This window comes from Pseudophryne corroboree, chromosome 2 (assembly GCF_028390025.1).
Source record: "Pseudophryne corroboree isolate aPseCor3 chromosome 2, aPseCor3.hap2, whole genome shotgun sequence".
In the NCBI taxonomy this organism is placed as follows: Eukaryota; Metazoa; Chordata; class Amphibia; order Anura; family Myobatrachidae; genus Pseudophryne; species Pseudophryne corroboree.
Window position 1 is genome coordinate 14,555,918 of NC_086445.1, and position 72,089 is coordinate 14,628,006.

Here is a 72,089-nt window from a genome sequence, read left to right on the forward strand (position 1 = left end):
CAGTGTGTGGGGGGTAATACAAGTGGTGTGCTGTACATAGAGGCACACAGTATGTAGGGGGTAATACAGGTGGTGTGTTGTACAGAGAGGTACACAGTGTGTGGGGGGTAATACAGGTGGTGTGCTGTACAGAGAGACACACAGTGTGTGGGGGGTAATACAGGTGGTGCGCTGTACAGAGAGGTACACAGTGTGTGGGGGGTAATACAGGTGGTGTGCTGTACAGAGAGGTACACAGTGTGTGGGGGGTAATACAGGTGGTGTGCAGTACAGAGAGGTACACAGTGTGTGGGGGGTAATACAGGTGGTGTGCTGTACAGAGAGGTACACAGTGTGTGGGGGGTAATACAGGTGGTGTGTTGTACAGAGAGGTACACAGTGTATGGGGGGTTATACAGGTGGTGTGCTGTACAGAGAGGCACACCGTGTGTAGGGGGTAATTCAGGTGGTGTGTTGTACATAGAGGTACACAGTGTGTGGGGGGTAATACAGGTGGTGCGCTGTACAGAGATACACACAGTGTGTGGGGGGTAATACAGGTGGTGTGCTGTACAGAGAGACACACAGTGTGTGGGGGGTAATACAGGTGGTGTGCTGTACAGAGAGGTACACAGTGTGTGGGGGGTAATACAGGTGGTGTGTTGTACAGAGAGGTACACAGTGTGTGGGGGGTAATACAGGTGGTGTGCTGTACAGAGAGGCACACAGTGTGTGGGGGGTAATACAGGTGGTGTGCTGTACAGAGAGGTACACAGTGTGTGGGGGGTAATACAGGTCGTGTGCTGTACAGAGAGGTACACAGTGTGTGGGGGGTAATACAGGTGGTGTGCTGTACAGAGGCACACAGTGTGTGGGGGGTAATACAGGTGGTGTGCTGTACAGAGAGGTACACAGTGTGTGGGGGGTAATACAGGTGGTGTGCTGTACAGAGGCACACAGTGTGTGGGGGGTAATACAGGTGGTGTGCTGTACAGAGAGGTAAACAGTGTGTGGCGGGTAATACAGGTGGTGTGCTGTACAGAGGCACACAGTGTGTGGGGGGTAATACAGGTGGTGCGCTGTACAGAGAGGTACATAGTGTGTGGGGGGTAATACAGGTGGTGTGCTGTACAGAGAGGTACACAGCATGTGAGGGGGTAATACAGGTGGTGTGTTGTACAGAGAGGTACACAGTGTGTGGGGGGTAATACAGATGGTGTGTTGTACATAGAGGTACACAATGTGTGGGGTAATACAGGTGGTGCGCTGTACAGAGATACACACAGTGTGTGGGGGGTAATACAGGTGGTGTGCTGTACAGAGAGACACACAGTGTGTGGGGGGTAATACAGGTGGTGTGCTGTACAGAGAGGTACACAGTGTGTGGGGGGTAATACAGGTGGTGTGCTGTACAGAGAGGTACACAGTGTGTGGGGGGTAATACAGGTGGTGTGCTGTACAGAGAGGTAAACAGTGTGTGGGGGGTAATACAGGTGTTGTGCTGTACAGAGAGGTACACAGTGTGTGGAAGGTAATACAGGTGGTGTGCTGTACAGAGAGGTCAACAGTGTGTGGGGGGTAATACAGGTGGTGTGCTGTACAGAGAGGTACACAGTGTGTGGGGGGTAATACAGGTGGTGTGCTGTACAGAGAGGTAAACAGTGTGTGTGGGGTAATACAGGTGGTGTGCTGTACAGAGAGGTACACAGTGTGTGGGGGGTAATACAGGTGGTGTGTTGTACATAGAGGTACACAGTGTGTGGGGGGTAATACAGGTGGTGTGCTGTACAGAGAGGTACACAGTGTGTGGGGGGTAATACAGGTGGTGTGTTGTACATAGAGGTACACAGTGTGTGGGGGGTAATACAGGTGGTGTGCTGTACAGAGAGGTACACAGTGTGTGGGGGGTAATACAGGTGGTGTGCTGTACAGAGAGGTAAACAGTAGAGATGAGCGGGTTCGGTTTCTCTGAATCCGAACCCGCCCGAACTTCATGTTTTTTTACACGGGTCCGAGCGACTCGGATCTTCCCGCCTTGCTCGGTTAACCCGAGCGCGCCCGAACGTCATCATCACGCTGTCGGATTCTCGCGAGGCTCGGATTCTATCGCGAGACTCGGATTCTATATAAGGAGCCGCGCGTCGCGGCCATTTTCACACGTGCATTGAGATTGATAGGGAGAGGACGTGGCTGGCGTCCTCTCCGTTTAGAAATTAAAATAGATAGGAGAGTGAGAGTGAGACACTTCATTTACTTACTGGAGCTTAGGAGGAGTTATACTAGTGACTGATGACCAGTGACCTGACCACCAGTGCAGTTTTATAATTTATTATTATTTAATAATCCGTTCTGTTCTTGTTCTCTGCCTGAAAAAAACGATACACAGTGACTCAGTCACACTCACATACCATATCTGTGCTCAGCCCAGTGTGCTGCATCATCTATGTATAATATCTGACTGTGCTCACACAGCTTAATTGTGGGGGAGACTGGGGAGCAGTTATAGGTTATAGCAGGAGCCAGGAGTACATATTAAACAGTGCACACTTTTGCTGCCAGAGTGCCACTGCCAGTGTGACTGACCACTGACCACTGTGACCAGTGACCTGACCACACTGACCACCAGTATAGTATATTGTGATTGAATGTCTGCCTGAAAAAGTACACTCGTCGTGTGACTTGTGTGGTGTTTTTTTATTCTATAAAAATTAAAAAACTCATTCTGCTGACAGACAGTGTCCACTCCAGCAGGTCCGTCATTATATAATATATACCTGTCCGGCTGCAGTAGTGATATATATATATTTTTTATATCATTATTTATCATCCAGTCTACTAGCAGCAGACACAGTACGGTAGTTCACGGCTGTAGCTACCTCTGTGTCGGCACTCGGCAGTCCATCCATAATTGTATACCACCTACCCGTGGTTTTTTTTTTCTTTCTTCTTTATACATACTACATCTCATTATCATCCAGTCTATATTAGCAGCAGACACAGTACAGTACGGTAGTCCACGGCTGTAGCTACCTCTGTGTCGGCACTCGGCAGTCCATCCATAATTGTATACCACCTACCCGTGGTTTTTTTTTTCTTTCTTCTTTATACATACTACATCTCATTATCAACCAGTCTATATTAGCAGCAGACACAGTACAGTACGGTAGTCCACGGCTGTAGCTACCTCTGTGTCGGCACTCGGCAGTCCATCCATAATTGTATACCACCTACCCGTGGTTTTTTTTTCTTTCTTCTTTATACATACTACAACTCATTATCATCCAGTCTATATTAGCAGCAGACACAGTACAGTACGGTAGTCCACGGCTGTAGCTACCTCTGTGTCGGCACTCGGCAGTCCATCCATAATTGTATACCACCTACCCGTGGTTTTTTTTTTCTTTCTTCTTTATACATACTACATCTCATTATCAACCAGTCTATATTAGCAGCAGACACAGTACAGTACGGTAGTCCACGGCTGTAGCTACCTCTGTGTCGGCACTCGGCAGTCCATCCATAATTGTATACCACCTACCCGTGGTTTTTTTTTTCTTTCTTCTTTATACATACTACATCTCATTATCAACCAGTCTATATTAGCAGCAGACACAGTACGGTAGTCCACGGCTGTATCTACCTCTGTGTCGGCACTCGGCACTCGGCAGTCCATCCATAATTGTATACCACCTACCCGTGGTTTTTTTTTCTTTCTTCTTTATACATACTACATCTCATTATCAACCAGTCTATATTAGCAGCAGACACAGTACAGTACGGTAGTCCACGGCTGTAGCTACCTCTGTGTCGGCACTCGGCAGTCCATCCATAATTGTATACCACCTACCCGTGGTTTTTTTTTTCTTTCTTCTTTATACATACTACATCTCATTATCAACCAGTCTATATTAGCAGCAGACACAGTACAGTACGGTAGTCCACGGCTGTAGCTACCTCTGTGTCGGCACTCGGCAGTCCATCCATAATTGTATACCACCTACCCGTGGTTTTTTTTTTCTTTCTTCTTTATACATACTACATCTCATTATCATCCAGTCTATATTAGCAGCAGACACAGTACAGTACGGTAGTCCACGGCTGTAGCTACCTCTGTGTCGGCACTCGGCAGTCCATCCATAATTGTATACCACCTACCCGTGGTTTTTTTTTTCTTTCTTCTTTATACATACTACATCTCATTATCAACCAGTCTATATTAGCAGCAGACACAGTACAGTACGGTAGTCCACGGCTGTAGCTACCTCTGTGTCGGCACTCGGCAGTCCATCCATAATTGTATACCACCTACCCGTGGTTTTTTTTTCTTTCTTCTTTATACATACTACATCTCATTATCATCCAGTCTATATTAGCAGCAGACACAATACAGTACGGTAGTCCACGGCTGTAGCTACCTCTGTGTCGGCACTCGGCAGTCCATCCATAATTGTATACCACCTACCCGTGGTTTTTTTTTTTCTTTCTTCTTTATACATACTACATCTCATTATCAACCAGTCTATATTAGCAGCAGACACAGTACAGTACGGTAGTCCACGGCTGTAGCTACCTCTGTGTCGGCACTCGGCAGTCCATCCATAATTGTATACCACCTACCCGTGTTTTTTTTTTCTTTCTTCTTTATACATACTACATCTCATTATCAACCAGTCTATATTAGCAGCAGACACAGTACAGTACGGTAGTCCACGGCTGTAGCTACCTCTGTGTCGGCACTCGGCAGTCCATCCATAATTGTATACCACCTACCCGTGGTTTTTTTTTCTTTCTTCTTTATACATACTACATCTCATTATCAACCAGTCTATATTAGCAGCAGACACAGTACAGTACGGTAGTCCACGGCTGTAGCTACCTCTGTGTCGGCACTCGGCAGTCCATCCATAAGTATACTAGTATCCATCCATCTCCATTGTTTACCTGAGGTGCCTTTTAGTTGTGCCTATTAAAATATGGAGAACAAAAATGTTGAGGTTCCAAAATTAGGGAAAGATCAAGATCCACTTCCACCTCGTGCTGAAGCTGCTGCCACTAGTCATGGCCGAGACGATGAAATGCCAGCAACGTCGTCTGCCAAGGCCGATGCCCAATGTCATAGTACAGAGCATGTCAAATCCAAAACACCAAATATCAGTAAAAAAAGGACTCCAAAACCTAAAATAAAATTGTCGGAGGAGAAGCGTAAACTTGCCAATATGCCATTTACCACACGGAGTGGCAAGGAACGGCTGAGGCCCTGGCCTATGTTCATGGCTAGTGGTTCAGCTTCACATGAGGATGGAAGCACTCAGCCTCTCGCTAGAAAACTGAAAAGACTCAAGCTGGCAAAAGCACCGCAAAGAACTGTGCGTTCTTCGAAATCCCAAATCCACAAGGAGAGTCCAATTGTGTCGGTTGCGATGCCTGACCTTCCCAACACTGGACGTGAAGAGCATGCGCCTTCCACCATTTGCACGCCCCCTGCAAGTGCTGGAAGGAGCACCCGCAGTCCAGTTCCTGATAGTCAGATTGAAGATGTCAGTGTTGAAGTACACCAGGATGAGGAGGATATGGGTGTTGCTGGCGCTGGGGAGGAAATTGACCAGGAGGATTCTGATGGTGAGGTGGTTTGTTTAAGTCAGGCACCCGGGGAGACACCTGTTGTCCGTGGGAGGAATATGGCCGTTGACATGCCTGGTGAAAATACCAAAAAAATCAGCTCTTCAGTGTGGAGGTATTTCAACAGAAAAGCGGACAACAGGTGTCAAGCCGTGTGTTGCCTTTGTCAAGCTGTAATAAGTAGGGGTAAGGACGTTAACCACCTCGGAACATCCTCCCTTATACGTCACCTGCAGCGCATTCATAATAAGTCAGTGACAAGTTCAAAAACTTTGGGCGACAGCGGAAGCAGTCCACTGACCAGTAAATCCCTTCCTCTTGTAACCAAGCTCACGCAAACCACCCCACCAACTCCCTCAGTGTCAATTTCCTCCTTCCCCAGGAATGCCAATAGTCCTGCAGGCCATGTCACTGGCAATTCTGACGAGTCCTCTCCTGCCTGGGATTCCTCCGATGCATCCTTGCGTGTAACGCCTACTGCTGCTGGCGCTGCTGCTGTTGTTGCTGCTGGGAGTCGATGGTCATCCCAGAGGGGAAGTCGTAAGCCCACTTGTACTACTTCCAGTAAGCAATTGACTGTCCAACAGTCCTTTGCGAGGAAGATGAAATATCACAGCAGTCATCCTGCTGCAAAGCGGATAACTGAGACCTTGACAACTATGTTGGTGTTAGACGTGCGTCCGGTATCCGCCGTTAGTTCACAGGGAACTAGACAATTTATTGAGGCAGTGTGCCCCCGTTACCAAATACCATCTAGGTTCCACTTCTCTAGGCAGGCGATACCGAGAATGTACACGGACGTCAGAAAAAGACTCACCAGTGTCCTAAAAAATGCAGTTGTACCCAATGTCCACTTAACCACGGACATGTGGACAAGTGGAGCAGGGCAGGGTCAGGACTATATGACTGTGACAGCCCACTGGGTAGATGTATGGACTCCCGCCGCAAGAACAGCAGCGGCGGCACCAGTAGCAGCATCTCGCAAACGCCAACTCTTTCCTAGGCAGGCTACGCTTTGTATCACCGCTTTCCAGAATACGCACACAGCTGAAAACCTCTTACGGCAACTGAGGAAGATCATCGCGGAATGGCTTACCCCAATTGGACTCTCCTGTGGATTTGTGGCATCGGACAACTCCAGCAATATTGTGTGTGCATTAAATATGGGCAAATTCCAGCACGTCCCATGTTTTGCACATACCTTGAATTTGGTGGTGCAGAATTTTTTAAAAAAACGACAGGGGCGTGCAAGAGATGCTGTCGCTGGCCAGAAGAATTGCGGGACACTTTCGGCGTACAGGCACCACGTACAGAAGACTGGAGCACCACCAAAAACGCCTGAACCTGCCCTGCCATCATCTGAAGCAAGAAGTGGTAACGAGGTGGAATTCAACCCTCTATATGCTTCAGAGGTTGGAGGAGCAGCAAAAGGCCATTCAAGCCTATACAATTGAGCACGATATAGGAGGTGGAATGCACCTGTCTCAAGTGCAGTGGAGAATGATTTCAACGTTGTGCAAGGTTCTGATGCCCTTTGAACTTGCCACACGTGAAGTCAGTTCAGACACTGCCAGCCTGAGTCAGGTCATTCCCCTCATCAGGCTTTTGCAGAAAAAGCTGGAGACATTGAAGGAGGAGCTAACACGGAGCGATTCCGCTAGGCATGTGGGACTTGTGGATGGAGCCCTTAATTCGCTTAACAAGGATTCACGGGTGGTCAATCTGTTGAAATCAGAGCACTACATTTTGGCCACCGTGCTCGATCCTAGATTTAAAGCCTACCTTGGATCTCTCTTTCCGGCAGACACAAGTCTGCTGGGGTTGAAAGACCTGCTGGTGAGAAAATTGTCAAGTCAAGCGGAACGCGACCTGTCAACATCTCCTCCTTCACATTCTCCCGCAACTGGGGGTGCGAGGAAAAGGCTCAGAATTCCGAGCCCACCCGCTGGCGGTGATGCAGGGCAGTCTGGAGCGACTGCTGATGCTGACATCTGGTCCGGACTGAAGGACCTGACAACGATTACGGACATGTCGTCTACTGTCACTGCATATGATTCTCTCACCATTGAAAGAATGGTGGAGGATTATATGAGTGACCGCATCCAAGTAGGCACGTCACACAGTCCGTACTTATACTTATAGGAAAAAGAGGCAATTTGGAGGCCCTTGCACAAACTGGCTTTATTCTACCTAAGTTGCCCTCCCACAAGTGTGTACTCCGAAAGAGTGTTTAGTGCCGCCGCTCACCTTGTCAGCAATCGGCGTACGAGGTTACATCCAGAAAATGTGGAGAAGATGATGTTCATTAAAATGAATTATAATCAATTCCTCCGTGGAGACATTGACCAGCAGCAATTGCCTCCACAAAGTACACAGGGAGCTGAGATGGTGGATTCCAGTGGGGACGAATTGATAATCTGTGAGGAGGGGGATGTACACGGTGATATATCGGAGGATGATGATGAGGTGGACATCTTGCCTCTGTAGAGCCAGTTTGTGCAAGGAGAGATTAATTGCTTCTTTTTTGGTGGGGGTCCAAACCAACCCGTCATTTCAGTCACAGTCGTGTGGCAGACCCTGTCACTGAAATGATGGGTTGGTTAAAGTGTGCATGTCCTGTTTATACAACATAAGGGTGGGTGGGAGGGCCCAAGGACAATTCCATCTTGCACCTCTTTTTTCTTTAATTTTTCTTTGCGTCATGTGCTGTTTGGGGAGGGTTTTTTGGAAGGGACATCCTGCGTGACACTGCAGTGCCACTCCTAGATGGGCCCGGTGTTTGTGTCGGCCACTAGGGTCGCTTATCTTACTCACACAGCTACCTCATTGCGCCTCTTTTTTTCTTTGCGTCATGTGCTGTTTGGGGAGGGTTTTTTGGAAGGGACATCCTGCGTGACACTGCAGTGACACTCCTAGATGGGCCCGGTGTTTGTGTCGGCCACTAGGGTCGCTTATCTTACTCACACAGCTACCTCATTGCGCCTCTTTTTTTCTTTGCGTCATGTGCTGTTTGGGGAGGGTTTTTTGGAAGGGACATCCTGCGTGACACTGCAGTGACACTCCTAGATGGGCCCGGTGTTTGTGTCGGCCACTAGGGTCGCTTATCTTACTCACACAGCTACCTCATTGCGCCTCTTTTTTTCTTTGCGTCATGTGCTGTTTGGGGAGGGTTTTTTGGAAGGGACATCCTGCGTGACACTGCAGTGACACTCCTAGATGGGCCCGGTGTTTGTGTCGGCCACTAGGGTCGCTTATCTTACTCACACAGCTACCTCATTGCGCCTCTTTTTTTCTTTGCGTCATGTGCTGTTTGGGGAGGGTTTTTTGGAAGGGACATCCTGCGTGACACTGCAGTGACACTCCTAGATGGGCCCGGTGTTTGTGTCGGCCACTAGGGTCGCTTATCTTACTCACACAGCTACCTCATTGCGCCTCTTTTTTTCTTTGCGTCATGTGCTGTTTGGGGAGGGTTTTTTGGAAGGGACATCCTGCGTGACACTGCAGTGACACTCCTAGATGGGCCCGGTGTTTGTGTCGGCCACTAGGGTCGCTTATCTTACTCACACAGCTACCTCATTGCGCCTCTTTTTTTCTTTGCGTCATGTGCTGTTTGGGGAGGGTTTTTTGGAAGGGACATCCTGCGTGACACTGCAGTGACACTCCTAGATGGGCCCGGTGTTTGTGTCGGCCACTAGGGTCGCTTAGCTTAGTCATCCAGCGACCTAGGTGCAAATTTTAGGACTAAAAATAATATTGTGAGGTGTGAGGTATTCAGAATAGACTGAAAATGAGTGGAAATTATGGTTTTTGAGGTTAATAATACTTTGGGATCAAAATGACCCCCAAATTCTATGATTTAAGCTGTTTTTTAGTGTTTTTTGAAAAAAACACCCGAATCCAAAACACACCCGAATCCGACAAAAAAAAATTCGGTGAGGTTTTGCCAAAACGCGGTCGAAACCCAAAACACGGCCGCGGAACCGAACCCAAAACCAAAACACAAAACACGAAAAATTTCCGGCGCTCATCTCTAGTAAACAGTGTGTGGGGGGTAATACAGGTGGTGTGCTGTACAGAGAGGTACACAGTGTGTGGGGGGTAATACAGGTGGTGTGCTGTACGGAGAGGTACACAGTGTGTGGGGGGTAATACAGGTGGTGTGTTGTACAGAGAGGTACACAGTGTGTGGGGGGTAATACAGGTGGTGTGCTGTACAGAGAGGCACACAGTGTGTGGGGGGTAATACAGGTGGTGTGCTGTACAGAGAGGTACACAGTGTGTGGGGGGTAATACAGGTGGTGTGTTGTACAGAGAGTTACACAGAGTGTGGGGGGTAATGCAGGTGGTGTGCTGTACAGAGAGGTACACAGTGTGTGGGGGGTAATACAGGTGGTGTGCTGAACAGAGAGGTACACAGTGTGTGGGGGGTAATACAGGTGGTGTGCTGTACAGAGGCACACAGTGTGTGGGGGGTAATACAGGTGGTGTGCTGTACAGAGAGGTACACAGTGTGTGGGGGGTAATACAGGTGATGTGCTGTACAGAGGCACACAGTGTGTGGGGGGTAATACAGGTGGTGTGCTGTACAGAGAGGTAAACAGTGTGTGGCGGGTAATACAGGTGGTGTGCTGTACAGAGGCACACAGTGTGTGGGGGGTAATACAGGTGGTGCGCTGTACAGAGAGGTACATAGTGTGTGGGGGGTAATACAGGTGGTGTGCTGTACAGAGAGGTACACAGCATGTGAGGGGGTAATACAGGTGGTGTGTTGTACAGAGAGGTACACAGTGTGTGGGGGGTAATACAGATGGTGTGTTGTACATAGAGGTATACAGATGGTGTGTTGTACATAGAGGTACACAGTGTGTGTGGGGTAATACAGGTGGTGTGCTGTACAGAGAGGCACACAGTGTGTAGGGGGTAATACAGGTGGTGTGTTGTACATAGAGGTACACAGTGTGTGGGGGGTAATACAGGTGGTGCGCTGTACAGAGAAACACACAGTGTGTGTGGGGTAATACAGGTGGTGTGCTGTACAGAGAGACACACAGTGTGTGGGGGGTAATACAGGTGGTGCGCTGTACAGAGAGGTACACAGTGTGTGGGGGTAATACAGGTGGTGCGCTGTACAGAGAGGTACACAGTGTGTGGGGGGTAATACAGGTGGTGTGCTGTACAGAGGCACACAGTGTGTGGGGGGTAATACAGGTGGTGTGTTGTACAGAGAGTGTGTGGGGGGTAATACAGGTGGTGTGCTGTACAGAGAGTGTGTGGGGGGTAATACAGGTGGTGTGCTGTACAGAGAGGTACACAGTGTGTGGGGGGTAATACAGGTGGTGTGCTGTACAGAGAGGTACACAGTGTGTGGAGGGTAATACAGGTGGTGCGCTGTACAGAGAGGTACATAGTGTGTGGGGGGTAATACAGGTGGTGTGCTGTACAGAAAGGTACACAGCATGTGAGGGGGTAATACAGGTGGTGTGTTGTACAGAGAGGTACACAGTGTCTGGGGGGGAATACAGGTGGTGTGCTGTACAGAGAGGTACACAGTGTGTGGGGGGTAATACAGGTGGTGTGCTGTACAGAGAGGTACACAGTGTGTGGGGGGTAATACAGGTGGTGTGCTGTACAGAGAGGTACACAATGTGTGGGGGGTAATACAGGTGGTGTGCTGTACAGAGAGGTACACAGTGTGTGGGGGTAATACAGGTGGTGCGCTGTACAGAAAGGTACACAGTGTCTGGGGGGTAATACAGGTGGTGTGTTGTACAGAGAGGTACACAGTGTGTGGGGGGTAATACAGGTGGTGCGCTGTACAGAGAGGTACACAGCATGTGAGGGGGTAATACAGGTGGTGTGCTGTACAGAGAGGTACACAGTGTGTGGGGGGTAATACAGGTGGTGTGCTACACAGAGAGGTACACAGTGTGTGGGGGTGTAATACAGGTGGTGTGTTGTACATAGAGGTAGGCAGTGTGTGGGGGGTAATACAAGTGGTGTGCTGTACAGAGAGGCACACAGTGTGTAGGGGGTAATACAGGTGGTGTGTTGTACAGAGAGGTACACAGTGTGTGGGGGGTAATACAGGTGGTGTGCTGTACAGAGAGACACACAGTGTGTGGGGGGTAATACAGGTGGTGCGCTGTACAGAGAGGTACACAGTGTGTGGGGGGTAATACAGGTTGTGTGTTGTACAGAGAGGTACACAGTGTGTGGGGGGTAATACAGGTGGTGCGCTGTACAGAGAGGTACACAGTGTGTGGGGTAATACAGGTGGTGTGCTGTACAGAGAGGTACACAGTGTGTGGGGGGTAATACAGGTGGTGTGCTGTACAGAGAGGCACACAGCATGTGAGGGGGTAATACAGGTGGTGTGCTGTACAGAGAGGTACACAGTGTGTGGGGGGTAATACAGGTGGTGTGCTGTACAGAGAGGTACACAGTGTGTGGGGGGTAATACAGGTGGTGTGCTGTACAGAGAGGTACACAGTGTGTGGGGGGTAATACAGGTGGTGTGCTGTACAGAGAGGCACACAGTGTGTGGGGGGTAATACAGGTGGTGTGCTGTACAGAGAGGCACACAGTGTGTGGGGGGTAATACAGGTGGTGTGCTGTACAGAGAGGTACACAGTGTGTGGAGGGTAATACAGGTGGTGTGCTGTACAGAGAGGTACACAGTGTGTGTGGGGTAATACAGGTGGTGTGCTGTACAGAGAGGTACACAGTTTGTGGGGAAATACAGGTGGTGTGCTGTACAGAGAGGTACACAGTGTGTGGGGGGTAATACAGGTGGTGTGCTGTACAGAGAGGTACACAGTGTGTGGGGGGTAATACAGGTGGTGTGCTGTACAGAGAGGTACACAGTGTGTGGGGGGTAATACAGGTGGTGTGCTGTACAGAGAGGTACACAGTGTGTGGGGGGTAATACAGGTGGTGCGCTGTACAGAGAGGTACATAGTGTGTGGGGGGTAATACAGGTGGTGTGCTGTACAGAGAGGCACACAGCATGTGAGGGGGTAATACAGGTTGTGTGTTGCACAGAGAGGTACACAGTGTGTGGGGGGTAATACAGGTGGTGTGCTGTACAGAGAGGCACACAGTGTGTGGGGGGTAATACAGGTGGTGTGCTGTACAGAGAGGCACACAGTGTGTGGGGGGTAATACGGGTGGTGTGCTGTACAGAGAGGTATACAGTGTGTGGGGGGTAATACAGGTGGTGTGCTGTACAGAGAGGTACACAGTGTGTGGGGGGTAATACAGGTGGTGTGCTGTACAGAGAGGTACACAGTGTGTGGGAGGTAATACAGGTGGTGTGCTGTACAGAGAGGCACACAGTGTGTGGGGGGTAATACAGGTGGTGTGTAGTACAGAGAGGTAAACAGTAGAGATGTGCACTTGAAATTTTTCGGGTTTTGTGTTTTGGTTTTGGGTTCGGTTCAGCGGCCGTGTTTTGGGTTCGACCGCGTTTTGGCAAAACCTCACCGAATTTTTTTTGTCGGATTCGGGTGTGTTTTGGATTCGGGTGTTTTTTTCAAAAAACACTAAAAAACAGCTTAAATCATAGAATTTGGGGGTCATTTTGATCCCAAAGTATTATTAACCTCAAAAACCATAATTTACACTCATTTTCAGTCTATTCTGAATACCTCACACCTCACAATATTATTTTTAGTCCTAAAATTTGCACCGAGGTCGCTGTGTGAGTAAGATAAGCGACCCTAGTGGCCGACACAAACACCGGGCCCATCTAGGAGTGGCACTGCAGTGTCACGCAGGATGTCCCTTCCAAAAAACCCTCCCCAAACAGCACATGACGCAAAGAAAAAAAGAGGCGCAATGAGGTAGCTGTGTGAGTAAGATTAGCGACCCTAGTGGCCGACACAAACACCGGGCCCATCTAGGAGTGGCACTGCAGTGTCACGCAGGATGGCCCTTCCAAAAAACCCTCCCCGAACAGCACATGACGCAAAGAAAAAAAGAGGCGCAATGAGGTAGCTGTGTGAGTAAGATTAGCGACCCTAGTGGCCGACACAAACACCGGGCCCATCTAGGAGTGGCACTGCAGTGTCACGCAGGATGTCCCTTCCAAAAAACCCTCCCCAAACAGCACATGACGCAAAGAAAAAAAGAGGCGCAATGAGGTAGCTGACTGTGTGAGTAGGATTAGCGACCCTAGTGGCCGACACAAACACCGGGCCCATCTAGGAGTGGCACTGCAGTGTCACGCAGGATGTCCCTTCCAAAAAACCCTCCCCAAACAGCACATGACGCAAAGAAAAAAAGAGGCGCAATGAGGTAGCTGACTGTGTGAGTAAGATTAGCGACCCTAGTGGCCGACACAAACACCGGGCCCATCTAGGAGTGGCACTGCAGTGTCACGCAGGATGTCCCTTCCAAAAAACCCTCCCCAATCAGCACATGATGCAAAGAAAAAGAAAAGAAAAAAGAGGTGCAAGATGGAATTGTCCTTGGGCCCTCCCACCCACCCTTATGTTGTATAAACAAAACAGGACATGCACACTTTAACCAACCCATCATTTCAGTGACAGGGTCTGCCACACGACTGTGACTGATATGACGGGTTGGTTTGGACCCCCCCCAAAAAAGAAGCAATTAATCTCTCCTTGCACAAACTGGCTCTACAGAGGCAAGATGTCCACCTCATCTTCACCCTCCGATATATCACCGTGTACATCCCCCTCCTCACAGATTATCAATTCGTCCCCACTGGAATCCACCATCTCAGCTCCCTGTGTACTTTGTGGAGGCAATTGCTGCTGGTCAATGTCTCCGCGGAGGAATTGATTATAATTCATTTTAATGAACATCATCTTCTCCACATTTTCTGGATGTAACCTCGTACGCCGATTGCTGACAAGGTGAGCGGCGGCACTAAACACTCTTTCGGAGTACACACTTGTGGGAGGGCAACTTAGGTAGAATAAAGCCAGTTTGTGCAAGGGCCTCCAAATTGCCTCTTTTTCCTGCCAGTATAAGTACGGACTGTGTGACGTGCCTACTTGGATGCGGTCACTCATATAATCCTCCACCATTCTATCAATGTTGAGAGAATCATATGCAGTGACAGTAGACGACATGTCCGTAATCGTTGTCAGGTCCTTCAGTCCGGACCAGATGTCAGCATCAGCAGTCGCTCCAGACTGCCCTGCATCACCGCCAGCGGGTGGGCTCGGAATTCTGAGCCTTTTCCTCGCACCCCCAGTTGCGGGAGAATGTGAAGGAGGAGATGTTGACAGGTCGCGTTCCGCTTGACTTGACAATTTTGTCACCAGCAGGTCTTTCAACCCCAGCAGACCTGTGTCTGCCGGAAAGAGAGATCCAAGGTAGGCTTTAAATCTAGGATCGAGCACGGTGGCCAAAATGTAGTGCTCTGATTTCAACAGATTGACCACCCGTGAATCCTTGTTAAGCGAATTAAGGGCTGCATCCACAAGTCCCACATGCCTAGCGGAATCGCTCCCTTTTAGCTCCTTCTTCAATACCTCCAGCTTCTTCTGCAAAAGCCTGATGAGGGGAATGACCTGACTCAGGCTGGCAGTGTCTGAACTGACTTCACGTGTGGCAAGTTCAAAGGGCATCAGAACCTTGCACAACGTTGAAATCATTCTCCACTGCACTTGAGACAGGTGCATTCCACCTACTATATCGTGCTCAATTGTATAGGCTTGAATGGCCTTTTGCTGCTCCTCCAACCTCTGAAGCATATAGAGGGTTGAATTCCACCTCGTTACCACTTCTTGCTTCAGATGATGGCAGGGCAGGTTCAGTAGTTTTTGGTGGTGCTCCAGTCTTCTGTACGTGGTGCCTGTACGCCGAAAGTGTCCCGCAATTTTTCTGGCCACCGACAGCATCTCTTGCACGCCCCTGTCGTTTTTTAAAAAATTCTGCACCACCAAATTCAAGGTATGTGCAAAACATGGGACGTGCTGGAATTTGCCCATATTTAATGCACACACAATATTGCTGGCGTTGTCCGATGCCACAAATCCACAGGAGAGTCCAATTGGGGTAAGCCATTCCGCGATGATCTTCCTCAGTTGCCGTAAGAGGTTTTCAGCTGTGTGCGTATTCTGGAAAGCGGTGATACAAAGCGTAGCCTGCCTAGGAAAGAGTTGGCGTTTGCGAGATGCTGCTACTGGTGCCGCCGCTGCTGTTCTTGCGGCGGGAGTCCATACATCTACCCAGTGGGCTGTCACAGTCATATAGTCCTGACCCTGCCCTGCTCCACTTGTCCACATGTCCGTGGTTAAGTGGACATTGGGTACAACTGCATTTTTTAGGACACTGGTGAGTCTTTTTCTGACGTCCGTGTACATTCTCGGTATCGCCTGCCTAGAGAAGTGGAACCTAGATGGTATTTGGTAACGGGGGCACACTGCCTCAATAAATTGTCTAGTTCCCTGTGAATTAACGGCGGATACCGGACGCACGTCTAACACCAACATAGTTGTCAAGGACTCAGTTATCCGCTTTGCAGTAGGATGACTGCTGTGATATTTCATCTTCCTCGCAAAGGACTGTTGAACAGTCAATTGCTTACTGGAAGTAGTACAAGTGGGCTTACGACTTCCCCTCTGGGATGACCATCGACTCCCAGCGGCAACAACAGCAGCGCCAGCAGCAGTAGGCGTTACACGCAAGGATGCATCGGAGGAATCCCAGGCAGGAGAGGACTCGTCAGAATTGCCAGTGACATGGCCTGCAGGACTATTGGCATTCCTGGGGAAGGAGGAAATTGACACTGAGGGAGTTGGTGGGGTGGTTTGCGTGAGCTTGGTTACAAGAGGAAGGGATTTACTGGTCAGTGGACTGCTTCCGCTGTCACCCAAAGTTTTTGAACTTGTCACTGACTTATTATGAATGCGCTGCAGGTGACGTATAAGGGAGGATGTTCCGAGGTGGTTAACGTCCTTACCCCTACTTATTACAGCTTGACAAAGGGAACACACGGCTTGACACCTGTTGTCCGCATTTCTGGTGAAATACCTCCACACCGAAGAGCTGATTTTTTTGGTATTTTCACCTGGCATGTCAACGGCCATATTCCTCCCACGGACAACAGGTGTCTCCCCGGGTGCCTGACTTAAACAAACCACCTCACCATCAGAATCCTCCTGGTCAATTTCCTCCCCAGCGCCAGCAACACCCATATCCTCCTCATCCTGGTGTACTTCAACACTGACATCTTCAATCTGACTATCAGGAACTGGACTGCGGGTGCTCCTTCCAGCACTTGCAGGGGGCGTGCAAATGGTGGAAGGCGCATGCTCTTCACGTCCAGTGTTGGGAAGGTCAGGCATCGCAACCGACACAATTGGACTCTCCTTGTGGATTTGGGATTTCAAAGAACGCACAGTTCTTTGCGGTGCTTTTGCCAGCTTGAGTCTTTTCAGTTTTCTAGCGAGAGGCTGAGTGCTTCCATCCTCATGTGAAGCTGAACCACTAGCCATGAACATAGGCCAGGGCCTCAGCCGTTCCTTGCCACTCCGTGTGGTAAATGGCATATTGGCAAGTTTACGCTTCTCCTCCGACAATTTTATTTTAGGTTTTGGAGTCCTTTTTTTACTGATATTTGGTGTTTTGGTTTTGACATGCTCTGTACTATGCCATTGGGCATCGGCCTTGGCAGACGACGTTGCTGGCATTTCATCGTCTCGGCCATGACTAGTGGCAGCAGCTTCAGCACGAGGTGGAAGTGGATCTTGATCTTTCCCTAATTTTGGAACCTCAACATTTTTGTTCTCCATATTTTAATAGGCACAACTAAAAGGCACCTCAGGTAAACAATGGAGATGGATGGATTGGATACTAGTATACAATTATGGACGGGCTGCCGAGTGCCGACACAGAGGTAGCCACAGCCGTGAACTACCGCACTGTACTGTGTCTGCTGCTAATATAGACTGGTTGATAAAGAGATAGTATACTCGTAACTAGTATGTATGTATAAAGAAAGAAAAAAAAACCACGGTTAGGTGGTATATACAATTATGGACGGGCTGCCGAGTGCCGACACAGAGGTAGCCACAGCCGTGAACTACCGCACTGTACTGTGTCTGCTGCTAATATAGACTGGTTGATAAAGAGATAGTATACTCGTAACTAGTATGTATGTATAAAGAAAGAAAAAAAAACCACGGTTAGGTGGTATATACAATTATGGACGGGCTGCCGAGTGCCGACACAGAGGTAGCCACAGCCGTGAACTACCGCACTGTACTGTGTCTGCTGCTAATATAGACTGGTTGATAAAGAGATAGTATACTCGTAACTAGTATGTATGTATAAAGAAAGAAAAAAAAACCATGGTTAGGTGGTATATACAATTATGGACGGGCTGCCGAGTGCCGACACAGAGGTAGCCACAGCCGTGAACTACCGCACTGTACTGTGTCTGCTGCTAATATATAGACTGGTTGATAAAGAGATAGTATACTCGTAACTAGTATGTATGTATAAAGAAAGAAAAAAAAACCACGGTTAGGTGGTATATACAATTATGGACGGGCTGCCGAGTGCCGACACAGAGGTAGCCACAGCCGTGAACTACCGCACTGTACTGTGTCTGCTGCTAATATAGACTGGTTGATAAAGAGATAGTATACTCGTAACTAGTATGTATGTATAAAGAAAGAAAAAAAAAAACACGGTTAGGTGGTATATACAATTATGGACGGGCTGCCGAGTGCCGACACAGAGGTAGCCACAGCCGTGAACTACCGCACTGTACTGTGTCTGCTGCTAATATAGACTGGTTGATAAAGAGATAGTATACTCGTAACTAGTATGTATGTATAAAGAAAGAAAAAAAAACCACGGTTAGGTGGTATATACAATTATGGACGGGCTGCCGAGTGCCGACACAGAGGTAGCCACAGCCGTGAACTACCGCACTGTACTGTGTCTGCTGCTAATATATAGACTGGTTGATAAAGAGATAGTATACTCGTAACTAGTATGTATGTATAAAGAAAGAAAAAAAAACCACGGTTAGGTGGTATATACAATTATGGACGGGCTGCCGAGTGCCGACACAGAGGTTGCCACAGCCGTGAACTACCGCACTGTACTGTGTCTGCTGCTAATATAGACTGGTTGATAAAGAGATAGTATACTCGTAACTAGTATGTATGTTTAAAGAAAGAAAAAAAAACCACGGTTAGGTGGTATATACAATTATGGACGGGCTGCCGAGTGCCGACACAGAGGTAGCCACAGCCGTGAACTACCGCACTGTACTGTGTCTGCTGCTAATATAGACTGGTTGATAAAGAGATAGTATACTCGTAACTAGTATGTATGTATAAAGAAAGAAAAAAAAACCACGGTTAGGTGGTATATACAATTATGGACGGGCTGCCGAGTGCCGACACAGAGGTAGCCACAGCCGTGAACTACCGCACTGTACTGTGTCTGCTGCTAATATAGACTGGTTGATAAAGAGATAGTATACTCGTAACTAGTATGTATGTATAAAGAAAGAAAAAAAAACCACGGTTAGGTGGTATATACAATTATGGACGGGCTGCCGAGTGCCGACACAGAGGTAGCCACAGCCGTGAACTACCGCACTGTACTGTGTCTGCTGCTAATATATAGACTGGTTGATAAAGAGATAGTATACTCGTAACTAGTATGTATGTATAAAGAAAGAAAAAAAAACCACGGTTAGGTGGTATATACAATTATGGACGGGCTGCCGAGTGCCGACACAGAGGTAGCCACAGCCGTGAACTACCGCACTGTACTGTGTCTGCTGCTAATATATAGACTGGTTGATAAAGAGATAGTATACTCGTAACTAGTATGTATGTATAAAGAAAGAAAAAAAAACCACGGTTAGGTGGTATATACAATTATGGACGGGCTGCCGAGTGCCGATACAGAGGTAGCCACAGCCGTGAACTACCGCACTGTACTGTGTCTGCTGCTAATATATAGACTGGTTGATAAAGAGATAGTATACTCGTAACTAGTATGTATGTATAAAGAAAGAAAAAAAAACCACGGTTAGGTAGTATATACAATTATGGACGGGCTGCCGAGTGCCGACACAGAGGTAGCCACAGCCGTGAACTACCGCACTGTACTGTGTCTGCTGCTAATATATAGACTGGTTGATAAAGAGATAGTATACTACTAATATTATATATACTGGTGGTCAGGTCACTGGTCACTAGTCACACTGGCAGTGGCACTCCTGCAGCAAAAGTGTGCACTGTTTAATTTTAATATAATATTATGTACTCCTGGCTCCTGCTATAACCTATAACTGGCACTGCAGTAGTGCTCCCCAGTCTCCCCCACAATTATAAGCTGTGTGAGCTGAGCAGTCAGACAGATATATAATATATATAGATGATGCAGCACACTGGCCTGAGCCTGAGCAGTGCACACAGATATGGTATGTGACTGACTGAGTCACTGTGTGTATCGCTTTTTTCAGGCAGAGAACGGATATATTAAATAAACTGCACTGTGTGTCTGGTGGTCACTCACTATATAATATATTATGTACTCCTGGCTCCTGCTATAACCTATAACTGGCACTGCAGTAGTGCTCCCCAGTCTCCCCCACAATTATAAGCTGTGTGAGCTGAGCAGTCAGACAGATATATATAATATTATATATAGATAATAGATGATGCAGCACACTGGCCTGAGCCTGAGCAGTGCACACAGATATGGTATGTGACTGAGTCACTGTGTGCTGTGTATCGCTTTTTTCAGGCAGAGAACGGATTATAAATAAAACTGGTGGTCACTGGTCACTATCAGCAAAACTCTGCACTGTACTGAGTACTCCTAATGCTCCCCAAAATTAGTAAATCAAGTGTCTCTCTAATCTATTCTAAACGGAGAGGACGCCAGCCACGTCCTCTCCCTATCAATCTCAATGCACGTGTGAAAATGGCGGCGACGCGCGGCTCCTTATATAGAATCCGAGTCTCGCGATAGAATCCGAGCCTCGCGAGAATCCGACAGCGTCATGATGACGTTCGGGCGCGCTCGGGTTAACCGAGCAAGGCGGGAAGATCCGAGTCGCTCGGACCCGTGAAAAAAAACATGAAGTTCTGGCGGGTTCGGATTCAGAGAAACCGAACCCGCTCATCTCTAGTGCTACACAGAGAGGTACACAGTGTGTGGGGGTGTAATACAGGTGGTGTGTTGTACATAGAGGTAGGCAGTGTGTGGGGGGTAATACAAGTGGTGTGCTGTACAGAGAGGCACACAGTGTGTAGGGGGTAATACAGGTGGTGTGTTGTACAGAGAGGTACACAGTGTGTGGGGGGTAATACAGGTGGTGTGCTGTACAGAGAGACACACAGTGTGTGGGGGGTAATACAGGTGGTGCGCTGTACAGAGAGGTACACAGTGTGTGGGGGGTAATACAGGTTGTGTGTTGTACAGAGAGGTACACAGTGTGTGGGGGGTAATACAGGTGGTGCGCTGTACAGAGAGGTACACAGTGTGTGGGGTAATACAGGTGGTGTGCTGTACAGAGAGGTACACAGTGTGTGGGGGGTAATACAGGTGGTGTGCTGTACAGAGAGGCACACAGCATGTGAGGGGGTAATACAGGTGGTGTGCTGTACAGAGAGGTACACAGTGTGTGGGGGGTAATACAGGTGGTGTGCTGTACAGAGAGGTACACAGTGTGTGGGGGGTAATACAGGTGGTGTGCTGTACAGAGAGGTACACAGTGTGTGGGGGGTAATACAGGTGGTGTGCTGTACAGAGAGGCACACAGTGTGTGGGGGGTAATACAGGTGGTGTGCTGTACAGAGAGGCACACAGTGTGTGGGGGGTAATACAGGTGGTGTGCTGTACAGAGAGAGGTACACAGTGTGTGGAGGGTAATACAGGTGGTGTGCTGTACAGAGAGGTACACAGTGTGTGTGGGGTAATACAGGTGGTGTGCTGTACAGAGAGGTACACAGTTTGTGGGGAAATACAGGTGGTGTGCTGTACAGAGAGGTACACAGTGTGTGGGGGGTAATACAGGTGGTGTGCTGTACAGAGAGGTACACAGTGTGTGGGGGGTAATACAGGTGGTGTGCTGTACAGAGAGGTACACAGTGTGTGGGGGGTAATACAGGTGGTGTGCTGTACAGAGAGGTACACAGTGTGTGGGGGGGTAATACAGGTGGTGCGCTGTACAGAGAGGTACATAGTGTGTGGGGGGTAATACAGGTGGTGTGCTGTACAGAGAGGCACACAACATGTGAGGGGGTAATACAGGTTGTGTGTTGCACAGAGAGGTACACAGTGTGTGGGGGGTAATACAGGTGTTGTGCTGTACAGAGAGGCACACAGTGTGTGGGGGGTAATACAGGTGGTGTGCTGTACAGAGAGGCACACAGTGTGTGGTGGGTAATACGGGTGGTGTGCTGTACAGAGAGGTATACAGTGTGTGGGGGGTAATACAGGTGGTGTGCTGTACAGAGAGGTACACAGTGTGTGGGGGGTAATACAGGTGGTGTGCTGTACAGAGAGGTACACAGTGTGTGGGAGGTAATACAGGTGGTGTGCTGTACAGAGAGGCACACAGTGTGTGGGGGGTAATACAGGTGGTGTGTAGTACAGAGAGGTAAACAGTAGAGATGTGCACTTGAAATTTTTCGGGTTTTGTGTTTTGGTTTTGGGTTCGGTTCAGCGGCCGTGTTTTGGGTTCGACCGCGTTTTGGCAAAACCTCACCGAATTTTTTTTGTCGGATTCGGGTGTGTTTTGGATTCGGGTGTTTTTTTCAAAAAACACTAAAAAACAGCTTAAATCATAGAATTTGGGGGTCATTTTGATCCCAAAGTATTATTAACCTCAAAAACCATAATTTCCACTCATTTTCAGTCTATTCTGAATACCTCACACCTCACAATATTATTTTTAGTCCTAAAATTTGCACCGAGGTCGCTGGATGACTAAGCTAAGCGACCCTAGTGGCCGACACAAACACCGGGCCCATCTAGGAGTGGCACTGCAGTGTCACGCAGGATGGCCCTTCCAAAAAACACTCCCCAAACAGCACATGACGCAAAGAAAAAAAGAGGCGCAATGAGGTAGCTGTGTGAGTAAGATAAGCGACCCTAGTGGCCGACACAGACACCGGGCCCATCTAGGAGTGGCACTGCAGTGTCACGCAGGATGGCCCTTCCAAAAAACACTCCCCAAACAGCACATGACGCAAAGAAAAAAAGAGGCGCAATGAGGTAGCTGTGTGAGTAAGATAAGCGACCCTAGTGGCCGACACAAACACCTGGCCCATCTAGGAGTGGCACTGCAGTGTCACGCAGGATGGCCCTTCCAAAAAACACTCCCCAAACAGCACATGACGCAAAGAAAAATTAAAGAAAAAAGAGGTGCAAGATGGAATTGTCCTTGGGCCCTCCCACCCACCCTTATGTTGTATAAACAGGACATGCACACTTTAACCAACCCATCATTTCAGTGACAGGGTCTGCCACACGACTGTGACTGAAATGACGGGTTGGTTTGGACCCCCACCAAAAAAGAAGCAATTAATCTCTCCTTGCACAAACTGGCTCTACAGAGGCAAGATGTCCACCTCATCATCATCCTCCGATATATCACCGTGTACATCCCCCTCCTCACAGATTATCAATTCGTCCCCACTGGAATCCACCATCTCAGCTCCCTGTGTACTTTGTGGAGGCAATTGCTGCTGGTCAATGTCTCCACGGAGGAATTGATTATAATTCATTTTAATGAACATCATCTTCTCCACATTTTCTGGAAGTAACCTCGTACGCCGATTGCTGACAAGGTGAGCGGCGGCACTAAACACTCTTTCGGAGTACACACTTGTGGGAGGGCAACTTAGGTAGAATAAAGCCAGTTTGTGCAAGGGCCTCCAAATTGCCTCTTTTTCCTGCCAGTATAAGTACGGACTGTGTGACGTGCCTACTTGGATGCGGTCACTCATATAATCCTCCACCATTCTTTCAATGGGGAGAGAATCATATGCAGTGACAGTAGACGACATGTCCGTAATCGTTGACAGGTCCTTCAGTCCGGACCAGATGTCAGCATCAGCAGTCGCTCCAGACTGCCCTGCATCACCGCCAGCGGGTGGGCTCGGAATTCTGAGCCTTTTCCTCGCACCCCCAGTTGCGGGAGAATGTGAAGGAGGAGATGTTGACAGGTCGCGTTCCGCTTGACTTGACAATTTTCTCACCAGCAGGTCTTTGAACCCCAGCAGACTTGTGTCTGCCGGAAAGAGAGATCCAAGGTAGGTTTTAAATCTAGGATCGAGTACGGTGGCCAAAATGTAGTGCTCTGATTTCAACAGATTGACCACCCGTGAATCCTTGTTAAGCGAATTAAGGGCTCCATCCACAAGTCCCACATGCCTAGCGGAACAGCTCCGTGTTAGCTCCTCCTTCAATGTCTCCAGCTTCTTCTGCAAAAGCCTGATGAGGGTAATGACCTGACTCAGGCTGGCAGTGTCTGAACTGACTTCACGTGTGGCAAGTTCAAAGGGCAGCAGAACCTTGCACAACGTTGAAATCATTCTCCACTGCGCTTGAGACAGGTGCATTCCACCTCCTATATCGTGCTGAATTGTATAGGCTTGAATGGCCTTTTGCTGCTCCTCCAACCTCTGAAGCATATATAGGGTTGAATTCCACCTCGTTACCACTTCTTGCTTCAGATGATGGCAGGGCAGGTTCAGGCGTTTTTGGTGTTGCTCCAGTCTTCTGTACGTGGTGCCTGTACGCCGAAAGTGTCCCGCAATTCTTCTGGCCAGCGACAGCATCTCTTGCACGCCCCTGTCGTTTTTTAAAAAATTCTGCACCACCAAATTCAAGGTATGTGCAAAACATGGGACGTGCTGGAATTTGCCCAGATTTAATGCACACACAATATTGCTGGCGTTGTCCGATGCCACAAATCCACAGGAGAGTCCAATTGGGGTAAGCCATTCCGCAATGATCTTCCTCAGTTGCCGTAAGAGGTTTTCAGCTGTGTGCGTATTCTGGAAACCGGTGATACAAAGCGTAGCCTGCCTAGGAAAGAGTTGGCGTTTGCGAGATGCTGCTACTGGTGCCGCCGCTGCTGTTCTTGCGGCGGGAGTCCATACATCTACCCAGTGGGCTGTCACAGTCATATAGTCCTGACCCTGCCCTGCTCCACTTGTCCACATGTCCGTGGTTAAGTGGACATTGGGTACAGCTGCATTTTTTAGGACACTGGTGACTCTTTTTCTGAGGTCTGTGTACATTTTCGGTATCGCCTGCCTAGAGAAATGGAACCTAGATGGTATTTGGTACCGGGGACACAGTACCTCCAACAAGTCTCTAGTTGGCTCTGCAGTAATGATGGATACCGGAACCACGTTTCTCACCACCCAGGATGCCAAGGCCTCAGTTATCCGCTTTGCAGCAGGATGACTGCTGTGATATTTCATCTTCCTCGCAAAGGACTGTTGGACAGTCAATTGCTTGGTGGAAGTAGTAAAAGTGGTCTTACGATTTCCCCTATGGGATGACCATCGACTCCCAGCAGCAACAACAGCAGCGCCAGCAGCAGTAGGCGTTACACGCAAGGATGCATCGGAGGAATCCCAGGCAGGAGAGGACTCGTCAGAATTGCCAGTGACATGGCCTGCAGGACTATTGGCATTCCTGGGGAAGGAGGAAATTGACACTGAGGGAGTTGGTGGGGTGGTTTGCGTGAGCTTGGTTACAAGAGGAAGGGATTTACTGGTCAGTGGACTGCTTCCGCTGTCGCCCAAAGTTTTTGAACTTGTCACTGACTTATTATGAATGCGCTGCAGGTGACGTATAAGGGAGGATGTTCCGAGGTGGTTAACGTCCTTACCCCTACTTATTACAGCTTGACAAAGGCAACACACGGCTTGACAAATGTTGTCCGCATTTCTGTTGAAATACTTCCACACCGAAGAGCTGATTTTTTTGGTATTTTCACCAGGCATGTCAACGGCCATATTCCTCCCACGGACAACAGGTGTCTCCCCGGGTGCCTGACTTAAACAAACCACCTCACCATCAGAATCCTCCTTGTCAATTTCCTCCCCAGCGCCAGCAACACCCATATCCTCCTCATCCTGGTGTACTTCAACACTGACATCTTCAATCTGACTATCAGGAACTGGACTGCGGGTGCTCCTTCCAGCACTTGCAGGGGGCGTGCAAATGGTGGAAGGCGCATGCTCTTCACGTCCAGTGTTGGGAAGGTCAGGCATCGCAACCGACACAATTGGACTCTCCTTGTGGATTTGGGATTTCGAAGAACGCACAGTTCTTTGCGGTGCTTTTGCCAGCTTGAGTCTTTTCATTTTTCTAGCGAGAGGCTGAGTGCTTCCATCCTCATGTGAAGCTGAACCACTAGCCATGAACATAGGCCAGGGCCTCAGCCGTTCCTTGCCACTCCGTGTGGTAAATGGCATATTGGCAAGTTTACGCTTCTCCTCCGACAATTTTATTTTAGATTTTGGAGTCCTTTTTTTACTGATATTTGGTGTTTTGGATTTTACATGCTCTGTACTATGACATTGGGCATCGGCCTTGGCAGACGACGTTGCTGGCATTTCATCGTCTCGGCCATGACTAGTGGCAGCAGCTTCAGCACGAGGTGGAAGTGGATCTTGATCTTTCCCTAATTTTGGAACCTCAACATTTTTGTTCTCCATATTTTAATAGGCACAACTAAAAGGCACCTCAGGTAAACAATGGAGATGGCTGGATACTAGTATACTTATGGATGGACGAGCGACTGCCGACACAGAGGTAGCTACAGCCGTGGACTACCGTACTGTGTCTGCTGCTAATATAGACTGGATGATAATGAGATGAAATCAATATATATATATATAATATCACTAGTACTGCAGCCGGACAGGTATATATATTTATTATGTAATGACTGATGACGGACCTGCTGGACACTGTCAGCTCAGCAGCACCGCAGACTGCTACAGTAAGCTACTATAGTAGTATGTATAAAGAAGAAAGAAAAAAAAAACCACGGGTAGGTGGTATACAATTATGGATGGACGAGCGACTGCCGACACAGAGGTAGCTACAGCCGTGGACTACCGTACTGTGTCTGCTGCTAATATAGACTGGATGATAATGAGATGAAATCAATATATATATATATAATATCACACTAGTACTGCAGCCGGACAGGTATATATATTTATTATGTAATGACTGATGACGGACCTGCTGGACACTGTCAGCTCAGCAGCACCGCAGACTGCTACAGTAAGCTACTATAGTAGTATGTATAAAGAAGAAAGAAAAAAAGAAAAAACACGGGTAGGTGGTATACAATTATGGATGGACGAGCGACTGCCGACACAGAGGTAGCTACAGCCGTGGACTACCGTACTGTGTCTGCTGCTAATATAGACTGGATGATAATGAGATGAAATCAATATATATATATATATATATATAATATCACACTAGTACTGCAGCCGGACAGGTAGATATATTTATTATGTAATGACTGATGACGGACCTGCTGGACACTGTCAGCTCAGCAGCACCGCAGACTGCTACAGTAAGCTACTATAGTAGTATGTATAAAGAAGAAAGAAAAAAAAAACCACGGGTAGGTGGTATACAATTATGGATGGACGAGCGACTGCCGACACAGAGGTAGCTACAGCCGTGGACTACCGTACTGTGTCTGCTGCTAATATAGACTGGATGATAATGAGATGAAATCAATATATATATATATAATATCACACTAGTACTGCAGCCGGACAGGTATATATATTTATTATGTAATGACTGATGACGGACCTGCTGGACACTGTCAGCTCAGCAGCACCGCAGACTGCTACAGTAAGCTACTATAGTAGTATGTATAAAGAAGAAAGAAAAAAAGAAAAAACACGGGTAGGTGGTATACAATTATGGATGGACGAGCGACTGCCGACACAGAGGTAGCTACAGCCGTGGACTACCGTACTGTGTCTGCTGCTAATATAGACTGGATGATAATGAGATGAAATCAATATATATATATATATATATATAATATCACACTAGTACTGCAGCCGGACAGGTAGATATATTTATTATGTAATGACTGATGACGGACCTGCTGGACACTGTCAGCTCAGCAGCACCGCAGACTGCTACAGTAAGCTACTATAGTAGTATGTATAAAGAAGAAAGAAAAAAAAAACCACGGGTAGGTGGTATACAATTATGGATGGACGAGCGACTGCCGACACAGAGGTAGCTACAGCCGTGGACTACCGTACTGTGTCTGCTGCTAATATAGACTGGATGATAATGAGATGAAATCAATATATATATATATATATATATATATAATATCACACTAGTACTGCAGCCGGACAGGTAGATATATTTATTATGTAATGACTGATGACGGACCTGCTGGACACTGTCAGCTCAGCAGCACCGCAGACTGCTACAGTAAGCTACTATAGTAGTATGTATAAAGAAGAAAGAAAAGAAAAAAAAACACGGGTAGGTGGTATACAATTATGGATGGACGAGCGACTGCCGACACAGAGGTAGCTACAGCCGTGGACTACCGTACTGTGTCTGCTGCTAATATAGACTGGATGATAATGAGATGAAATCAATATATATATATATATATAATATCACTAGTACTGCAGCCGGACAGGTATATATATTTATTATGTAATGACTGATGACGGACCTGCTGGACACTGTCAGCTCAGCAGCACCGCAGACTGCTACAGTAAGCTACTATAGTAGTATGTATAAAGAAGAAGAAAGAAAAGAAAAAAAAACGGGTAGGTGGTATACAATATTATATATATATTATATACAATTATATATAAATATATTATATATATTAAACTGGTGGTGATTATTAAACTGGTGGTCAGGTCACTGGTCACACTATCAGCAACTTGCAAGTAGTACTCCTAAGCAGACAATCACAATATATATTATACTGGTGGTCAGTGTGGTCACAATGGCAGTGTGGCACTCTGGCAGCAAAAGTGTGCACTGTACGTTATATGTACTCCTGAGTCCTGCTCTCAGACTCTAACTGCTCCCCACTGTCAGTCTCTCCCCCACAAGTCAGATATACATTATACAGTCACACTATCTATCTATCACTTCAGCAAGTAGTAGTACTCCTCCTAATGCTCCCCAAAATTACTACTGTGTCTCTCTCTACTCTAGTCTCACTCTCTTCTCTATAAACGGAGAGGACGCCAGCCACGTCCTCTCCCTATGAATCTCAATGCACGTGTGAAAAATGGCGGCGACGCGCGGCTCCTTATATAGAATCCGAGTCTCGCGATAGAATCCGAGCCTCGCGAGAATCCGACAGCGTGATGATGACGTTCGGGCGCGCTCGGGTTAACCGAGCAAGGCGGGAAGATCCGAGTCGCTCGGACCCGTGTAAAAAAACATGAAGTTCGGGTGGGTTCGGATTCCGAGGAACCGAACCCGCTCATCTCTAGTAAACAGTATGTGTGGGGTAATACAGGTGGTGTGCTGTACAGAGAGGTACACAGTGTGTGGGGGGTAATACAGGTGGTGTGCTGTACAGAGGCACACAGTGTGTGGGGGGTAATACAGGTGGTGCGCTGTACAGAGAGGCACACAGTGTGTGGGGGGTAATACAGGTGGTGTGCTGTACAGAGAGGCACACAGTGTGTAGGGGGTAATACAGGTGGTGTGTTGTACATAGAGGTACACAGTGTGTGGGGGGTAATACAGGTGGTGCGCTGTACAGAGAAACACACAGTGTGTGGGGGGTAATACAGGTGGTGTGCTGTACAGAGAGACACACAGTGTGTGGGGGGTAATACAGGTGGTGCGCTGTACAGAGAGGTACACAGTGTGTGGGGGGTAATACAGGTGGTACGCTGTACAGAGAGGTACACAGTGTGTGGGGGGTAATACAGGTGGTGTGCTGTACAGAGGCACACAGTGTGTGGGGGGTAATACAGGTGGTGTGCTGTACAGAGAGTGTGTGGGGGGTAATACAGGTGGTGTGCTGTACAGAGAGGTACACAGTGTGTGGGGGGTAATACAGGTGGTGTGCTGTACAGAGAGGTACATAGTGTGTGGGGGGTAATACAGATGGTGTGCTGTACAGAGAGGTACACAGCATGTGAGGGGGTAATACAGGTGGTGTGTTGTACAGAGAGGTACACAGTGTCTGGTGGGTAATACAGGTGGTGTGCTGTACAGAGAGGTACACAGTGTCTGGGGGGTAATACAGGTGGTGTGTTGTACAGAGAGGTACACAGTGTGTGGGGGGTAATACAGGTGGTGTGCTGTACAGAGAGGTACACAGTGTGTGGGGGGTAATACAGGTGGTGTGCTGTACAGAGAGGTACACAGTGTGTGGGGGTAATACAGGTGGTGCGCTGTACAGAGAGGTACACAGTGTCTGGGGGGTAATACAGGTGGTGTGTTGTACAGAGAGGTACACAGTGTGTGGGGGGTAATACAGGTGGTGCGCTGTACAGAGAGGTACACAGTGTGTGGGGGGTAATACAGGTGGTGTGCTGTACAGAGAGGTACACGGTGTGTGGGGGGTAATACAGGTGGTGTGCTGTACAGAGAGGTACACAGTGTGTGGGGGGTAATACAGGTGGTGTGCTGTACAGAGAGGTACACAGTGTGTGGGAGGTAATACAGGTGGTGTGCTGTACAGAGAGGCACACAGTGTGTGGGGGGTAATACAGGTGGTGTGTAGTACAGAGAGGTAAACAGTAGAGATGTGCACTTGAAATTTTTCGGGTTTTGTGTTTTGGTTTTGGGTTCGGTTCCGCGGCCGTGTTTTGGGTTCGACCGCGTTTTGGCAAAACCTCACCGAATTTTTTTTGTCGGATTCGGGTGTGTTTTGGATTCGGGTGTTTTTTTCAAAAAACACTAAAAAACAGCTTAAATCATAGAATTTGGGGGTCATTTTGATCCCAAAGTATTATTAACCTCAAAAACCATAATTTCCACTCATTTTCAGTCTATTCTGAATACCTCACACCTCACAATATTATTTTTAGTCCTAAAATTTGCACCGAGGTCGCTGGATGACTAAGCTAAGCGACCCTAGTGGCCGACACAAACACCGGGCCCATCTAGGAGTGGCACTGCAGTGTCACGCAGGATGGCCCTTCCAAAAAACACTCCCCAAACAGCACATGACGCAAAGAAAAAAAGAGGCGCAATGAGGTAGCTGTGTGAGTAAGATAAGCGACCCTAGTGGCCGACACAAACACCGGGCCCATCTAGGAGTGGCACTGCAGTGTCACGCAGGATGGCCCTTCCAAAAAACACTCCCCAAACAGCACATGACGCAAAGAAAAAAAGAGGCGCAATGAGGTAGCTGTGTGAGTAAGATAAGCGACCCTAGTGGCCGACACAAACACCTGGCCCATCTAGGAGTGGCACTGCAGTGTCACGCAGGATGGCCCTTCCAAAAAACACTCCCCAAACAGCACATGACGCAAAGAAAAATTAAAGAAAAAAGAGGTGCAAGATGGAATTGTCCTTGGGCCCTCCCACCCACCCTTATGTTGTATAAACAGGACATGCACACTTTAACCAACCCATCATTTCAGTGACAGGGTCTGCCACACGACTGTGACTGAAATGACGGGTTGGTTTGGACCCCCACCAAAAAAGAAGCAATTAATCTCTCCTTGCACAAACTGGCTCTACAGAGGCAAGATGTCCACCTCATCATCATCCTCCGATATATCACCGTGTGCATCCCCCTCCTCACAGATTATCAATTTCGTCCCCACTGGAATCCACCATCTCAGCTCCCTGTGTACTTTGTGGAGGCAATTGCTGCTGGTCAATGTCTCCACGGAGGAATTGATTATAATTCATTTTAATGAACATCATCTTCTCCACATTTTCTGGAAGTAACCTCGTACGCCGATTGCTGACAAGGTGAGCGGCGGCACTAAACACTCTTTCGGAGTACACACTTGTGGGAGGGCAACTTAGGTAGAATAAAGCCAGTTTGTGCAAGGGCCTCCAAATTGCCTCTTTTTCCTGCCAGTATAAGTACGGACTGTGTGACGTGCCTACTTGGATGCGGTCACTCATATAATCCTCCACCATTCTTTCAATGGGGAGAGAATCATATGCAGTGACAGTAGACGACATGTCCGTAATCGTTGACAGGTCCTTCAGTCCGGACCAGATGTCAGCATCAGCAGTCGCTCCAGACTGCCCTGCATCACCGCCAGCGGGTGGGCTCGGAATTCTGAGCCTTTTCCTCGCACCCCCAGTTGCGGGAGAATGTGAAGGAGGAGATGTTGACAGGTCGCGTTCCGCTTGACTTGACAATTTTCTCACCAGCAGGTCTTTGAACCCCAGCAGACTTGTGTCTGCCGGAAAGAGAGATCCAAGGTAGGTTTTAAATCTAGGATCGAGTACGGTGGCCAAAATGTAGTGCTCTGATTTCAACAGATTGACCACCCGTGAATCCTTGTTAAGCGAATTAAGGGCTCCATCCACAAGTCCCACATGCCTAGCGGAACAGCTCCGTGTTAGCTCCTCCTTCAATGTCTCCAGCTTCTTCTGCAAAAGTCTGATGAGGGTAATGACCTGACTCAGGCTGGCAGTGTCTGAACTGACTTCACGTGTGGCAAGTTCAAAGGGCTGCAGAACCTTGCACAACGTTGAAATCATTCTCCACTGCGCTTGAGACAGGTGCATTCCACCTCCTATATCGTGCTGAATTGTATAGGCTTGAATGGCCTTTTGCTGCTCCTCCAACCTCTGAAGCATATATAGGGTTGAATTCCACCTCGTTACCACTTCTTGCTTCAGATGATGGCAGGGCAGGTTCAGGCGTTTTTGGTGTTGCTCCAGTCTTCTGTACGTGGTGCCTGTACGCCGAAAGTGTCCCGCAATTCTTCTGGCCACCGACAGCATCTCTTGCACGCCCCTGTCGTTTTTTAAAAAATTCTGCACCACCAAATTCAAGGTATGTGCAAAACATGGGACGTGCTGGAATTTGCCCAGATTTAATGCACACACAATATTGCTGGCGTTGTCCGATGCCACAAATCCACAGGAGAGTCCAATTGGGGTAAGCCATTCCGCGATGATCTTCCTCAGTTGCCGTAAGAGGTTTTCAGCTGTGTGCGTATTCTGGAAACCGGTGATACAAAGCGTAGCCTGCCTAGGAAAGAGTTGGCGTTTGCGAGATGCTAATCTTTGGGAAATACCGCACAGGATATAATCGATATAGGAATATAACTTAGTACCAAAATAGAAAATTGAAAAGAAAACTAGGTTTTCTAATTCTTATAGTTTGGTGGTGCACCCAGAGTCAGTACTAAAACTTAAGACAGCAAGGAGAAAAGAAGACTCTTTTGTGGGTGCACTCTTGACTTTGAAATATGACATGAAATATACAAGATATGATATATAATGATCAAATTAACTTTTATTGACAAAAAATTAAGATAATTAGTGGTTAATGAAAGAAATAACAGTCCAACAAAGCAATATAGACAAAAAATTACTAATGTATTAATAATAATAAACCGGCTGACGGAGTATGTATAGATATTCTAAATGGTTAATGTGAATATTGGTATATTTGTGACGCTGCGTACCAATAACAGATGAATCCCTATCCTGTCTTAGTGCCAAAATAAATAGTCAATGAGACCTGCATACTGATTACAGTTAAGAATATAAATTCCCATTATATCCAGCTGATACAAAGTAAAGAAGCAGTGGGAAATAAGATGGCAGTGTGAATCTGCTGTCAATGTTAGACACTGAGCATGTGGAATCAATATGTGCTCTACTACACTGAGTCTTCCTCAATGGTCACCCACTTGAGTACTGACCCAGCCCAACACTGATTAGCTTCCAAGTTCGGACGGCTTCGGGCGTTTCCAGTGTGGTATGGTAGTAGAGAAAATAGGCGGTAATGGAAAGCTCAGGAATCACTGATGAGAGTTCACGAATCACATAGTATCAAGAAAGAGACAGATATAGGCCAGTAGAAGAAAATAGATGGATCTGCTGCCAGTGTTAGACAGGGGTATGGCCCTGAATCACTGGTGAGAGTCCATGAAATTAAAATGTAAATAGGAATAGGAAAAAGAGAAAATAGAAATCTCGGTATAAATTAGGTATCAGCAAAATCAAATGTCCTGATGGACTATTAGAAATTGATAAGGAGCAAAAAATGAACTAAAATAACACAGTCTTTTGCAATTGCTAAGGTGAAGCCAAACAGTGTTACCACTGTGAAGAATAGAAATACCAGTAAAAATTGAGTATCGGCAAAATAATATATCCTGATGAACTATTAGAAGTAAATAAGGAACAAATGAACAAAAAAAACCCAGTCTTTTGTAATTGCTGAGGTGAAGCCAGACAACAGTGTTACCACTGCACAGAATGTATTGAATCGCTATTAAAGAAAGTCAAAGTGATACAATGTAGTCAAAAACATTGACTGTGATAAGAAAACAGAGCTGTAACCAGTGAATGCTACTCCTTGGGCTGTCACTGTAGGTTGAGGATAAAGGATAAACATTTTTAAATGCTCATGATATAAGTGTACATCAAATGGAAAGTGTACTATCGATATCTAGCTATTATTGGTGTTATTAATAGGTAGGTAATTAATATAATGGCATATATGGCTACCTAAAATTAGCAAGGGCTTAATGAAGAATATGATATAATGAATAAATGAAAAAATACCTGGAAGTGATCAAGCCCGGTGGACGGGTGAAACGCGTCTTCCGACCCTGATTTTTCCGACCCTCATTGTTTCCGGCTGACCTGAGTAGCGGACGCTTTCCTGCACCCACCCATGTCTCGTGCCCCTGCTGGCCTCTCTTCATATCAGCTGACCGGAGCGCTCTCCCTACCTATTAATAACACCAATAATAGCTAGATATCGATAGTACACTTTCCATTTGATGTACACTTATATCATGAGAATTTAAAAATGTTTATCCTTTATCCTCAACCTACAGTGACAGCCCAAGGAGTAGCATTCACTGGTTACAGCTCTGTTTTCTTATCACAGTCAATGTTTTTGACTACATTGTATCACTTTGCCTTTCTTTAATAGCGATTCAATACATTCTGTGCAGTGGTAACACTGTTGTCTGGCTTCACCTCAGCAATTACAAAAGACTGGGTTTTTTTTTGTTCATTTGTTCCTTATTTACTTCTAATAGTTCATCAGGATATATTATTTTGCCGATACTCAATTTTTACTGGTATTTCTATTCTTCACAGTGGTAACACTGTTTGGCTTCACCTTAGCAATTGCAAAAGACTGTGTTATTTTAGTTCATTTTTTGCTCCTTATCAATTTCTAATAGTCCATCAGGACATTTGATTTTGCTGATACCTAATTTATACCGAGATTTCTATTTTCTCTTTTTCCTATTCCTATTTACATTTTAATTTCATGGACTCTCACCAGTGATTCAGGGCCATACCCCTGTCTAACACTGGCAGCAGATCCATCTATTTTCTTCTACTGGCCTATATCTGTCTCTTTCTTGATACTATGTGATTCGTGAACTCTCATCAGTGATTCCTGAGCTTTCCATTACCGCCTATTTTCTCTACTACCATACCACACTGGAAACGCCCGAAGCCGTCCGAACTTGGAAGCTAATCAGTGTTGGGCTGGGTCAGTACTCAAGTGGGTGACCATTGAGGAAGACTCAGTGTAGTAGAGCACATATTGATTCCACATGCTCAGTGTCTAACATTGACAGCAGATTCACACTGCCATCTTATTTCCCACTGCTTCTTTACTTTGTATCAGCTGGATATAATGGGAATTTATATTCTTAACTGTAATCAGTATGCAGGTCTCATTGACTATTTATTTTGGCACTAAGACAGGATAGGGATTCATCTGTTATTGGTACGCAGCGTCACAAATATACCAATATTCACATTAACCATTTAGAATATCTATACATACTCCGTCAGCCGGTTTATTATTATTAATACATTAGTAATTTTTTGTCTATATTGCTTTGTTGGACTGTTATTTCTTTCATTAACCACTAATTATCTTAATTTTTTGTCAATAAAAGTTGATTTGATCATTATATATCATATCTTGTATATTTCATGTCATATTTCAAAGTCAAGAGTGCACCCACAAAAGAGTCTTCTTTTCTCCTTGTTGTCTTAAGTTTGCGAGATGCTGCTACTGGTGCCGCCGCTGCTGTTCTTGCGGCGGGAGTCCATACATCTACCCAGTGGGCTGTCACAGTCATATAGTCCTGACCCTGCCCTGTTCCACTTGTCCACATGTCCGTGGTTAAGTGGACATTGGGTACAGCTGCATTTTTTAGGACACTGGTGACTCTTTTTCTGAGGTCTGTGTACATTTTCGGTATCGCCTGCCTAGAGAAATGGAACCTAGATGGTATTTGGTACCGGGGACACAGTACCTCCAACAAGTCTCTAGTTGGCTCTGCAGTAATGATGGATACCGGAACCACGTTTCTCACCACCCAGGATGCCAAGGCCTCAGTTATCCGCTTTGCAGCAGGATGACTGCTGTGATATTTCATCTTCCTCGCAAAGGACTGTTGGACAGTCAATTGCTTGGTGGAAGTAGTAAAAGTGGTCTTACGATTTCCCCTATGGGATGACCATCGACTCCCAGCAGCAACAACAGCAGCGCCAGCAGCAGTAGGCGTTACACGCAAGGATGCATCGGAGGAATCCCAGGCAGGAGAGGAATCGTCAGAATTGCCAGTGACATGGCCTGCAGGACTATTGGCATTCCTGGGGAAGGAGGAAATTGACACTGAGGGAGTTGGTGGGGTGGTTTGCGTGAGCTTGGTTACAAGAGGAAGGGATTTACTGGTCAGTGGACTGCTTCCGCTGTCGCCCAAAGTTTTTGAACTTGTCACTGACTTATTATGAATGCGCTGCAGGTGACGTATAAGGGAGGATGTTCCGAGGTGGTTAACGTCCTTACCCCTACTTATTACAGCTTGACAAAGGCAACACACGGCTTGACAAATGTTGTCCGCATTTCTGTTGAAATACTTCCACACCGAAGAGCTGATTTTTTTGGTATTTTCACCAGGCATGTCAACGGCCATATTCCTCCCACGGACAACAGGTGTCTCCCCGGGTGCCTGACTTAAACAAACCACCTCACCATCAGAATCCTCCTTGTCAATTTCCTCCCCAGCGCCAGCAACACCCATATCCTCCTCATCCTGGTGTACTTCAACACTGACATCTTCAATCTGACTATCAGGAACTGGACTGCGGGTGCTCCTTCCAGCACTTGCAGGGGGCGTGCAAATGGTGGAAGGCGCATGCTCTTCACGTCCAGTGTTGGGAAGGTCAGGCATCGCAACCGACACAATTGGACTCTCCTTGTGGATTTGGGATTTCGAAGAACGCACAGTTCTTTGCGGTGCTTTTGCCAGCTTGAGTCTTTTCATTTTTCTAGCGAGAGGCTGAGTGCTTCCATCCTCATGTGAAGCTGAACCACTAGCCATGAACATAGGCCAGGGCCTCAGCCGTTCCTTGCCACTCCGTGTGGTAAATGGCATATTGGCAAGTTTACGCTTCTCCTCCGACAATTTTATTTTAGATTTTGGAGTCCTTTTTTTACTGATATTTGGTGTTTTGGATTTTACATGCTCTGTACTATGACATTGGGCATCGGCCTTGGCAGACGACGTTGCTGGCATTTCATCGTCTCGGCCATGACTAGTGGCAGCAGCTTCAGCACGAGGTGGAAGTGGATCTTGATCTTTCCCTAATTTTGGAACCTCAACATTTTTGTTCTCCATATTTTAATAGGCACAACTAAAAGGCACCTCAGGTAAACAATGGAGATGGCTGGATACTAGTATACTTATGGATGGACGAGCGACTGCCGACACAGAGGTATCTACAGCCGTGGACTACCGTACTGTGTCTGCTGCTAATATAGACTGGATGATAATGAGATGAAATCAATATATATATATATATATATATATATATATATAATATCACTAGTACTGCAGCCGGACAGGTATATATATTTATTATGTAATGACTGATGACGGACCTGCTGGACACTGTCAGCTCAGCAGCACCGCAGACTGCTACAGTAAGCTACTATAGTAGTATGTATAAAGAAGAAAGAAAAAAAAAACCACGGGTAGGTGGTATACAATTATGGATGGACGAGCGACTGCCGACACAGAGGTAACTACAGCCGTGGACTACCGTACTGTGTCTGCTGCTAATATAGACTGGATGATAATGAGATGAAATCAATATATATATATATATAATATCACACTAGTACTGCAGCCGGACAGGTATATATATTTATTATGTAATGACTGATGACGGACCTGCTGGACACTGTCAGCTCAGCAGCACCGCAGACTGCTACAGTAAGCTACTATAGTAGTATGTATAAAGAAGAAAGAAAAAAAAAAAACATGGGTAGGTGGTATACAATTATGGATGGACGAGCGACTGCCGACACAGAGGTAGCTACAGCCGTGGACTACCGTACTGTGTCTGCTGCTAATATAGACTGGATGATAATGAGATGAAATCAATATATATATATATATATATATACTATCACACTAGTACTGCAGCCGGACAGGTAGATATATTTATTATGTAATGACTGATGACGGACCTGCTGGACACTGTCAGCTCAGCAGCACCGCAGACTGCTACAGTTAGCTACTATAGTAGTATGTATAAAGAAGAAAGAAAAAAAAAACACGGGTAGGTGGTATACAATTATGGATGGACGAGCGACTGCCGACACAGAGGTAGCTACAGCCGTGGACTACCGTACTGTGTCTGCTGCTAATATAGACTGGATGATAATGAGATGAAATCAATATATATATATATATATATATATATATATATATATATATAATATCACACTAGTACTGCAGCCGGACAGGTAGATATATTTATTATGTAATGACTGATGACGGACCTGCTGGACACTGTCAGCTCAGCAGCACCGCAGACTGCTACAGTAAGCTACTATAGTAGTATGTATAAAGAAGAAAGAAAAAAAAAAAACACGGGTAGGTGGTATACAATTATGGATGGACGAGCGACTGCCGACACAGAGGTAGCTACAGCCGTGGACTACCGTACTGTGTCTGCTGCTAATATAGACTGGATGATAATGAGATGAAATCAATATATATATATATATATATATAATATCACTAGTACTGCAGCCGGACAGGTATATATATTTATTATGTAATGACTGATGACGGACCTGCTGGACACTGTCAGCTCAGCAGCACCGCAGACTGCTACAGTAAGCTACTATAGTAGTATGTATAAAGAAGAAGAAAGAAAAGAAAAAAAAAACGGGTAGGTGGTATACAATATTATATATATATTATATACAATTATATATATATATATTATATATATTAAACTGGTGGTGATTATTAAACTGGTGGTCAGGTCACTGGTCACACTATCAGCAACTTGCAAGTAGTACTCCTAAGCAGACAATCACAATATATATTATACTGGTGGTCAGTGTGGTCACAATGGCAGTGTGGCACTCTGGCAGCAAAAGTGTGCACTGTACGTTATATGTACTCCTGAGTCCTGCTCTCAGACTCTAACTGCTCCCCACTGTCAGTGTCTCCCCCACAAGTCAGATATACATTATACAGTCACACTATCTATCTATCTATCTATCTATCTATCTATCTATCTATCACTTCAGCAAGTAGTAGTACTCCTCCTAATGCTCCCCAAAATTACTACTGTGTCTCTCTCTACTCTAGTCTCACTCTCTTCTCTATAAACGGAGAGGACGCCAGCCACGTCCTCTCCCTATGAATCTCAATGCACGTGTGAAAAATGGCGGCGACGCGCGGCTCCTTATATAGAATCCGAGTCTCGCGATAGAATCCGAGCCTCGCGAGAATCCGACAGCGTGATGATGACGTTCGGGCGCGCTCGGGTTAACCGAGCAATGCGGGAAGATCCGAGTCGCTCGGACCCGTGTAAAAAAACATGAAGTTCGGGTGGGTTCGGATTCCGAGGAACCGAACCCGCTCATCTCTAGTAAACAGTGTGTGTGGGGTAATACAGGTGGTGTGCTGTACAGAGAGGTACACAGTGTGTGGGGGGTAATACAGGTGGTGTGCTGTACAGAGGCACACAGTGTGTGGGGGGTAATACAGGTGGTGCGCTGTACAGAGAGGCACACAGTGTGTGGGGGGTAATACAGGTGGTGTGCTGTACAGAGAGGTACACAGTGTGTAGGGGGTAAAACAGGTGGTGTGTTGTACATAGAGGTACACAGTGTGTGGGGGGTAATACAGGTGGTGCGCTGTACAGAGAAACACACAGTGTGTGGGGGGTAATACAGGTGGTGTGCTGTACAGAGAGACACACAGTGTGTGGGGGGTAATACAGGTGGTGCGCTGTACAGAGAGGTACACAGTGTGTGGGGGGTAATACAGGTGGTGCGCTGTACAGAGAGGTACACAGTGTGTGGGGGGTAATACAGGTGGTGTGCTGTACAGAGGCACACAGTGTGTGGGGGGTAATACAGGTGGTGTGCTGTACAGAGAGGTACACAGTGTGTGGGGGGTAATACAGGTGGTGTGCTGTACAGAGAGTGTGTGGGGGGTAATACAGGTGGTGTGCTGTACAGAGAGGTACACAGTGTGTGGGGGGTAATACAGGTGGTGTGCTGTACAGAGAGGTACATAGTGTGTGGGGGGTAATACAGGTGGTGTGCTGTACAGAGAGGTACACAGCATGTGAGGGGGTAATACAGGTGGTGTGTTGTACAGAGAGGTACACAGTGTCTGGTGGGTAATACAGGTGGTGTGCTGTACAGAGAGGTACACAGTGTCTGGGGGGTAATACAGGTGGTGTGTTGTACAGAGAGGTACACAGTGTGTGGGGGGTAATACAGGTGGTGTGCTGTACAGAGAGGTACACAGTGTGTGGGGGGTAATACAGGTGGTGTGCTGTACAGAGAGGTACACAGTGTGTTGGGGTAATACAGGTGGTGCGCTGTAAAGAGAGGTACACAGTGTCTGGGGGGTAATACAGGTGGTGTGTTGTACAGAGAGGTACACAGTGTGTGGGGGGTAATACAGGTGGTGCGCTGTACAGAGAGGTACACAGTGTGTGGGGGGTAATACAGGTGGTGTGCTGTACAGAGAGGTACACGGTGTGTGGGGGGTAATACAGGTGGTGTGCTGTACAGAGAGGTACACAGTGTGTGGGGGGGTAATACAGGTGGTGTGCTGTACAGAGTGTTACACAGTGTGTGGGGGGTAATACAGGTGGTGTGCTGTACAGAGAGGTACACAGTGTGTGTGGGGTAATACAGGTGGTGTGCTGTACGGAGAGGTACACAGTGTGTGGGGGGTAATACAGGTGGTGTGCTGTACAGAGAGGTACACAGTGTGTGGGGGGTAATACAGGTGGTGTGCTGTACAGAGAGGTAAACAGTGTGTGGGGGGTAATACAGGTGGTGTGCTGTACAGAGAGGTAAACAGTGTGTGGGGGGTAATACAGGTGGTGTGCTGTACAGAGAGGTACACAGTGTGTGGGGGGTAATACAGGTGGTGTGCTGTACAGAGAGGTAAACAGTGTGTGTGGGGTAATACAGGTGGTGTGCTGTACAGAGAGGTACACAGTGTGGGGGGGGTAATACAGGTGGTGTGCTGTACAGAGGCACACAGTGTGTGGGGGGTAATACAGGTGGTGCGCTGTACAGAGAGGCACACAGTGTGTGGGGGGTAATACAGGTGGTGTGCTGTACAGAGAGGCACACAGTGTGTAGGGGGTAATACAGGTGGTGTGTTGTACATAGAGGTACACAGTGTGTGGGGGGTAATACAGGTGGTGCGCTGTACAGAGAAACACACAGTGTGTGGGGGGTAATACAGGTGGTGTGCTGTACAGAGAGACACACAGTGTGTGGGGGGTAATACAGGTGGTGCGCTGTACAGAGAGGTACACAGTGTGTGGGGGGTAATACAGGTGGTGTGCTGTACAGAGAAGTGCACAGTGTGTCGGGGGTAATACAGGTGGTGCACTGTACAGAGAGGTACACAATGTGTGGGGGTAATACAGGTAGTGTGCTGTACAGAGAGGTACACAGTGTGTGGGGGGTAATACAGGTGGTGTGTTGTACAGAGAGGTACACAGTGTGTGGGGGGTAATACAGGTGGTGTGCTGTACAGAGAGGTACACAGTGTGTGGGGGGTAATACAGGTGGTGCGCTGTACAGAGAGGCACACAGTGTGTGGGGGGTAATACAGGTGGTGCGCTGTACAGAGAGGCACACAGTGTGTGGGGGATAATACAGGAGGTGTGCTGTACAGAGAGGTACACAGTGTGTGGGGGGTAATACAGGTGGTGCGCTGTACAGAGAGGCACACAGTGTGTGGGGGGTAATACAGGTGGTGTGCTGTACAGAGATACACACAGTGTGTGGGGGGTAATACAGGTGGTGTGCTGTACAGAGAGGTACACAGTGTGTGTGGGGTAATACAGGTGGTGTGCTGTAGGGAGAGGTACACAGTGTGTGGGGGGTAATACAGGTGGTGTGCTGTACAGAGAGGTACACAGTGTGTGGGGGGTAATACAGGTGGTGTGCTGTACATAGAGGTATACAGTGTGTGGGGGGTAATACAGGTGGTGTGCTGTACAGAGAGGTACACAGTGTGTGGGGGGTAATACAGGTGGTGTGCTGTACATAGAGGTATACAGTGTGTGGGGGGTAATACAGGTGGTGTGCTGTACAGAGAGGTACACAGTGTGTGGGGGGTAATACAGGTGGTGTGCTGTACAGAGAGGCACACAGCATGTGAGGGGGTAATAAAGGTGGTGTGTTGTACAGAGAGGTACACAGTGTGTGGGGGGTAATACAGGTGGTGTGCTGTACAGAGAGGCACACAGTGTGTGGGAGGTAATACAGGTGGTGTGCTGTACAGAGAGGTACACAGTGTGTGGGGGGTAATACAGGTGGTGTGCTGTACAGAGAGGTACACAGTGTGTGGGGGGTAATACAGGTGGTGTGCTGTACAGAGAGGTACACAGTGTGTGGGGGGTAATACAGGTGGTGTGCTGTACAGAGAGGTACACAGTGTGTGGGGGGTAATACAGGTGGTGCGCTGTACAGAGAGGCACACAGCATGTGAGGGGGTAATACAGGTGGTGCGCTGTACAGAGAGGTACACAGTGTGAGGGGGTAATACAGGTGGTGCGCTGTACAGAGAGGTACACAGTGTGTGGGGGTAATACAGGTGGTGCGCTGTACAGAGAGGTACACAGTGTGTGGGGGTAATACAGGTGGTGTGCTGTACAGAGAGGTACACAGTGTGAGGGGGTAATACAGGTGGTGCGCTGTACAGAGAGGTACACAGTGTGTGGGGGTAATACAGGTGGTGTGCTGTACAGAGAGGTACACAGTGTGTGGGGGGTAATACAGGTGGTGTGCTGTACAGAGAGGTACACAGTGTGTGGGGGGTAATACAGGTGGTGTGCTGTACAGAGAGGTACACAGTGTGTGGGGGGTAATACAGGTGGTGTGCTGTACAGAGAGGTACACAGTGTGTGGGGGGTAATACAGGTGGTGTGCTGTACAGAGAGGTACACAGTGTGTGGGGGGTAATACAGGTGGTGTGCTGTACAGAGAGGCACACAGTGTGTGGGGGGTAATACAGGTGGTGTGCTGTACAGAGAGGTACACGGTGTGTGGGGGGTAATACAGGTGGTGTGCTGTACAGAGAGGACACAGTGTGTGGGGGGTAATACAGGTGGTGCGCTGTACAGAGAGGTACACAGTGTGTGTGGGGTAATACAGGTGGTGTGTTGTACAGAGAAGTACACAGTGTGTGGGGGGTAATACAGGTGGTGTGCTGTACAGAGAGGTACACAGTGTGTGGGGGGTAATACAGGTGGTGCGCTGTACAGAGAGGTACACAGTGTGTGTGGGGTAATACAGGTGGTGTGTTGTACAGGGAAGTACACAGTGTGTGGGGGGTAATACAGGTGGTGTGCTGTACAGAGAGGTACACAGTGTGTGGGGGGTAATACAGGTGGTGTGCTGTACAGAGAGGTACACAGTGTGTGGGGGTAATACAGGTGGTGCGCTGTACAGAGAGGTACACAGTGTGTGGGGGGTAATACAGGTGGTGTGTTGTACAGAGAGGCACACAGTGTGTGGGGGGTAATACAGGTGGTGTGCTGTACAGAGAGGCACACAGTGTGTGGGGGGTAATACAGGTGGTGTGCTGTACAGAGAGGCACACAGCATGTGAGGGGGTAATACAGGTGGTGCGCTGTACAGAGAGGTACACAGCGTGTGGGGGGTAATACAGGTGGTGTGTTGTACAGAGAGGCACACAGTGTGTGGGGGGTAATACAGGTGGTGTGTTGTACAGAGAGGTACACAGTGTGTGGGGGGTAATACAGGTGGTGTGCTGTACAGAGAGGCACACAGTGTGTGTGGGGTAATACAGGTGGTGTGCTGTACAGAGAGGTACACAGTGTGTGGGGGGTAATACAGGTGGTGTGCTGTACAGAGAGGTACACAGTGTGTGGGGGGTAATACAGGTGGTGTGCTGTACAGAGAGGTACACAGTGTGTGGGGGGTAATACAGGTGGTGTGCTGTGCAGAGAGGTACACAGTGTGTGGGGGGTAATACAGGTGGTGTGCTGTACAGAGAGGCACACAGTGTGTGGGGGGTAATACAGGTGGTGTGCTGTACAGAGAGGTACACGGTGTGTGGGGGGTAATACAGGTGGTGTGCTGTACAGAGAGGACACAGTGTGTGGGGGGTAATACAGGTGGTGCGCTGTACAGAGAGGTACACAGTGTGTGTGGGGTAATACAGGTGGTGTGTTGTACAGAGAAGTACACAGTGTGTGGGGGGTAATACAGGTGGTGTGCTGTACAGAGAGGTACACAGTGTGTGGGGGGTAATACAGGTGGTGCGCTGTACAGAGAGGTACACAGTGTGTGTGGGGTAATACAGGTGGTGTGTTGTACAGAGAAGTACACAGTGTGTGGGGGGTAATACAGGTGGTGTGCTGTACAGAGAGGTACACAGTGTGTGGGGGTAATACAGGTGGTGCGCTGTACAGAGAGGTACACAGTGTGTGGGGGGTAATACAGGTGGTGTGTTGTACAGAGAGGCACACAGTGTGTGGGGGGTAATACAGGTGGTGTGCTGTACAGAGAGGCACACAGTGTGTGGGGGGTAATACAGGTGGTGTGCTGTACAGAGAGGTACACAGTGTGTGTGAGGGTAATACAGGTGGTGTGCTGTACAGAGAGGCACACAGCATGTGAGGGGGTAATACAGGTGGTGCGCTGTACAGAGAGGCACACAGTGTGTGGGGGGTAATACAGGTGGTGTGCTGTACAGAGAGGTACATAGTGTGTGGGGGGTAATACAGGTGGCGTGCTGTACAGAGAGGCACACAGCATGTGAGGGGGTAATACAGGTGGTGCGCTGTACAGAGAGGTACACAGTGTGTGGGGGGTAATACAGGTGGTGTGTTGTACAGAGAGGCACACAGTGTGTGGGGGTAATACAGGTGGTGTGCTGTACAGAGAGGCACACAGTGTGTGGGGGTAATACAGGTGGTGTGTTGTACAGAGAGGCACACAGTGTGTGGGGGGTAATACAGGTGGTGTGCTGTACAGAGAGGCACACAGTGTGTGGGGGGTAATACAGGTGGTGTGCTGTACAGAGAGGTACACAGTGTGTGGGGGGTAATACAGGTGGTGTGCTGTACAGAGAGGCACACAGCATGTGAGGGGGTAATACAGGTGGTGTGTTGTACAGAGAGGTATACAGTGTGTGGGGGGTAATACAGGTGGTGTGCTGTACAGAGAGGTACATAGTGTGTGAGGGGTAATACAGGTGGTGTGCTGTACAGAGAGGTACACAGTGTGTGGGGGGTAATACAGGTGGTGTGCTGTACAGAGAGGCACACAGCATGTGAGGGGGTAATACAGATGGTGTGCTGTACAGAGAGGTACACAGTGTGTGAGGGGGTAATACAGGTGGTGTGCTGTACAGAGAGGCACACAGTGTGTGGGGGGTAATACAGGTGGTGTGCTGTACAGAGAGGCACACAGTGTGTGGGGGGTAATACAGGTGGTGTGCTGTACAGAGAGGTACACAGTGTGTGGGGGGTAATACAGGTGGTGTGCTGTACAGAGAGACACACAGTGTGTGGGGGGTAATACAGGTGGTGTGCTGTACAGAGAGGTACACAGTGTGTGGGGGGTAATACAGGTGGTGTGCTGTACAGAGAGGTACACAGTGTGTGGGGGGTAATACAGGTGGTGTGCTGTACAGAGAGGTACACAGTGTGTGGGAGGTAATACAGGTGGTGTGCTGTACAGAGAGGCACACAGTGTGTGGGGGGTAATACAGGTGGTGTGCTGTACAGAGAGGTACACAGTGTGTGGGTGTAATACAGGTGGTGTGCTGTACAGAGGGGCACACAGCCAGTGGCAATTCTTGCCACGGGCAAGCGGTACTTTTGCCCGGGGCGCCGCATTCCGGAGGGCGCTGGCGCCATCCGGAGGGCGCCGCACCAGGGCAAGAACCGCCACTGTGCCCCCCGCAGTGCCCTGCTGTGCCCCCCGCTTGGAAGGGAACCAGACGAGTAGCGTCTAGTTTCCCTTCATTGAGAGGACCTTAGTTGTGCGGTGTGCGATGACGTCATCGCGCACCGCACAGCAAAGGTCCTCTCCATGAAGGGAAACTAGACGCTACGGTCTAGTTTCCCTTCGTCTAGAGGACCTTTGCTGTGCGATGCGCGATGACGTCATCGCGCACCGCACAGCACAGTGGCACAGACACTAGGGGTCATAATTGACCTCTAGTGTCTATGTTGTTCTGTGGGAGAGACGTAATAACGTCTCTCCCATAGATCGAAGAGGAGAGCAGAAGAGCGGCGCCGCCGGCGGAGGGGGTCTGGATCAGGAACGGGGATGGTAAGTATACTTTTTATTTCTTTTTCTTTTTTCTTTCAGAGCGTTGACCACGCCCCCAATTGAAGCCACGCCCCCATATTTTGCCCGGGGCGCCACAAAACATAGAACCGGCCCTGCACACAGCATGTGAGGGTAATACAGGTAGTGCGCTGTACAGAGAGGCACACAGCATGTGAGGGGGTAATACAGGTAGTGCGGAGGATACCTTTAGAACATTATATTATTGTATTAAGGACTGTCCATAATATCTACATCTTCACCTTTAGGTTATTATTACATGTGAGGCCTGAGGCACCACTGCACTGTGCCCCAGCTGGCCAGTATTCCACCTTAGTCAGGTGAGGAATGCGCTGGTCACATGGGGACGCAGGGGCAGTGTGATTGGGCAGAGGGGCAGTCCCCTGGGATGTGGAGCTAGGTGTCAGCTGAACCTGACCCCGGGCAACTTGGGGAGGACCCTGAAGGCAAATGTGGGATGGCCATGGTGATAAGCAGTAGGAGAACTGGAAGGTCAGTGAGGAGACAGTGAGAGGTAAGTGAGAGGGGGAGACAAGCGACAGCGGGGACAGAAATAATGAGGAGAATGTAAGAGAGGAAGAGGAAGATCAGCAGCGACAGAAAGAGCTGCAAACAACTGAAGAAAAGGAAGATACAGCAATTGGCACACATCACTTCTCCAACCAACACTAGGGGCCAACAGGGAGACAGTAGATTGGCCATTGGCCATCGATGTATAGCAACCATTGATGGCCAGTTTCACATCGATGGCTCATTTCACCACCGATGGTGGTGATCATGGGTGGCCAAGCCCTGATGGCTAGTCATGGCACATCCACACAGCTAAACAACGGATGGCTGAGCGGATACCTAGGTTGTCAGCCAATGGGAACAGCTCCAGGACTCTGCAGTAACAAGGTTCCTGGCACATAAACCACCCAGCTCAATTCTGGGTGTGGACCACTATAGGTCGACAGTCACTAGGTCGACAGGGTCAGAAGGTCGACATGTTCTAGGTCGACAGGTCAAAAGGTCGACATGAGTTTTTTATGTTTTTTTGGTGTCTTTTTCTTCGTAGAGTGACCCCAATTAGTGCACCGCGTCCCCTCGCATGGCTCGCTCAGCTGCCACTTCGCTCGGCACAGATTACCGTTCCAATCGTAGTCCACGTGGATCGTTAAGTATGAAAAAGCAAAAAGGAAAGAATTTTTTTTTTTTAAACTCATGTTGACCTTTTGACCTATCGACCTAGCACATGTCAACCTAAAGACCTGTCGACCTAGTGACTGTTGACCTATAGTGGTCGACCTAAACATTGTCGACCTAGACACTGTCGATCTTCAGGCCCCTCAATTCTATCCCCATTTGGCAAACACAACAATACTAACAAACTGCCCAACACCTGACATGTATCCCATACAGCACCAATACATCTGCAATGGGCTTCCATCAGGACAGCAATCTGTTATACACTATATAATAAAGTAATGTCTCCGTGGACTGTACACACCATCTGTAATGTCCAGCCACGCCTCCCGCTGCGCTTCTTTGCAGCCGTGCGATCGGGTCAGATCTGCGCATGCGCTGCGTCCGCATTGCCCGGCGATGGCAGTCGCTGGGTAGCGACGCCTCCACCGAAGAAAGTTGTTGCAGCGGCGACTGCAAGTAGATTGACAGGAAGAAGGCAGATCCGGGCGTCAACTCACCGTTTTCGGGGTTGGAGATCCGAACGCAGGCGTGTTGAGACTTTTGGAGGGCGGATGTCTGACTTCAATTCCAGGACTGCAACGCTGAAGTGATCGCACAGGGTAAGTAACTCTTACCCTGGTCTAGTTCTGCACAATACTTTTTTTGCATAGCAGGGCTGCACAAGCGATCGAAGCCCTGCTATGCAGAAATCCACTTCCCCATAGGCGGCGTCAAGTTGATCGCACGGGCTGCAAAAAGTTGCTGCGTGCGATCAGGTCAGAATGAGGGCCAATATTGTTTTTATCCAGTTAGGCCAATAGGTTGCCCCAAGCATTGGCGTTTCTATAATGGGTGCAATGGGTGCGGTGCACATGGTCCAGGGGGGGCCCACACCGCACCCATTTTAATACTTACCTTTCCGGAGTCCAGCGACGGGAGCTGTGATCGCGCCAGAAATCGCAGACAAAATGGCCAGCGCGCATGCGCAGTAGCCAAATTGGTGTATGAGTACGAAATAATAGTATACTGCGATCTGACCGGCAGTGTCTCAGTACTTATAAAAATAAAACAAAAATTGTACAGGACATATATATTTTTTATAATTATATTTTAAGATTTTTAGCTTTTATTATTTTCATTTTGCACTGGGGTGAAGCTCCTGGATGGACGGACAGAGCACCCCTGGGGTGGAGCCCCTGGATAGACGGACAGAGCACCCCTGGGGTGGAGCCCCTGGATGGACGGACAGATCACCCCTGGGGTGGAGCTCCTGGATGGACGTACAGATCACCCTTGGGGTGGAGCTCCTGGATGGACGGACAGATCACCCTTGGGGTGGAGCCCCTGGATGGACGGGCAGATCACCCCTGGATGGGCGGACAGAGCACCCCTGGGCTGGAGCTCCTGGATGGACGGACAGAGCAACCCTGGGGAGGAGCCCCTGGATGGACGGGCAGATCACCCCTGGATGGGCGGACAGAGCACCCCTGGGCTGGAGCTCCTGGATGGACGGACAGAGCACCCCTGGGGTGGAGCCCCTGGATGGACGGGCAGATCACCCCTGGATGGGCGGACAGAGCACCCCTGGGCTGGAGCTCCTGGATGGACGGACAGAGCACCTCTGGGGTGGAGCCCCTGGATGGACGGACAGATTACCCCTGGGGTGGAGCTCCTGGATGGACGGACAGATAACCCCTGGGGTGGAGCTCCTGGATGGACGGATAGAGCAGCCCTGGGGTGGAGCTCCTGGATGGACAGACAGATCACCCCTGGGGTGGAGCCCATGGATGGACGGACAGAGCACCCCCGGGGTGGAGCCCCTGGATGGACGGGCAGATCACCCCTGGATGGGCGGACAGAGCACCCCTGGGCTGGAGCTCCTGGATGGACGGACAGAGCAACCCTGGGGAGGGGCCCCTGGATGGACGGGCAGATCACCCCTGGATGGGCGGACAGAGCACCCCTGGGCTGGAGCTCCTGGATGGATGGACAGAGCACCCCTGGGGTGGAGCCCCTGGATGGACTGACAGATTACCCCTGGGGTGGAGCTCCTGGATGGACGGACAGATAACCCCTGGGGTGGAGCTCCTGGATGGACGGATAGAGCAGCCCTGGGGTGGAGCTCCTGGATGGACAGACAGATCACCCCTGGGGTGGAGCCCCTGGATGGACGGACAGAGCACCCCTGGGGTGGAGCTCCTGGATGGACGGACAGAGCACCCCTGGGGTGGAGCTCCTGGATGGACGGACAGAGCACCCCTGGGTTGGAGCCCCTGGATGGACGGACAGATCACCCCTGGGGTGGAGCCCCTGTATGGACGGACAGAGCACCCCTGGGGTGGAGCTCCTGGATGGACGGACAGAACACCCCTGGGGTGGAGCCCCTGGATTAACGGACAGAGCACCCCTGGGGTGGATCCCCTGGATGGATGGACAGAACACTCCTGGGATGGAGCCCCTGTATGGACGGACAGAGCACCCCTGGGGTGGAGCCCCTGGATGGAAGGACAGATCATCCCTGGGGTGGAGCTCCTGGATGGACGGACAGAACTCTCCTGGGGTGGAGGCCCTGGATGGACGGACAGATCACCCCTGGGGTGGAGCTCCTGGATGGACGGACAGATCACCTCTGGGGTGGAGCTCCTGGATGGACGGACAGATCACCCCTGGGGTGGAGCTCCTAGATGGACGGACAGATCACCCCTGGGGTGGAGCCCCTGGATGGACTGACAGAGCACCCCTGGGGTGTAGCTCCTGGATGGATGGACAGAACACTCCTGGGGTGGAGCCCCTGGATGGACGGACAGAGCGCCCCTGGGGTGGAGCCCCTGGATGGATGGACAGAACACTTCTGGGGTGGAGCTCCTGGATGGACGGACAGATCACCCCTGGATGGACGGACAGAGCGCCCCTGGGGTGGAGCTCCTGGATGGATGGACAGAACACTCCTGGGGTGGAGCCCCTGGATGGACGGACAGAGCACCCATGGGGTGGAGCCCCTGGATGGACGGACAGAGCACCCCTGGGGTGGAGCCCCTGGATGGATGGACAGATCACCCCTTGGGTGGAGCTCCTGGATGGACGGAAAGATCACCCTTGGGGTGGAGCTCCTGGATGGACGGACAGATCACCCCTGGGGTGGAGCCCCTGGATGGACGGACAGAGCACCCCTGGGTTGGAGCTCCTGGATGGACGGACAGAGCACCCCTGGGGTGGAGCTCCTGGATGGACGGACAGAGCAGCCCTGGGATTGAGCCCCTGGATGGACGGACAGATCACCTCTGGGATGGAGCCCCTGTATGGACGGACAGAGCACCCCTGGGGTGGAGCCCCTGGATGAATGGACAGAGCACCCCTGGGGTGGAGCCCCTGGATGGATGGACAGAACACTCCTGGGGTGGAGCCCCTGTATGGACGGACAGAGCACCCCTGGGGTGGAGCCCCTGGATGGAAGGACAGAGCACCCCTGGGGTGGAGGCCCTGGATGGACGGACAGATCACCCCTGGGGTGGAGCTCCTGGATGGACCGACAGATCAACCCTGGGGTGGAGCTCTTGGATGGACGGACAGATCACCCCTGGGGTGGAGCTCCTGGATGGACGGAAAGATCACCCCTGGGGTGGAGCCCCTGGATGGACGGACAGAGCACCCCTGGGGTGGAGCTCCTGGATGGACGGACAGAACACTCCTGGGGTGGAGGCCCTGGATAGACGGACAGATCACCCCTGGGGTGGAGCTCCTGGATGGACGGACAGATCACCCCTGGGGTGGAGCTCCTGGATGGACGGACAGAGCACCCCTGGGGTGGAGCCCCTGGATGGACGGGCAGATCACCCCTGGATGGGCGGACAGAGCACCCCTGGGCTGGAGCTCCTGGATGGACGGACAGAGCAACCCTGGGGAGGAGCCCCTGGATGGACGGGCAGATCACCCCTGGATGGGCGGACAGAGCACCCCTGGGCTGGAGCTCCTGGATGGACGGACAGAGCACCCCTGGGGTGGAGCCCCTGGATGGACGGGCAGATCACCCCTGGATGGGCGGACAGAGCACCCCTGGGCTGGAGCTCCTGGATGGACGGACAGAGCACCCCTGGGGTGGAGCCCCTGGATGGACGGACAGATTACCCCTGGGGTGGAGCTCCTGGATGGACGGACAGATAACCCCTGGGGTGGAGCTCCTGGATGGACGGATAGAGCAGCCCTGGGGTGGAGCTCCTGGATGGACAGACAGATCACCCCTGGGGTGGAGCCCATGGATGGATGGACAGAGCACCCCCGGGGTGGAGCCCCTGGATGGACGGGCAGATCACCCCTGGATGGGCGGACAGAGCACCCCTGGGCTGGAGCTCCTGGATGGACGGACAGAGCAACCCTGGGGAGGAGCCCCTGGATGGACGGGCAGATCACCCCTGGATGGGCGGACAGAGCACCCCTGGGCTGGAGCTCCTGGATGGACGGACAGAGCACCCCTGGGGTGGAGCCCCTGGATGGACGGACAGATTACCCCTGGGGTGGAGCTCCTGGATGGACGGACAGATAACCCCTGGGGTGGAGCTCCTGGATGGACGGACAGATCACCCTTGGGGTGGAGCCCCTGGATGGACGGGCAGATCACCCCTGGATGGGCGGACAGAGCACCCCTGGGCTGGAGCTCCTGGATGGACGGACAGAGCAACCCTGGGGAGGAGCCCCTGGATGGACGGGCAGATCACCCCTGGATGGGCGGACAGAGCACCCCTGGGCTGGAGCTCCTGGATGGACGGACAGAGCACCCCTGGGGTGGAGCCCCTGGATGGACGGGCAGATCACCCCTGGATGGGCGGACAGAGCACACCTGGGCTGGAGCTCCTGGATGGATGGACAGAGCACCTCTGGGGTGGAGCCCCTGGATGGACGGACAGATTACCCCTGGGGTGGAGCTCCTGGATGGACGGACAGATAACCCCTGGGGTGGAGCTCCTGGATGGACGGATAGAGCAGCCCTGGGGTGGAGCTCCTGGATGGACAGACAGATCACCCCTGGGGTGGAGCCCATGGATGGACGGACAGAGCACCCCCGGGGTGGAGCCCCTGGATGGACGGGCAGATCACCCCTGGATGGGCGGACAGAGCACCCCTGGGCTGGAGCTCCTGGATGGACGGACAGAGCAACCCTGGGGAGGAGCCCCTGGATGGACGGGCAGATCACCCCTGGATGGGCGGACAGAGCACCCCTGGGCTGGAGCTCCTGGATGGATGGACAGAGCACCCCTGGGGTGGAGCCCCTGGATGGACGGACAGATTACCCCTGGGGTGGAGCTCCTGGATGGACGGACAGATAACCCCTGGGGTGGAGCTCCTGGATGGACGGATAGAGCAGCCCTGGGGTGGAGCTCCTGGATGGACAGACAGATCACCCCTGGGGTGGAGCCCCTGGATGGACGGACAGAGCACCCCTGGGGTGGAGCTCCTGGATGGACGGACAGAGCACCCCTGGGGTGGAGCTCCTGGATGGACGGACAGAGCACCCCTGGGTTGGAGCCCCTGGATGGACGGACAGATCACCCCTGGGGTGGAGCCCCTGTATGGACGGACAGAGCACCCCTGGGGTGGAGCTCCTGGATGGACGGACAGAACACCCCTGGGGTGGAGCCCCTGTATTAACGGACAGAGCACCCCTGGGGTGGATCCCCTGGATGGATGGACAGAACACTCCTGGGATGGAGCCCCTGTATGGACGGACAGAGCACCCCTGGGGTGGAGCCCCTAGATGGAAGGACAGATCATCCCTGGGGTGGAGCTCCTGGATGGACGGACAGAACTCTCCTGGGGTGGAGGCCCTGGATGGACGGACAGATCACCCCTGGGGTGGAGCTCCTGGATGGACGGACAGATCACCTCTGGGGTGGAGCTCCTGGATGGACGGACAGATCACCCCTGGGGTGGAGCTCCTAGATGGACGGACAGATCACCCCTGGGGTGGAGCCCCTGGATGGACTGACAGAGCACCCCTGGGGTGTAGCTCCTGGATGGATGGACAGAACACTCCTGGGGTGGAGCCCCTGGATGGACGGACAGAGCGCCCCTGGGGTGGAGCCCCTGGATGGATGGACAGAACACTTCTGGGGTGGAGCTCCTGGATGGACGGAGAGATCACCCCTGGATGGACGGACAGAGCGCCCCTGGGGTGGAGCTCCTGGATGGATGGACAGAACACTCCTGGGGTGGAGCCCCTGGATGGACGGACAGAGCACCCATGGGGTGGAGCCCCTGGATGGACGGACAGAGCACCCCTGGGGTGGAGCCCCTGGATGGATGGACAGATCACCCCTTGGGTGGAGCTCCTGGATGGACGGAAAGATCACCCTTGGGGTGGAGCTCCTGGATGGACGGACAGATCACCCCTGGGGTGGAGCCCCTGGATGGACGGACAGAGCACCCCTGGGGTGGAGCTCCTGGATGGACGGACAGAGCACCCCTGGGGTGGAGCTCCTGGATGGACGGACAGAGCAGCCCTGGGATTGAGCCCCTGGATGGACGGACAGATCACCTCTGGGATGGAGCCCCTGTATGGACGGACAGAGCACCCCTGGGGTGGAGCCCCTGGATGAATGGACAGAGCACCCCTGGGGTGGAGCCCCTGGATGGATGGACAGAACACTCCTGGGGTGGAGCCCCTGTATGGACGGACAGAGCACCCCTGGGGTGGAGCCCCTGGATGGAAGGACAGAGCACCCCTGGGGTGGAGGCCCTGGATGGACGGACAGATCACCCCTGGGGTGGAGCTCCTGGATGGACCGACAGATCACCCCTGGGGTGGAGCTCCTGGATGGACGGACAGATCACCCCTGGGGTGGAGCTCCTGGATGGACGGAAAGATCACCCCTGGGGTGGAGCCCCTGGATGGACGGACAGAGCACCCCTGGGGTGGAGCTCCTGGATGGACGGACAGAACACTCCTGGGGTGGAGGCCCTGGATAGACGGACAGATCACCCCTGGGGTGGAGCTCCTGGATGGACGGACAGATCACCCCTGGGGTGGAGCTCCTGGATGGACGGACAGAGCACCCCTGGGGTGGAGCCCCTGGATGGACGGACAGATTACCCCTGGGGTGGAGTTCCTGGATGGACGGACAGATAACCCCTGGGGTGGAGCTCCTGGATGGACAGATAGAGCAGCCCTGGGGTGGAGCTCCTGGATGGACAGACAGATCACCCCTGGGGTGGAGCCCATGGATGGATGGACAGAGCTCCCCCGGGGTGGAGCCCCTGGATGGACGGGCAGATCACCCCTGGATGGGCGGACAGAGCACCCCTGGGCTGGAGCTCCTGGATGGACGGACAGAGCAACCCTGGGGAGGAGCCCCTGGATGGACGGGCAGATCACCCCTGGATGGGCGGACAGAGCACCCCTGGGCTGGAGCTCCTGGATGGACGGACAGAGCACCCCTGGGGTGGAGCCCCTGGATGGATGGACAGATTACCCCTGGGGTGGAGCTCCTGGATGGACGGACAGATAACCCCTGGGGTGGAGCTCCTGGATGGACGGATAGAGCAGCCCTGGGGTGGAGCTCCTGGATGGACAGACAGATCACCCCTGGGGTGGAACCCCTTGATGGACGGACAGAGCACCCCTGGGGTGGAGCTCCTGGATGGACGGACAGAGCACCCCTGGGGTGGAGCTCCTGGATGGACGGACAGAGCACCCCTGGGTTGGAGCCCCTGGATGGACGGACAGATCACCCCTGGGGTGGAGCCCCTGGATGGACGGACAGAGCACCCCTTGGGTGGAGCTCCTGGATGGACGGACAGAACACCCCTGGGGTGGAGCCCCTGGATTAACGGACAGAGCACCCCTGGGGTGGATCCCCTGGATGGATGGACAGAACACTCCTGGGATGGAGCCCCTGTATGGACGGACAGAGCACCCCTGGGGTGGAGCCCCTGGATGGAAGGACAGAGCACCCCTGGGGTGGAGCTCCTGGATGGACGGACAGAACACTCCTGGGGTGGAGGCCCTGGATGGACGGACAGATCACCCCTGGGGTGGAGCTCCTGGATGGACGGACAGATCACCTCTGGGGTGGAGCTCCTGGATGGACGGACAGATCACCCCTGGGGTGGAGCTCCTAGATGGACGGACAGATCACCCCTGGGGTGGAGCCCCTGGATGGACCGACAGAGCACCCCTGGGGTGGAGCCCCTGGATGGATGGACAGAACACTCCAGGGGTGGAGCTCCTGGATGGATGGACAGATCACCCCTGGATGGACGGACAGAGCGCCCCTGGGGTGGAGCTCCTGGATGGATGGACAGAACACTCCTGGGGTGGAGCCCCTGGATGGACGGACAGAGCACCCATGGGGTGGAGCCCCTGGATGGACGGACAGAGCACCCCTGGGGTGGAGCCCCTGGATGGATGGACAGATCACCCCTGGGGTGGAGCTCCTGGATGGACGGAAAGATCACCCTTGGGGTGGAGCTCCTGGATGGACGGACAGATCACCCCTGGGGTGGAGCCCCTGGATGGACGGACAGAGCACCCCTGGGGTGGAGCTCCTGGATGGACGGACAGAGCACCCCTGGGGTGGAGCTCCTGGATGGATGGACAGAGCAGCCCTGGGGTTGAGCCCCTGGATGGACGGACAAATCACCCCTGGGATGGAGCCCCTGTATGGACGGACAGAGCACCCCTGGGGTGGAGCACCTGGATGAATGGACAGAGCACCCCTGGGGTGGAGCCCCTGGATGGATGGACAGAACACTCCTGGGGTGGAGCCCCTGTATGAACGGACAGAGCACCCCTGGGGTGGAGCCCCTGGATGGAAGGACAGAGCACCCCTGGGGTGGAGCTCCTGGATGGACGGACAGAACACTCCTGGGGTGGAGGCCCTGGATGGACGGACAGATCACCCCTGGGGTGGAGCTCCTGGATGGACCGACAGATCACCCCTGGGGTGGAGCTCCTGGATGGACGGACAGATCACCCCTGGGGTGGAGCTCCTGGATGGACGGACAGAGCACCCCTGGGGTGGAGCTCCTGGATGGACGGACAGAGCACCCCTGGGGTGGAGCTCCTGGATGGACGGACAGAGCAGCCCTGGGGTGGAGCCCCTTGATGGACGGACAGATCACCCCCGGGGTGGAGCCCCTGTATGGACGGACAGAGCACCCCTGGGGTGGAGCTCCTGGATGGACGGACAGAGCACCCCTGGGGTTGAGCCCCTGGATGAACGGACAGAGCACCCCTGGGGTGGAGGCCCCTGGATGGATGGACAGAACACTCCTGGGGTGGAGCCCCTATATGGACGGACAGAGCACCCCTGGGGTGGAGCCCCTGGATGGAAGGACAGAGCACCCCTGGGGTGGAGCTCCTGGATGGACGGACTGAACACTCCTGGGGTGGAGGCCCTGGATGGACAGACAGATCACCCCTGGGGTGGAGCTCCTGGATGGACGGACAGATCACCCCTGGGGTGGAGCTCCTGTATGGACGGACAGATCACCCCTGGGGTGGAGCCCCTGGATGGACGGACAGAGCACCCCTGGGGTGGAGCTCCTGGATGGACGGACAGAACACTCCTGGGGTGGAGCCCCTGGATGGACGGACAGAGCACCCCTGGGGTGGAGCCCCTGGATGGACGGACAGAACACTCCTGGGGTGGAGCCCCTGGATGGACGGACAGAGCACCCCTGGGGTGGAGCCCCTAGATGGATGGACAGAACACTCCTGGGGTGGAGCTCCTGGATGGACGGACAGATCACCCCTGGATGGACGGACAGAGCACCGCTGGGGTGGAGCTCCTGGATGGACGGACAGAACACTCCTTGGGTGGAGCCCCTGGATGGACGGACAGAGCACCCCTGGGGTGGAACCCCTGGATAGACGGACAGAACACTCCTGGGGTGGAGCCCCTGGATGGACGGACAGAACACTCCTGGGGTGGAGGCCCTGGTTGGACGGACAGAGCTCCCCTGGGGTGGAGCTCCTGGATGGATGGACAGAACACTCCTGGGGTGGAGCCCCTGGATGGACAGACAGATCATCCCTGGGGTGGAGTCCCTGGATGGATGGACAGAACACTGCTGGAGTGGAGGCCCTGGTTGGACGGACAGATCACCCCTGGGGTGGAGCCCCTTGATGGACGGACAGAGCACCCCTGGACTGATACTCATATATACAACACACCAGCCCCTGGATGTACACGCAGTATACTGGGCTTTTTTAACACTGGAGCAGAGCCCCTGGGTGTACTATGCACAGGTGAGATCAGCCCTTGTCAGATACACCAGCACCCCTGGACTGATAATGATTGAAGATCACCCCTTGTTGTCACTGGATGCAGCCAGCACCCCCTCGCCCACGCCACACGCCGCAGCACTGAGACGGATACGTCCGTTCAGTGCGCTCTCCACAGTCGGAGTGAAAATGGCGTCGATCACCAGGACTTATATAGAATACAAAACCCTGCGAGAATCCAACATCGGGATGATGACGCTGGCGGGAAAGCCCGAGCCGGGCTCGGATCCGGACTCGTATACCAAAGTTCAGGTGGGTCCGGGTTTTCCGAGAACCAGACCCGATCATCTCTAGTTTATACTGACCTCCTGAATCCTGAACATTTGCAATGAATAGTTGTTCTGCAAAGCAAAGTGATTCCTGTGTTCTTAGTACATACTACACCCCCGACCCCCCTCCTTCTCTCGGATATTTGGGGTTTCCTCGGACTGTTAGAGCGGTAATATCCTGCAGGAAGTTCTTTCATTAACCCCTGATAACCCGGATATTCCTCCTGCTGTATCTACATTCCTGTGTGTGGGCATCATTGTCCTTTATTTATATGGTGCAAGAAGGGAAGCGCAGCGCATAATAAGGTATATATACACAGGAGCAATACAAGAGAACAGCGACTTACAGTACAGGACAATGCAGGACAGGTACCTGGTATATACACATAGCTGCAGCGGGGGACAGACGACTGATATAAGCATAAGGGCGGCAGACGCAGAGCATTACCGACTCACCGTATGGGCGGAAATGCGCTATTTTTACCTGCAGATTTAGAGAGTTTGTATGTGTGATGCGTGTACGCCCGTCTCAGCACACGCCTCACTGTATACAGGCGACGTGTTGTAATATGAGGGGCTGAAACATTTATTAATGCCCATAACAGCAACAATTACTGTAAGATAGTTACTAACACCCAACATGTAACATTAAGGGCCAGATGTATCAAGCCTTGGAGAGAGATAAAGTATCAGCCAATCAGCTCCTGTCATGTTACATGCTGTGTTTGAAAAATGACACTTAGGAGCTGGTTGACAGGTACTTTGGGGGAGATGTACTATACAGTGAAAAGAGTGGAGAAGTTACCACTCAATCTCACCCTCAATCTCTCTCCACTTTATCACATTTCAAGGCTTAGTACATCTGGCCCATAATGTGCATACAGAATCTTAGTGGCAGCCTGATTGGAAGCGTAACATGTTTGGTGACAATAATCAGGTCTCCCCCAGCGCTCAGGATGACATCAGGATTGGGAAATGACACGGTGGCAGATAATTCAGAGATCTCAGCTACATATATCTGCACAGACATGGTAAGTCCCCTGGCCAACGTCACTGTGTCTCTGATACTGGAGGTCCCCAATACTAAGCCTAAGTCTGGGAGCCATCCCTGCTAAGTGTGGTGCGGGGGTCTGCTGCTCATTCGTGGTCCCACTGACCGTGCACGGCGTGTAGCCCAGAGACTACAGTAGGAAGCTGCGGGAGCCAATATCGGGAACGCATCGCATTGATCCGGCAGCATCGCATCTCTCATAGAAACCTATGGGTGATGCGGCTGCCGGCGGGAAGGCGGGATCGCAGCAGGTGCTGTATCGGAGACATCAGCTGCGGTCCCGCCTACATACATTCCAGGGATACTTAATATTTGCGGCTAACCCATAATATGGGTGTTAGTGGGGAAATAACCGTTGATAAATGGGCCCCGCAGACTGGCCGCATCTATACGCTGTTTCTGTTCTATCGGGTGGTGTAAGCTACAGGCACAGCAATACCCGGCGGTGGGATTAGCAGCAATGTAAAGTAGAGATGTGCACCGGAAATTTTTCGGGTTTTGTGTTTTGGTTTTGGGTTCGGTTCCGTGGCCGTGTTTTGGGTTCGAACGCGTTTTGGCAAAACCTCACCGAATTTTTTTTGTCGGATTCGGGTGTGTTTTGGATTCGGGTGTTTTTTTCCAAAAAACCCTAAAAAACAGCTTAAATCATAGAATTTGGGGGTCATTTTGATCCCAAAGTATTATTAACCTCAATAACCATAATTTCCACTCATTTTCAGTCTATTCTGAACACCTCACACCTCACAATATTATTTTTAGTCCTAAAATTTGCACCGAGGTCGCTGGATGACTAAGCTCAGCGACCCAAGTGGCCGACACAAACACCTGGCCCATCTAGGAGTGGCACTGCAGTGTCACACAGGATGGCCCTTCCAAAAAACACTCCCCAAACAGCACATGACGCAAAGAAAAAAAGAGGCGCAATGAGGTAGCTGTGTGACTAAGCTCAGTGACCCTAGTGGCCGACACAAACACCTGGCCCATCTAGGAGTGTCACTGCAGTGTCACGCAGGATGGCCCTTCCAAAAAACACTCCCCAAACAGCACATGACGCAAAGAAAAAAAGAGGCGCAATGAGGTAGCTGTGTGAGTAAGCTAAGCGACCCTAGTGGCCGACACAAACACCTGGCCCATCTAGGAGTGGCACTGCAGTGTCAGGCCGGATGGCCCTTCCAAAAAATACTCCCCAAACAGCACATGACGCAAAGAAGAAAAAAAAGAGGCGCAATGAGGTAGCTGTGTGACTAAGATAAGCGACCCTAGTGGCCGACACAAACACCTGGCCCATCTAGGAGTGGCACTGCAGTGTCACGCAGGATTGCCCTTCCAAAAAACACTCCCCAAACAGCACATGACGCAAAGAAAAATGAAAGAAAAAAGAGGTGCAAGATGGAATTGTCCTTGGGCCCTCCCACCCACCCTTATGTTGTATAAACAGGACATGCACACTTTAACCAACCCATCATTTCAGTGACAGGGTCTGCCACACGACTGTGACTGAAATGAAGGGTTGGTTTGGACCCCCACCAAAAAAGAAGCAATTAATCTCTCCTTGCACAAACTGGCTCTACAGAGGCAAGATGTCCACCTCATCATCATCCTCCGATTCATCACCGTGTACATCCCCCTCCTCACAGATTATCAATTCGTCCCCACTGGAATCCACCATCACAGCTCCCTGTGTACTTTGTGGAGGCAATTGCTGCTGGTGAATGTCTCCATGGAGGAATTGATTATAATTCATTTTAATGAACATCATCTTCTCCACATTTTCTGGAAGTAACCTCGTACGCCGATTGCTGACAAGGTGAGCGGCGGCACTAAACACTCTTTTGGAGTACACACTTGTGGGAGGGCAACTTAGGTAGAATAAAGCCAGTTTGTGCAAGGGCCTCCAAATTGCCTCTTTTTCCTGCCAGTATACGTACGGACTGTCTGACGTGCCTACTTGGATGCGGTCACTCATATAATCCTCCACCATTCTTTCAATGGTGAGAGAATCATATGCAGTGACAGTAGACGACATGTCCGTAATCGTTGTGAGGTCCTTCAGTCCGGACCAGATGTCAGCATCAGCAGTCGCTCCAGACTGCCCTGCATCACCGCCAGCGGGTGGGCTCGGAATTCTGAGCCTTTTCCTCGCACCCCCAGTTGCGGGAGAATGTGAAGGAGGAGATGTTGACAGGTCGCGTTCCGCTTGACTTGACAATTTTCTCACCAGCAGTTCTTTGAACCCCTGCAGACTTGTGTCTGCCGGAAAGAGAGATCCAAGGTAGGTTTTAAATCTAGGATCGAGCACGGTGGCCAAAATGTAGTGCTCTGATTTCAACAGATTGACCACCCGTGAATCCTTGTTAAGTGAATTAAGGGCTCCATCCACAAGTCCCACATGCCTAGCGGAATCGCTCCGTGTTAGCTCCTCCTTCAATGTCTCCAGCTTCTTCTGCAAAAGCCTGATGAGGGGAATGACCTGACTCAGGCTGGCAGTGTCTGAACTGACTTCACGTGTGGCAAGTTCAAAAGGTTGCAGAACCTTGCACAACGTTGAAATCATTCTCCACTGCGCTTGAGACAGGTGCATTCCACCTCCTATATCGTGGTCAGTTGTATAGGCTTGAATGGCCTTTTGCTGCTCCTCCAACCTCTGAAGCATATAGAGGGTTGAATTCCACCTCGTTACCACTTCTTGCTTCAGATGATGGCAGGGCAGGTTCAGGCGTTTTTGGTGTTGCTCCAGTCTTCTGTACGTGGTGCCTGTACGCCGAAAGTGTCCCGCAATTCTTCTGGCCACCGACAGCATCTCTTGCACTCCCCTCTCGTTTTTTAAATAATTCTGCACCACCAAATTCAAGGTATGTGCAAAACATGGGACGTGCTGGAATTTGCCCATATTTAATGCACACACAATATTGCTGGCGTTGTCCGATGCCACAAATCCACAGGAGAGTCCAATTGGGGTAAGCCATTCTGCGATGATCTTCCTCAGTTGCCGTAAGAGGTTTTTAGCTGTGTGCGTATTCTGGAAAGCGGTGATACAAAGCGTAGCCTGCCTAGGAAAGAGTTGGCGTCTGCGAGATGCTGCTACTGGTGCCGCCGCTGCTGTTCTTGCGGCGGGAGTCGATACATCTACCCAGTGGGCTGTCACAGTCATATAGTCCTGAGTCTGCCCTGCTCCACTTGTCCAAATGTCCGTGGTTAAGTGGACATTGGGTACAACTGCATTTTTTAGGACACTGGTGAGTCTTTTTCTGAGGTCTGTGTACATTTTCGGTATCGCCTGCCTAGAGAAATGGAACCTAGATGGTATTTGGTACCGGGGACACAGTACCTCAATCAAGTCTATAGTTGGCTCTGCAGTAATGATGGATACCGGAACCACGTTTCTCACCGCCCAGGATGCCAAGGCCTCAGTTATCCGCTTTGCAGCAGGATGACTGCTGTGATATTTCATCTTCCTCGCAAAGGACTGTTGGACAGTCAATTGCTTGGTGGAAGTAGTAAAAGTGGTCTTACGACTTCCCCTCTGGGATGACCATCGACTCCCAGCAGCAACAACAGCAGCGCCAGCAGCAGTAGGCGTTACACGCAAGGATGCATTGGAGGAATCCCAGGCAGGAGAGGACTCGTCAGAATTGCCAGTGACATGGCCTGCAGGACTATTGGCATTCCTGGGGAAGGAGGAAATTGACACTGAGGGAGTTGGTGGGGTGGTTTGCGTGAGCTTGGTTACAAGAGGAAGGGATTTACTGGTCAGTGGACTGCTTCCGCTGTCGCCCAAAGTTTTTGAACTTGTCACTGACTTATGATGAATGCGCTGCAGGTGACGTATAAGGGAGGATGTTCCGAGGTGGTTAACGTCCTTACCCCTACTTATTACAGCTTGACAAAGGCAACACACGACTTGACACCTGTTGTCCGCATTTCTGTTGAAATACTTCCACACCGAAGAGCTGATTTTTTTTGTATTTTCACCAGGCATGTCAATGGCCATATTCCTCCCACGGACAACAGGTGTCTCCCCGGGTGCCTGACTTAAACAAACCACCTCACCATCAGAATCCTCCTTGTCAATTTCCTCCCCAGCGCCAGCAACACCCATATCCTCCTCATCCTGGTGTACTTCAACACTGACATCTTCAATCTGACTATCAGGAACTGGACTGCGGGTGCTCCTTCCAGCACTTGCAGGGGGCGTGCAAATGGTGGAAGGCGCATGCTCTTCACGTCCAGTGTTGGGAAGGTCAGGCATCGCAACCGACACAATTGGACTCTCCTTGTGGATTTGTGATTTCGAAGAACGCACAGTTCTTTGCTGTGCTTTTGCCAGCTTAAGTCTTTTCATTTTTCTAGCGAGAGGCTGAGTGCTTCCATCCTCATGTGAAGCTGAACCACTAGCCATGAACATAGGCCAGGGCCTCAGCCGTTCCTTGCCACTCCGTGTGGTAAATGGCATATTGGCAAGTTTACGCTTCTCCTCCAACGATTTTATTTTAGATTTTTGAGTCCTTTTTTTACTGATATTTTGTGTTTTGGATTTTACATGCTCTGTACTATGACATTGGGCATCGGCCTTGGCAGACAACGTTGATGGAATTTCATCGTCTCGGCCATGACTAGTGGCAGCAGCTTCAGCACGAGGTGGAAGTGGATCTTGATCTTTCCCTATTTTTGGAACCTCAACATTTTTGTTCTCCATATTTTAATAGGCACAACTAAAAGGCACCTCAGGTAAACAATGGAGATGGATGGATACTAGTATACTTATGGATGACGAGTGACTGACGACACAGAGGTAGCTACAGCCGTGGACTACCGTACTGCGTCTGCTAGTATAGAGATGATAATGATATAAAAAATATATATATATCACTACTGCAGGTATATATAATATAATGACGGACCTGCTGGACACTGTCAGCAGACTCCTAAACTACTAGTATGAAGAAGATAGAAAAAAAAACCCCACCACAGGTAGGTATACAATTATGGACGAGCACTGACGACACAGAGGTAGCTACAGCCGTGGACTACCGTACTGCGACTGCTAGTATAGAGATGATAATGATATAAAAAATATATATATATATCACTACTGCAGGTATATATAATATAATGACGGACCTGCTGGACACTGTCAGCAGACTCCTAAACTACTAGTATGAAGAAGATAGAAAAAAAAACCCCACCACAGGTAGGTATACAATTATGGACGAGCACTGACGACACAGAGGCAGCTACAGCCGTGGACTACCGTACTGTGTCTGCTAGTATAGAGATGATAATGATATAAAAAAATATATATATATCACTACTGCAGGTATATATAATATAATGACGGACCTGCTGGACACTGTCAGCAGACTCCTAAACTACTAGTATGAAGAAGATAGAAAAAAAAAAACCACCACAGGTAGGTATACAATTATGGACGAGCACTGACGACACAGAGGTAGCCACAGCCGTGGACTACCGTACTGCGTCTGCTAGTATAGAGATGATAATGATATAAAAAATATATATATATCACTACTGCAGGTATATATAATATAATGACGGACCTGCTGGACACTGTCAGCAGACTCCTAAACTACTAGTATGAAGAAGATAGAAAAAAAAAACCCACCACAGGTAGGTATACAATTATGGACGAGCACTGACGACACAGAGGTAGCTACAGCCGTGGACTACCGTACTGCGTCTGCTAGTATAGAGATGATAATGATATAAAAAATATATATATATCACTACTGCAGGTATATATAATATAATGACGGACCTGCTGGACACTGTCAGCAGACTCCTAAACTACTAGTATGAAGAAGATAGAAAAAAAACCCCCACCACAGGTAGGTATACAATTATGGATGAGCACTGACGACACAGAGGTAGCTACAGCCGTGGACTACCGTACTGCGTCTGCTAGTATAGAGATGATAATGATATAAAAAATATATATATATCACTACTGCAGGTATATATAATATAATGACGGACCTGCTGGACACTGTCAGCAGACTCCTAAACTACTAGTAACTATGAAGAAGATAGAAAAAAAAAACCCACCACAGGTAGGTATACAATTATGGACGAGCACTGACGACACAGAGGTAGCCACAGCCGTGGACTACCGTACTGCGTCTGCTAATATAGAGATGATAAAGATGATAGAGATGAACAAAAAAATATATAACACTACTGCAGGTAAATATTTATATAATATAGCTAGGTGCTTCATCGCGCCCTACGGGCGCTCTTCACACCGTCGCAAGGGGCTACGCCCCCTTAACCCTTGCATGCCTTTCTGGGGTTCAATATTTGTATTATATGGAGTATTACCTGCATTCCTTTGTTAATGGTTAAATATTGCATAATGAAAGGGCGTGCGATGGTGAAGGAGGCGCAGCCCCTTGCGACGCCGTGAACAGCACCTGCAGGGACTGCGGATGATGTCTGTAGATGCGGCGGGTAAAGGGGCGGCGGAAGTTGGGGTGGGGCCCGGATGGGGAAGGTGCTGCAGGTGGTGGAGGGGCAGGTGCGGAGGTGCCATTGGTGGGGGAGGGGGGGGGAGGGGGGGACCGCGGATGGAGGAGGGTGTCTGCAGATGCTGCGGGTGGAGGGGGCAGGTGTGGGGGGAGACATATAAGAGGGGTGGATGGTGGAGGAGGCCTGGAGGTGCTGTGGGTGGTGAAGGGGCGGAGGAGTGGGATCCGCGGGTGGTGTAGGGGGTCTGGAGGCACAGCGTGTGGGGGAGGGGTGGAGTGCCGCATGTGGTGGAGGGGAAGGTGCGGAGGTGTGGTGCATTGGGGAGAGGTATGGAGGCGCTGCGGGTACTGTACCTGCCAAAAAGGTAGTTGGAGGGTATGCAGTAGCAGGGCCAGGACAGGGATGACAGGGTCAGAACAGTGGTGATGGGGCCAGGACAGGGGTGACGGGGCCAGGACAGGGGCGACGGGGCCAGGACAGAAATGACAGGGACAGGATAGGGGTGACAGGGCCAGGGTAGGGGCGGCAGGGCCAGGACAGGGGTGACAGGGCCAGTATAAGGGTGAAAAGGCCAGGATAAGGGTGGCAGGGCAAGGCCAGGGGTGACAGGGACATGACAGAACACAGGGCACGGGAGAGATTGGTATTAGGGACAAAACAGTGGTGACAGACAGATGTGTCTTACCCATACTTGCCTACTCTCCCGGAATGGCCGGGAGGCTCCCGAAAATCGGGTGACCCTCCCGGCCCCACGGAAGAGCAGGCAAGTCTCCCGATTTGACGGGGTCCCCCTGCCCGTCCGCCCACTTTGTGTGTAAAGTGGGCGGTCCGGGGCAGATGATGACGCGATTCTCGCTGAATCGCGTCATCATAGCCACGCCCCCTGCATTGTAATGCCGGTGATCGCGGCATTACTGAGCGGGGGCGTGGTTTAAAGGGGACACCGCTGTAACCACGCCCCCGTCCCGCCCTTGCTCCGCCCCTGCCCGCCTCCGCCCCGCCTCCGCCCGCCCCCTCCTCTCGTCAGAGGAGTGCTCCAGCCCGCCTGTTGACCGACCTGGCTGCTCTCTCCCGCAGAGAGCAGCCAGAATTTCGGTAAGTATGGTCTTACCGGAGTCACTGCTGCTGGCTGCTGCTGTTCCACTCCAACCTGTTGGGATCTGCTGCTGGTGGAGGCTTTGCATGGCTGACTCTCCGAGGCTGGAGTCCTGCTTCCTCTGCCCGTCTGCATCCCTCCCCCCCCCCCCCTCCTCAGTCACACACCGCAGACCTCGCGCAGCTGCCGGGCACTGTGGTAAGAGAAGACTGGGAGTGACTGGTTAGCCCCCAGGAGACGCTGCGGCTGGATGGAGGAGGGGGTCATAGCATGCACGTGGCGCGGACCTCGCGGCTGCTGGGCACTGTGGTAAGGGGAGACTGGGAGTGACTGGTAAGCTGCCAGGAGACGCTGCGGCTGGAGGGAGGAGGGGGTTGGAGCCTGCAAGCAGCTCGGACTTCTGCAGCGCTACCCGCCGGCTAAAGTGTGTGAATGAGCTGGGCGCACCTCACTGCGGGTGGCAGCGCTGCAGCTAGTGGTGGGGTTGCCGGGGCTGGAGATAACAGAGGCAGTACGGAACCTGCACAGCGGCAGGTGCCCCACAAAACTGCAGCTAAGAAGCGTGGAGGGTACCAGAAAGTGACGCTCCTCCGCGCCAGAGAGACCCTAATGAGAATGCTGATGTGGGGGGTCAAGCACACAGTGAGCCGGTGCCCGTCTGTCTGTACGGCATACCCCCTCACACACCCCCATACCTCCCAAATGTCCCGATTTTCGTGGGACAGTCCCATTTTTGGGGGTCTGTCTCGCTGTTCCACCCGCAGGTCGCAGTGTCCCGTGGTGGTGGGGGGGATGGGGGGGGGGCAGTTGGAAAGCTCCTGTACTCGCTGTTCTGCTTAGCAGAGCAGCGGTGAATAGTGGAGACAGAGGGAGAGGGGGCATCAGGGGGTACGGATTAAGGGGGGGCCAGGGGGTACGTACCCCGGGCCCCACAGTTTTAGGGGGCCCCCCGGCTGGAGTAGCTCTGTCCCAGCTCAGAAGCTCCCACGTCCTGCCAGTAACAACGGCAGCATTGTGCTACAGTCAGCACACGCTGCTGCGTGTTGGCAGGTCTGTGGTGTTGCATGGAGGCAGCAGTCTCCCTGCTTTCTTCTGCCTGTGCGGGTGTGTAGGGGAGCGACCACCCCCTCTGGATTTACCCCTAGCTGAGGGGCCAAAATTCCCTAAAAAATAAATAAATCCTGGAATTTGCCTAAGGGGGTGTGGCCTCTTGGGGCGCGATTAGGCCACGCCCCCAATCCACATCAGGCACAGCAATAAGATAGGGCTCCCCTGTCACAAGTGCCCTGGGCCCCCCGGACTCATAATCAGCCCCTGGGGGCATGCCAGCAGCTCACAGAGCGCTGGGCATGCCCCCTCACTGACGAAAACGGGGGCCCTCCCGTGAAGCCACGCCCCCTTTTCGCCGAGTGTGTGTCCCTCCTTCTGCATGATGTAAGCTCCTGAAGAAAGCTGGGAGGTATGCACCCCTGCCTGTGCCATGCCCAATGCCCATGCTATCTGCTGCTGCTCCTAGTCTCCTGTAGATTTGGCCAGATCTGTGACTCATTTGACTAACTCCGCCCACTGTTGTGACTCCGCCCAGCGTTAGCAAATGAAGCACAAAGTCACAGAATAGGGCTATTATATAGGAGATGAATGACGGACCTGCTGGACACTGTCAGCAGAATGCGTTTATAGAATTAAAAAAAAAAACACCACAGGAGTGTTTAACTTTTTCAGGCAGACAATATACTGGTGGTCACTGGCAGCAAAAGTGTGCACTGTACTCCTGCTATAACTGCTCCCCAGTCTCCCCCACAATTAAGCTGTGTGAGCAGTGAGCACTCAGCACAGTCAGATATACATAGATGATATATAATGCAGCACACTGAGGCTGAGCACAGATATGGTATGTGACTGTGTATCGTTTTTTTTCAGACAGAGAACGGATTATATTAAATAATAAATAAAACTGGTGGTCACTAGTATAACTATCAGCAAAACTCTGCACTCTCTGAGTACTCCAGTCCTAATGCTCCCCAAAATGGTCTCTCTCTATTCTAACGGAGAGGACGCCAGCCACGTCCTCTCCCTATCAATCTCAATGCACATGTGAAAATGGCGGCGACGCGCGGCTCCTTATATAGAATCCGAGTCTCGCGATAGAATACGAGCCTCGCGAGAATCCGACAGCGGGATGATGACGTTCGGGCGCGCTCGGGTTAGCCGAGCAAGGCGGGAAGATCCGAGTCTGCCTCGGCCCCGTGTAAAAAGGCTGAAGTTCGGGGGGGTTCGGATTCCGAGGAACCGAACCCGCTCATCTCTAATGTAAAGGGTCACCACTGGTGACTCACCAGCTACAATCCCAGTGCACCAGACGGGTCAGGGCCGGTACTGCGTACATCCCATGTATTGTACAGCTGGACGCATAGTGTAACGTGGGTGATTACACATATGTACAGTATTACTACGTGATCCCCGATGTGCTCTGCATTCTCATTGTAGGATGTCTGTAAACTGTGGAGCCAGATAGTGACGAAGCTGATCTATTATAATGAATAATAAGTGACTACTTCAATGGGTTACTTTTCTATTCTGCAGAGCTTACATTCTTGTTTAGGAACAAAATCAGTTCCCAAAACTAGTTTTCTATAGAACCTTGAAGTAAAGGCTGCTCCGTGTGAGCTGTGTAATAAGGGGTTAAACTGTGCAGCTCAGGCCCAGTGGTACCTGGTGACTCTGAGCTCCGCTGGGTCCTGCTGCGCTCATTATAAACCTCTGACAGTGCAGGGGGGGACTCAGTGTGCGCTGCGTCTGTAGCTCATACAGTAGGTGCGACCGTTCTTCATGGAGGTGACGTCTGACCAGAAAGTGCAAACTCACCTGTTATAACATCACTTATATGATTCATGCTGCAGCAGTGCCCTGATTGTTGTGAGGCAGAAGGTAAGAACCAGGGGTGGAATTCTGATGGGGCGATATCACTGACCTCCTGCATCTCCGGGCCCTGGAGGGTCTGTTGGGTAACAGTGGAAGAATAGACTTTGAATGTGACGGCAGATAAGAGCCACTTGGCCCATCTAGTCTGCCCCTTGTAAGGAATTAGAATAAGTGCACATTTACCGGAGAGTTCTGCGCCTTGCAGGAGGGCACACAGGCTTCTCCTACCCGCGTCAGGACTCCCATTCCCACCACAGCGCAGAGCAGGTCTCAGCAGACTGTATATGTATAAGATGCACTGTATAAAGGCAGATTCCCAGGGGGCACTTCAGCCAATGGGCCTAATTCAGACCTGATTGCTCGCTAGCTATTTTTTGCAGCGCTGCGATCAGATAGTCGCCGCCTATAGGGGAGTGTATTTTCGCTTTGCAAGTGTGCGATCGCATGAGCAGCCAAGCAGTACAAAAAACATTGTGTGCAGTTTCTGAGTTCCCAGAACTTACTCAGCCGCTGCGATCACTTCAGTCTGTCCGGAGTTGGAATTGACGTCAGACACCCGCCCTGCAAACGCTTGGACACGCCTGCGTTTTTCCAACCACTCCCAGAAAACGGTCAGTTGCCACCCACAAACGCCCTCTTCCTGTCAATCTCCTTACGATCGGCTGTGTGAATGGATTCTTCGTAAAATCCATCGCTGAGCAACGATCCGCTTTGTACCCGTACGACGCGCTTGCGCATTGCAGTGCATACGCATGCGCAGTTCTGACCTGATCGCAGTGCAGTGAAAAAACCTAGCGTGCCATCAGGTCGGAATGACCCCCACAGTACAAAATCAAAAGTGACATGTCACAAAAATGCAGTGAAAGCAACATAATCTCATCCTTATGTATGACTTACACAGCGCTGAACAGTCATTTATGTTTGGGGGGGATGTAGTTATGTGATCGGCGGTATGGAGACCGCCAGTCACAACACCTCCCCCTACATATTGCCCCCTGAAAATCCCGACAGCCTGGCATGCCAACCAACAGAGACTATTCCCACTCGAAGGTGCCCACGACAGCCATAGAGACCCACAAGAGGCTTCTTGCGCTCGTCCTCCCCCGCTGGATACCGGCGGAGATATGCTTACCTGCGATTTCCTGACAGCCGGTCACGCGTACCAAACCCTTTTGTGGTTCCCACTGGATGATAACGAATCCGAGTGTGTAGAGCAGGAGTCGGTGGGAACTGCATCAACGTCACCCGTCCTCATCGATACAGGAGTGTTAGAAACTTGTGACTTTGACCACAATGGATTAAGCCTTGGAGAGAGATAAAGTAGCAGCTAATCAGCTCCTAACTGCCATGTTACCGACTGTTTGAAAAATGACAGTTAGGAGCTGATTGTCTGGTACTTTATCCCCATCCATTTTATCTCTCTCCGAAGCTTAGTAAATAGACCCCTTCATTTCTGAACAGCATTTTACTTTCAAAGTTTATATCTGTATCTCACTGGTACTGTACGCGCTCCTCTGCGGGAGGACAGGACAGAGGGGGTCATTCAGGACCTGCTAGATTTTTTTCGCAGCGCAGCGATCAGGTCACTACTGCGCGTGTGTATGCTCCGCAATGTGCAGGCGCGTCGTACGGGTACAAAGCGGATCGTTGCTGAGTGATGGATTTAACGAAGAATCCATTCGCACAGCTGATCGCAAGGAGACTGACAGGAAGAGGGCGTTTGTGGGTGGCAACTGACCGTTTTCTGGGAGTGTTTGGAAAAACGCAGGCGTGTCCAAGCGTTTGCAGGGCGGGAGTCTGACGTCAATTCCAGACAAGAACAGGCTGATGTGATCGCAGCGGCTGAGTAAGTTCAAACCTACTCAGAAACTGCACAAACTATTTTGTACCGCTCGGCTGCACAGGCAATCGTACACTTGCAAAGTGAAAATACACTCCCCGATAGGCGGCGACTATCTGATCGCAGCGCTGCAAAAAAACCCTAGCGAGCGATCAGGTCTGAATTAGGCCCAGAGATCACAGCACAGCACCTATATAGTAAAGTATAAAACAAATGATAATTTAAAGAATGTATAACATAAGCAACTGTGACAATAAAGGGAACACAATTTAGAGATGTGCGGCGCGCTCTATTCTGGTTTTGTGTTTTGGTTTTGGATCTCCGTTCGTGTTTTGGA

The 72,089-nt window shown here is 50.6% G+C and overlaps 2 pseudogenes; one reads left to right on the forward strand and one right to left on the reverse strand.

Moving 5' to 3' along the window:
* Positions 1 to 33,418: 33,418 nt before the first annotated feature.
* LOC135054389 (5S ribosomal RNA) lies at positions 33,419 to 33,537 on the reverse strand (annotated as a pseudogene).
* Positions 33,538 to 35,214: 1,677 nt separating this feature from the next.
* Positions 35,215 to 35,333, forward strand: LOC135054390 (5S ribosomal RNA; annotated as a pseudogene).
* The last annotated feature ends 36,756 nt before the right edge of the window (positions 35,334 to 72,089 follow it).